Below are 72,089 nucleotides of genomic sequence, written 5' to 3'. Positions count from 1 at the left end.
CTACAGAGCATAATTATTTAAAAAAAATATATTTTGACAGGCTTCAAAGGCATGTGATTATTCCTATGTGATTTGTCCAGTTCTCTTTGTATTCATGCGTCTCTCCAGCTTTGTATCACCAGCATACTCCATGACTTCACTCCAACTTTCTGTGCAGGACTTACAGCAATATTTTACTGAGATCACCCTCCAGAGAAGTTTTGGAAGAATCATCCCTGTTCCTTTTCTACACTACCGGTACCTTCCAGCTGTGTCAACTTTGTCTGGAAACTTCTACCACTATATCAAACCTGGAACATAGAAAGAGGAGGGGACATTTGCTTCATTTCTTACATCTGCAGCATCAGCCCTCAAAGGAAACAAAGCCACCAGGAACCCTTGGTAGGACCGGGGCAGACCCAGACACCTCTTTGCTGGTTTAATGCAGTTGTGCCCCACAGCAGCTCGTTGTTCAGGACTAACATCCTACAGCAAGCTGTAAAATTTACCACTATCTCATCTGAGCAGAGAGAAATTATTACTTTTACTCAATTAAAATAAGATGTCCTGCTTTGCCCCTCACTCCCATGCACATCCAGTTCAAGCTCAACAGCAAAATTTCTTCAAGCCTGAGTTATGGGGTGGTTTCATTTCTTTTGTTATTTTAATTTGCTTTTTCCTTGGCAGCTCTTTGCATTCTTTTGGTTTCTGAGTAGCATATTATCAAGCTAATATGTGAGAATAACCCTTTTAAGTTTAGGTATCTTTGTAAGAGCTCTGTGCCTTTGGGGAAATACATTATCCTGGGTTTTTTTACAGGCAGGGAACTGAAGCACAGAAGCAAAGGGTCAAATCTGCTACTGCAGATTTATTCCAGTGCAATCCACGGAAGCAGACAGCTGTATAAAACTGCACTTACACAGTGATTAACCAAGCTATTCAATTTGTACTGAATGGTTTATTACAGTCTTCTTTTTAATTTTTGCTATATTTACTAAATCTGCTGTGGAGCAGCTTAGGGTCAGGGTGCTAAATCAGCATAATGATATTCAAATACCGGGCACTGTGCTGTTGTAGGGAAACCAACACGTTTCTACAAGCCTAACCTGCTAAACTGCAATCTGTGGTTCAGCAGCAGAGGGGTTATGTGGACACGGAGCGGTGGGTGACACAGCTGCCCTGCGGTTCACTTCCTAAACCCTCTGCCTGCCTTAGTGCAGTGTCGGTGCGGATTATCCGAGGACACACTTTCAAGTGCCATTACTTTTAAAGCGAATTGGGCTGTCTGAAGTGTGATTTATATCTAAGAAAATGTGATAATTGACTCAGAGCTCGGTGCTTTGACCCAGCTGACTTTGATGTTCGTGTGCTTCTCCCAGCGCCAGGTCGCACTCGCTGGTGGTGGAATTTTCCATTTTTCATCCTCGCTTTGAGTTGAATGAAATCTGCTTTTCCCTTCAAACTGGACAGCTGCCACTGTCTCCCTGCCTTTTGCAGAATAAAGCTAAGCAGGTTTTCAGCTTCAGGGGTTTGCTGGAGGGGAGAATCAGTGTAATGGCAGCCAGAAAGATGCGAAATGTAGGTTCAAATAGAAAAAATAGTAAATCCTTTTGGCTTGCCTATGGATTGCCCTGAAAGGATACTCTCCAAATGACACCCCTTGTTTAGCGGGGAGGGTTGTGAAAGGTGATTCCTGCAGTCGGAAAGAAAATCTCTGGGAGATTTCTCGTCTCACTGAACAAGCTGATTTACAGCCAGTGGAAGCTGGAACGTGAAACTCTCTGTGTGGGTATTCTCGTTTTAGTGTCTGTTGAGGGTTAAAGCCACCAGGCCATAAATAACATCAATATGCTCCAAATTAAATCAGGCAGTGGTGAAGGGTCGGGCATCTCTTTACAGGATAGATGCCGGAGCATGGTAAAGTTCGCTGATTTGTGCCGATTCATTTAGTTCCACTTGATACCTAATAATATTTATGGTCCATACTGCGTCGGGAGAAGGTGATGCAGTTCCTGTACCTCACAACACATTTAAATTGATGCGGTGTGAAGCTCCATAACCCTGCCTTGATGCCTCACCTTGCAGCAGGGCGTGCAGATCATCCATCCACGGTGCTTTGGAGGGGACGGGCAGGTGCTGGGGTTATGTGGGGACGATATCTATAATTAGTCACAGCCACTTCTCCACTACCTAGCCCTAATCCATCAAAAAATGCTCGGGGAAAAATAATTCCTTAGTAACAGTGTTGATTTTACCATTTATGGCATGAGAAGCCCTGTTTTACAGCTCTTGAATAGATTCTGGGGCTGATTTTGGGGCAGAGGGAAAGGGGAGCTGCTTTGTTAAAAGAAGATGCTGCTAAAAGCCAATGCTCAGGAATCATCGCTCTGTGCCCTTGTGGCGATCTGTTCTTTTAGTTATCGTCCTGCGCTACAGAAGCAAAGAGATTTTGTGTGTTGGTTTATCTGCTCTCTCCTCTTTTCATCCCTCTTTTTCCTGGGTATAAGGGCCAGAGTGAAGACCTCAGCACCATGAAGCCAATCGAGTCCCAGGAGCGATGAAGATAAAAGAATAAAACTAAGGTTTGTAAACCCAAAGCATATCCCAGGGCAGCCAGGGCCTGACTGTCTGAGCCTGTTTTCAATCAGTGGCAACATAAATGGTTTGGGACAATGACAAACCTTTGGCCACGGCTCCCAGGGAACTGGATCCCTCCCGGTGCCACAGGTGTTGGCTGTTTTACCCATATCATTATCTAGCTGGAAAACACACAGGGATCCTAATTTAAATGTCAGCTCTGCTTAGTATTTTATCATCAAAAGGACATTGTGCAGCTAGTTTGTGACCTGCCCAATTTATCTCAGGGGAAGCCTCCTCCGATGACCCAAAGTTGGTGGCAGCTCAGCACAGACTGAACGTAAAAGTGGAATTTTATTAGACTGCTGTTTAAGGATGAATCCAGCTGAAAACCACCTCCAGAGCTGCCCAGACCCCCTTCCGACTGTTTAAAACAAGTGTCACTAAATCAGACAAATGCCGGTGCTGGGACACAGCAGGCACTAATTTAACCCATATGCTCTGGGAGTGCTCCTACATCTGTTTGTTCTGGGCAGAGCTAAATAGTGGAATTAGATTTTTTTCTCCCTCTCTATCAAGTAAAATTGTATCACAAGCTAGCCATGCAGTTTGAAGCTCACTGGAAGGTAAATAAAGAGGTCAGGTTTTGGCTCAGGGCGGCACCAGTAGTTGCTCACTAATTGGTGTTGGAGTATGGAAAACTGAAAAACTGCAGAGCAGTCCAGGGCTGGAAATCAGGGCTAAACTTGGCTGGGTTGGAAACAACTGGAGGAGGAAGGAATTATCCTGACACAGATGATATATTTATTTTAGGTAGCAAAATATTTTGGTTTCTGCAGGAATTTGCCTCTCAACATCCCTCTCCCCATAGCCCGGGCTATCCTAGTGTGTACAGTGAGAAGCTATTACCCCTCCAGTGAAATTTTCCTCCTCCTTACCTTCGCAGAGCCCAATCACAACGTTATTGCTGCTTTTGTGGAACATTTATGCTTCCCAGAGTCTGTTCTATCTCTGGCCCTTTCATCAAATGTCTTTACTCTTTGTCATCTTGTTCCTACACTATTTCATTGTACTTAGAGTATTTTAATTCTCTTCCTTAAGATCTTGTCTCATTCTTTAATAGCTCAACAACTAGGAAAGGGATAAGACAAAGTAAGATGAAAAGCTCATTCCTTTTCTTTTAAAGCTAGTACATAAAAAAGAAATCAATGTAATAGCAATACCTGATAGGAATATATAGCTCACATAAGTATAAATTCCTTATGTATAGCCAAGGTCAGGTTTCCAAATGCTAAGTGTTTAGTGTTTATATTACCTACTTTATTATAATCATTAAGTATCCTAATGTATTTAAACCTTAGTCATAGAAAATGAACATAGAATACCCATCTCAACTGAAATTTCACAATTTTCTGGTGAAATTGGTATGCAAACAATATCAAAATACTTTTCAAGAAGAAATTTCAGAGTTTCTTTTTGAGTATACAAAAATGACCTTAACACCATATTTTCATGCAGTAATTTCAAGCTGTGTCATTTCAGTAATTCAAAAGGTACATACAAACAGTAAAATGGTAGTAGTTTGCTAATGTAATTGCATATTACATTTAAATAGTAGCATTTTTATGATATCTGTGGTTATTTTCATGTTGCTTGCTATTGCAATGGGACATCCAAATAAACTACTCCTTATTAAGGCAGGGAGGCTTGTAATAAACATTTAATTGGGCTTTCTGAAAAATATTGAATATGGATTTTCATCAATAATTCTACTTCTTACTTAATGACTTCAAGCTGAGCATATCTTTTTAGAAAGACATTTAGTCTTGATTTAGCAATTCCCAAATGAAAAAGAATTTACCATGAGCCTCAGTAATTTGCTCCAATGGTTAATTATCATGCCTTAAATATGTACATCTTATTTTCAGCTTGCATGAGGTTTATTCATATATTAATTGTATATTTGATTGTAATTCGTCCTAACTTAGCTAGTTAAATGCATTGCATTTGTTTTTTTTTTTTTTTCTTAATTCCCTGATTGGATGGCATCTTTAAATAACCAACCTAGCATGAATTATGAAGTTTTACAATCAATTATACAAATGCAAAATTCAGGAATTGAACTTCAGCTGAACCACCCACAGATCGTTTGCTCTGCAGTAGCCCTCCAGTTTTTTAATATGTGCAGGAAGGAAATGTCAAAGAAACCTCACCACAACATGGCTTTATCCAAGCATAACGATTTCTTACTGTTTCTTTTCCTACTGGTTTACTCAAAAAAGCACAGAAATGCCCCCAACGTGCAAGGAGCAGGGCCTGTAAGCACTGAGTTGTGCTCATCTGCTTAAGACTGGTGGAGTCTACTGCTGGATCACATCCCTTAAACATTTTATTATATTGCTGGCTAGAAGTATCATATTGAGAGATGACCATATTTTGTGATGCTCTTACATCTTTTGGGAGGGGATCAGTGGGTTTCAAGGCATTACGTTGTACCAAGTGATGTGGAATAGGACCAAGTATTTCTATGGCAGATGTCTTGCCACTGCAATAGCCTTATTGCCTGTTCCTTTACTATGGTGTCTGCTAAGGTTTACAGCTCTTCAATAATATCTGCATATTCATTCTGGTGGTTTGAAATTACCTCTGTGAGTCCACGCAGAAATATGCTTAATCAAAATAGCCCCACTACAGTACTGATCAATGTCCTGGCTTACTCTATTTGAATATATTATGATTTTTTTTAAAATATTTTTTAAATTTCTGCTTAGAACTGGTTTCCATGGATTGCTCAATGTTATACACAGTACTTTCTGGCTGAAGAAGATCCATATGAGATATATCTATGGTTTTATTGAAAACTTACTTAAATATTGCAACGTCAAAAGGGCAGTCAGCTGAGAAAGCCCCTCCAGCTTCAGTGAGATCAGTTTTCTTTGTGTTGTTGGAGCAGAATGACAGAAAAATCTGGATTTTCTTATAGCGGATACCATATTACACAGATGCTCAGAGAGTAGGGACAACCAAATTTCAGATAAATTGATTAAGAGATGGATTGCTGAGCACAAATCTTGAATTAATTTCTCTCTTAAGTAGGCAGTTGTCCAGAAGGTTCCTCAATCAGTTATCTTTGAAATACTGTGATAATGGTGTAGTTTCCAGACATTGTTAACTCTGAAACCTAATAGTGGCATTTAAAATATTTTGATTGCCATTACTTTATAGGCCTCGATTGGGAAGTCAGAGAGTGAAATAGTTGGGCATATGCATAGGTTCCTACAGCTGATGTCAATACGACTTCAGTTCATTTGAAGTGTGTTCTGAATAAGCATGAAGTATCCAGAGGGCTTTCCTGACTTGGGAAATAAACCCTGATATGGGATTTGAGAAATAGGCCCTTATACAGATAGATAATATAGACATAATATAGACATCTGAGATAAAAATAGCATTTTTTTTCTGGCTTCTTTTCATTACTAAAAAGGGAACCTAAGGTGAGATACTCATACGTAAATGAAATTAGATGAATTTTTATCCGTGTTCTATGTGCACAATTTGATTGTTCGAAAAGAATCAGAGAAAGGAAAAAAAAAACAATGAATGTAGATGAAACTTGAAAAAAAAGACTAACATTCTCATTGAAATGTTAACCTTCATTGAGATGTGTGTAATTCCATCAGTATTCCCCAGATTCGTCTTGCTTTTCAACCAAATGTTTTATGAAGCAAATGATTCACTAGTCAATTTAATTCTCATTGGCACAACGGGATTTGGAGAGGGTTGGAAAGGATGCATGCTGTGGGGGCCAAGGTGGCACTAGAAGTGGGACAATGTTCTGTATTGAATTTGGCAGGATCATAAAGCAGGGAATAAGAGGATGAAGATTAACCAGAGAGAATCTGGTCTCAAGGAAGAGCAGAAAGGCAAGGAAAGGATCCCAGGCATGCTGGGTGGGAGGCATCTGCTACAGCTTATGTGCCCAAAAGGTGGATCTCTATGATAGAGCCGACCACCATCAGCTTTCCTGCAGTCAATGGGAATGAATACGTGACCCCAGGAAACAATGCTTCTGGGATAATGTTTATTGTTTTATGTGTCAGTCTGTCTTCACTGGCTACTAAAGACAGCCTGGTGTGATTACTTCGAGGGCAGATGAATCCCCTATCCCTAGTATAGCCCACATTTTCTCCAAAAAGATGATGTGGAAGGATCACCTGATCTGTCTAATCTATTTTTAATGACCTACTAAGAAAGGATTTCTGTGTTTGCACACAGCAATCTGCAAAGAGTTCTCCTGTTATCTAACTTTGCTGTTGGACATCAACTGGGTTGCACTTTGCACTGGATTACATGAGAGGCCACACAAGATGACCAGTCACACCTTTCTTTATTACATGTTGCCACACCTGTGCTCCTTTTCTTGCCTAAATAAGCTCAATTCATTTAATCTTCCCATTAACTTTCTTTGAACTTTGAATCACATTTCTTTGTTCCATGATCTGGGACAATTCATGGTCCTCAATTCATTATAAACTCAATTTCCATACTTCTGTCAGCTCTCCAGCCACAGTTGGACTCACTACAGCAGACACTGATGAGATCCTGCCAGGGCTCCAGCCTAGGGAAGAACAGAAAACCTGAGTGTAACATTATCACGGGAACATTTTCCATAATCCAAAGTTGTGTATTTTTCTGTCATTAGCTACAGGCATCTTTCTCCCACCTGCTCCCACACGACTATATCCTGAGATGAGCAAGAGTGTTACCGTGAGAACAGACTTCACGGAGCTGCAATCTGAAGAGCGTCAGGGGAAATGCCTTGGATCCTCTTCTAGTAAGCAAAGTGGCCAAGAGATAAATGTAACAAAGCACCACATAGAAATGCTTGATTATTAGTGCAGGCTACGAGACACATATATGTAATACAGGCAGTAAATTGGGTTAATGGGTGTAAAAAAAGTTTAACGTTCAGAGGGGAGAAAAGGGTTGTAAATTGCGGGGTGAGGGGCTAATTTTACATGGCAGAATATAAATTCCCCACACTCTCTCTGGGGAGAGGTCACTGTTGAGATCCCCAGATTCTTCAAATACACAAGATCTAGCCGAGACTGGTACTTTTTGTCAGGCATTGGAACAGGCTGCCCAGGGAACTGGTGGAGCCACCATCCCTGGAGGGGTTTAAAAGACACGTAGATGAGGTTCTTAGGGATGTGGTTTAGAGGTGGACTTTACAGTGCTAGCTTAGTGGATGAACTTAATCTTAAAGGTCTTTTCTAACCAAAATGATTTTGTGATTCTGTGTTTCTATGTGTTTCCTAACCTGGATCCAGGGGAGCTGAGGGGTAGAAGAGACCATACATCCCATTCCGTGGTTAGAAATCTTAAGCAAATGCTTAGTTTGGTTCCTGAAGGAAAGTTGTACATACTCTGGATAAGCCCGCTACTAACCAGGGGTTACTTAGTGAGTAAGAGCAACATTACACAGATGTGTGATGGCCAGTTGTCTAAAATGGGTAAGGTTTCTGTGCCTCAAGACAACTGAAATCTGGAGATAGGACACTGAACAGGATTTATGTGTGTCATTAATTGCACCAAAAATGTCTAAAGCTCCTGGGTAGCATGTCCCGCTGATGCATTCAGGCTTACTGGATTGCAAAGCTGGAGTCAAGAAGAAGTTCCAGTCTAACCATTGCGATTACTGTGGGTTTTTTTTACCTCCTGCTATAACACAGGGCATGGTCTGCTTCCCAAGGCATTGTCTGGGCATTTCCTTGCTCTGGGAACAAGACAAATACTCTTCACCTTTTCTGTTCATCTCCTGTGCTGCTTTTGCAGCGTGGGAGACTAAATGTCTTGTGCTCGGAACACCCTTAGGTGATTGCTCTTGTGAGGAAGAGGTTTCAGAGACGGCCAGGGACTCTTCTGGTGTTCTGTTCTTTTATTATTCACTTATGCTGTCACCTTTGCTTGGATGTTCAAGCTGGAGCTAATCAGAATCCTATCTCAATCCCAAGAAGCCTCTTTTAGCAGTAGATTAACCTGTGATTTGCACTTCCCACCACCAGCTTCTTGGTATGTTCAACATCTTTCTCTACTGCAGTTATCTTCCAGAGCCTTGGTTTCTCTGATTGCTTGCTCTGACCCTGTTTCCAGAATCTGAGGAAAGGAGATGTGTGGAAGTGTCTAATCTAGTGTATCTCTCTTCACGGTTGAACCAGATCACTATAAATTAGTTGACAAAATGTTTCTCCCAAGTTTCTGCTTTCCCAAGCCCCTGTTATAGCAGCGTGATGGGGCCCATTTAAGTGACATTGGATGTGTTTGGTTTTTTTCCAGGTTACCTTATAGCCTTTTATTAGGTCAGAATGCAAGGCTTCCTTAAAAGGAGAAACTTGAAAACATGCACAGCGATAAAAGGCTAAGTTTAATTCTGTTAACTCATATGTGGTAACTGGTACAGAATCAAGTAGATCATGACCTTATTTCTGATGTTAACAAAAATTTGTTGAGAATATGACCTTCAGGTTCAACGCCTAAAAAGAAGCATCTTTTTATTTTCTATGCGTTTACATTTCACTTTTTAAATTGTGTTTAGGTTTCTATTGATTGCTGTTTGATACATCACGTTTGTGTAGTTCATGGTGAATTCCTCATTTGACTAAGTATTTGCTCACATCAGCGTGCGCCTTGTTCTGTTTTAATTGAATGCCTGGCAAAGTAAGTGTTCTTCAGTCACAAGTAGATATTCATCAATGATATGAGTAAAAAGACTAGATGCCCTAGGATGTTTTCTTTATTGATTACAGTGAATGTAATTTAGATGAATGGAAATACATGAAGATCTAAGAAAAAAGATGGTTACAAATTAACACAGAAAGACTAACAGCAGTCTGGAGTTAACAGCACGTTCTCTGCACAGGTTTTATTCTTCTATTAACAAATTGGGCATTGAACAGCAAGACCTCTCCTGAATCTTTTGAGCTTTTCTTACATAGCTTTCAATATTTTCTACCTGGATCAGGTCATCATAATTGAAACAACCTGTGGCTCACGTGTTTGTAAAATCCTCTATGACTTTTTCTTCCTTTTCCTGGGAGTGGGGAAATGAGAACATAAGATTATTTTCAGCAGCTCTTGCATATTGGAACTCATCTGGGCCGTGGTGACTTAGGAACTGCCTGGAGAGAGGATGATGCTCCCCTTTGCACTTCCACCAGCTGCAAGGTACAGTGGTTATCTTAGAGAATCAATTGGATTAGCAAAACGCCAGCTCACAGGATCACTTTCTTAACAGGAAGGAAAGAAAACAAATATTACTTGGAAATAAACAGTCCAAAAATTTTGGAGGAAATCATGACCGCTGCAGTTCACTATATTGATATGGCCAGATCCAAGCTAAATATACTTTCTGATTTTCTGTCAAAATAGTGTCACAGATCTTAACCTCCATATTTGGGCTTTTCAGCTGACTCTGCCCTGCTCTCTCTCAAGGATGTCAATGTATCTATCAAACAACGAGCACAACAAGAGAAATAAAATTCCACGGTAAAAGCCTGATAAATTTATTACTGATGTGCTGGCATGCACACTTCCACCACCACCACCAAGGCTGTTCACATTAGGGATGAGCCTCTTTAAGTTAAAATTGCATTTTAAAGCAAGACTTTGATATTTGTGAAATCCATAGGAATGGCTACTGCTTTCCTTCCATGAAGGTCAAACAAATGTTTTTAATTATTGCAGGTTATAACAGCTATGGCTGGGTTGGGTGAATACCCAAATATACCTCACACGTTTACTTCAGTTTATAAAGAAACTTAATTTGCCTGTTTCCAATCTTTTGTTTACTTTCTATGAATACCTTAGTGAATCAACTTTTTCTCAAAATTCTCATTTTTTAATTTGAAGAGCATGTTTTCAATTGCAAACTAGCCACACTATGACCTGCATTGATGTTGTCCCTGGAAAGGACCTTGTGCAGGAATGTTACAAGTACATTACAAGTACTGCTGAGCACCAAGGAGCATTTGAAGACTCAAGCTCAGAGGACCCAGCAGTGCAAAAGCCTTCATACCTCTAAATATTGGTGCTGTAGCTGGTTCCTCAGTGTCAGCAGATGCATTTTTACCGATCAATTAATGTGTAACTTAATAGTTACATAGAAATAGCACAGGGTCAGCAATAGAAGTGTACATTAAGAATGCACCCAATGAGGAAGTCGAAGATCGTAATACCGTGTATTAATTGTTAAATAAACCCATGCACCATTCTGAATAATGGATAGTTTTCAGAATATGACATGCTGAAATTGGAAACAAGGCAAACTGCTCACTACACAGTATTTATGCTTGTCTACAAGATGGAAAAATGTGAATGTTCAAATACAGAGGCAGGGAAAATTGGATGGGCTCCAGGGAGCTCATGATCCATGCATTTCATGAGATGAAACAGATGGATGAAGCAGACACATGGAGTGGGTAGGAGGAGGTAGGAGGATGTGTTAAAGGAAATGGCTTTGTAGAATTAGCGGCACTTCATTTTCTAGCACAGTTCTCCCTATGGCATCAAAGAAGTCATTTAAGACCAAGGTTGGGCTTTAAAATAAACCCAACAAAACTCTGAACAGGTGTCTGGAGGAATTTTTAAAAGTGAGGAACTTGGGAACCCTAACAGAAACAATAGGGATTTGGGGATCTTTGTTCTTCTGACATTGTACCTAGAAATCTTTCTCAATGTCTTCTATCCAGATGTTCAAAAGAACAGAGTAACTGATTGAAATGGGTTTTAGAATTGAGCCCTACACTCCTGATGGTATGGAGTTTATGGCAATAAATCATTGCTTTTTATAAAGCCTTTGAAAATCTGTGAGAGAAAAGACGTAAGTTATAAGGTATTAAAGAAACAAAAAGCCCCAACCCACCATCACATGTACATACTTGTCATGCATATGTGACACACTTTTACATGTCACACTTCACATGACAAATAACACCGGCACCTCCAGAATTATTGCTTTACTTAATTACAAGGGATGATTTTGCATGAACTATTTCTATTCATTCTAGCTAGAAATGCCCTAAAAGGGTGGTTGGATGCCCACGGCAAGGAATTATCTTTCAACTAGTCCTGCCTGTTAGAAAATAATTACCTTTTTCCACTCATTTTTTTCTCCAACTTCTTCCTCTAAACCAGCATAATGCAGAGGGCTACTAGTGTCCCATGCTTCTTTAGGTCCCAGGAATTCAGTGGTTGATTAGAAGCAGAAAACAGAAGAAAAACCAACTATGCAAGCTTCTGATATCCACAAATCATCACAAATGAGTTCACCTCTGGTTAGTTAATAAGGTAGAGTCTGACTCAGAGAGAGACGTGCAAGCTGGATTCAGGTTCAGAGGTGTTGCCCAGTGTAATTAGAGAGGCCCCGGCATATCTAACACATCTGTCCAGGCTAATAAATATGACGTAAGACTAATGGGAGACCCGTGCCTTTCTAAAGCACTTGTAGGAGATCAGACATCATGCTCTGGAGACTCTTAAATCAGCAAGTAAATTGTGTTCTTCATCTGTAGTGACTGCAACGGGAATTCAGGCACACAGTGCATGTAAAAGACAGGCTGGAAAGGTTCTTCACCCAGAGGGTGCTGGACACTGGAACAGGCTCCTCAGGGAGGTGTCACAGCCCCAAGCCTGACAGTGTTCAAGAAGAGACTGGACAACGTCCTCAGACACACGGTGTGACCTGTGGGGTTGTCACATGCAGGGACAGGAGTTGGACTCCATGATCCTTATGGGTCCCTTCCAACTCAAGGCATTCTATGATTCTAAGATTATGTTTGTGTGCCTTTAATGTGTGATCAGATAAGTCCTATCTGAACTGTGCACTTGTCCTTCTCCCCTCGCTCCGTCCACTTTTTCCCACGGCTCATTAGGGACCACATCCTGCACAGTCCCTGTGAGCCGGGAATCGGCTGCAGAGGCAATTCGTCTCGCAGCCCCCCTGGGAATGCAAGACCTCAGAAGTACAAACACATCACGCCTTAACAAATCACTGCAGCGCTTTTCCATGGTCACCCTGTGGTTCACATGTTCATGCCACATTCCCATGTCCAGCAGCTGTGAAGCAAATTGACATGAGTCTGCATTCTCAGCTCCAGTACAGGACTCCACCTTCAGGACCGTGGAAGGTAGCTTGATGGTCCTTTCATATCTGTTACTGTGCAAACTCCCTGCCTGCTCCACAATGGTTTCAATATGTTTGACTGATTTTTGAGGGCTTTTTAATCCTTTTCTGCCTACTTACATAGTGTAGTCACTAACCATTACTAACAAAAAAAAAATTGTTTCCCGAAACTCATTAGTTATTGACTATTCTTCGTCTTGCTTTGAAACTTCAGAGAGGAAGCTCTGCTGAAATGCCTACAGTAAAATCCCCAAGAGGCAATGGGTAGAGGTGGGAGAGAAGGGACAGTAGATCATGTTTTTCTATTTCTGTTAAAATATGTTGCTCTCATTCAGAACAATGCACTTATGTCTGCATATGATTGAAGTAGGTTTGCAAACTCTTCACTCTAGCTGCTGCTCTGCCTCTTCCTTTCATCTTGCTGTTTGTCATGGATTCACTGTCTACATCTTGTCTTTTTTGACATTTTAGCTATCTTGGGGAGGCAACACTGGCACTTGCACACATCACCATAACAGAAATAAAAGCTTGAAAGATCGAGATCTGAGACCTGCCTATTCCTGGGGCATTGCAATGCAACATCATGAAAGATGTAGCTTGGCTGGATCCGCAGGAGATCACAAGAAACCTGGAATCACAGCTCCTGAGAATAACCGAGCTGTTGAAGGCAGACAAACATCTATGCACTTTTTTTCTGGTGAAAAATCCTGTCAGTAATTGACATTTTTTTCTTTAAATGTGACTAAGATACAATTTTGTTTTCCAGTGGAGAAGTAATGTTTTATTTAAGTTTTTTTTGATGAATAGCCCTGGCCTGTCTAGATTGACACACACTTCACACAATGCAAGTGGAAACTCCCTGATGATTCCTTCCAGATTCCTAATTCAATTCATCAGCTCAGGATGAACTAAAACCTGTATATTTGGGTCAGATTCTCCACCATTCTGGATCAGCCAGCCAGGCTCTAATACAATCAGTTAAGCCATATCAGTTTACCTTAGCATGAAATTTGACCCAAAATTTCAGACCGAGACATACTAAATACAATTCGTTTTGTCAGTGCTAGTGAATACACGCTTCAGAGATCACCAGTAACCTTTGCAATTTAAACCTGCTTCAGGTTGCAGACTAGCTTCTGAATTGAAGTCTGCTCTCTGTCTCTTAGTGCCAGAATAAAAAATATCCAACAGGTATAATCCACTGGGAGCAATTTCTTTCTGCTTGTGTAACCCATCTGCAGGAGCTAATGCATTTCCCACATATTTTATAACCAACCAATAAATTATATCAGAACTAATCCAATGTATCAAACCATTTTGGATAGATTTACATGAATATCTGGCTACTAATTTCTAAGTACATTAGGGAGGGAAGGCAAAAAAAGAGACACTGTTTAACATGTACATTTAACATGAGATGCTGTCATGACAGGTCATGCGTACAGTAAATACCATCCCCAGCTGTAAGAGATTTCAGCAGCTGTAAAACCAAGCACAGCACCCGCTAATTCATCGCCAGGCTCTGTCCTTGGAGGCAGCTGGCTCAGGATACTCGGGTTTATCAGTCTGCTATGCGGGCTGAGTTCATGTCAGACACAAAGGATGCTCACAGTTTTAAGGCCCTGCAGCTCAGTCCCCTCAGCTACAGGAATGATGTGCTGCTGGTATCACCGTAGGGTTCTGAAAAATACCTAAAAATACAATATGTTCCCTCTCCAGTTGACAGAAATGATTCAGCCCCTCAGGCACTCTTAAAAACCCCCACCAGCGCAGTTGTGGGGTTGCAGCAGGCGCCGATGCCCAGGCAGGCAGCAATCATTTTTAATTTGGGGGTTGACAACCTGATGTTAGGGCTGCAAGAACAAAGAAAGAAGCCTGAACATATCAAACCAGAGACATTCCTCCTGAGGTGTGGAAAAATAATAGCTTGACATTTTTAAGTGTCGATCGCCGTAGCAGACAGAGGGCTGAAGGGGACAGCAGGAGAATACAAGGCTGCTTTCTCTGCTTTGTTTATGCACAGTAACCTCTTCTAATTCCAGCTGCACATATATTTTCTTCTGATCATAAGGTATTGAAAATTACATGAAAGAACACACCCACCAAACCCTCCCATTCCTCCTTGATTTGCTTAATGAGGTCATTAAAAAGATGCATGAAAGGCTTGCAAACAAACGCTGAATTTTTATGCTGCAGTGGCAATATCAAAGTGGCCTGAGCTTAGGGAAAGGCTATCAGGGAAGCCAGTGTACTTATTACATCTTTGAAACAGATTTTTACCACTTTTGCTGCTATACGGAAGAGACTTCAAGGTAACATATATGTGTTGAGGAGAAGAAATGGCCTAGTGAAAATCCTTCCTTTCACAGCACAATGGTACCCCATTTTCTGCTGAGATTATCTCCTCTGTTCTGCATCAGGGAGCACCTTCCCAAGAGGGAGAGATGATGCCTCCAGCCCTTCTCAGGCAACAATCTCCAGGACAGCAGTAGGACCTGGTACATCTCAAAGCTTCGTGGCCTGCACCCTGCACACATGTGAGCTTTTATGTCTAAATCCATAGTTCAGGGTATAAGGAAAAAAAATCTAGAAAACCTGTGGCATGGGAAGGTGGAGTCTCAGTTCTAGATCTTGAGGTTGAAACATTTTAAGATTTCAAAGAACCTCTGTTTTTATATGCCCCAGCTCAGACACTTGTAGAGAGCTGATCTCTTTCTGCAGAATTTTATGGACATTTGCTCACCGGGAATAGCTTTGTTTTGTTTGTCTAGTTCCTGACCTATTAGTGTCCTAAAGCATGGAAACAGGAAGATTACAGCACTGTGAATATGCAGGAATTGGCAGTTTCTGCAGATGAAATTGTCTGCAATGCCACATTTTGGGTGTACATGAGAACAGAGTTAGGAATTAAGAAAAAATTGATCTCATGGGTAAATGTAATATAAACCAAAGGCACATGCTGAATTTTGTGTGTGTCAGGGAAGTTTTTTTTGTGTGTGTCACTCCCTTTCTCAGCTGTCAGAACCAAAATAAATGGATGAACATGCCTGCAAGAATTTACCACTCATGACTCTTACACTTGGATCCCCTTTCCCTCCAGACCTCCAGCCATGACATTTCCAGCTTGCAGCCCTTTTCCACACATATCACACCAGCACATCACAGCAGCTAGAGACACAGAAATAACCCTCACTGCCTGCATAGAAGCAGAGCACATGAGCATTTGAACTATCTTTGCTCTTATTTGAAGAATTAGAATTTTCTCTAATTTTCTACTGGGAAATAAATACAAGTCATCCTGCCCAAAGCCATGTTAAATGCACAATAGCTCTGACATTGCTGTTATGCACTCGGCTGCCACATGAGTCACTGCTGTCTCTTGACTCAGAGTTTTCCTAATTAAAAGCCAAAAAACAAGCACAAGGGGAGAGAAGAAAGAGAGGGAGAGGTGGACTTTCTGGGCTTCTCTCAGAACTGAAATTAAAACTGTACATTTCTTAAAAGACAGTGATCCCTCCACCTCCAGTCCCTTTCTAATGATCAACACGTTCTGTAGCTCGAAGGATGTTCTCCTTCTCTCCTCTGCTTCAGAAATAGAACAAATAATCAGCTCAAGCCATGACAAAAATCGTGCCTGATAGCTGATTGATTTTCACAAATATTTTGCCTCATTTGCTGAATTGACTGAGTAGTTCTTACAAATCACTGCATCAGTGTCCTCATGAATTTGTGCAGTGCCCAGAGCAGAAAGATCCTGATCATGATTGAGGTCCCCAAAAGCTGCATGTGGAGACCAGTTAGATCTAACAATCAGATTGTTATTTCCATATTGTCCCTCCTTCAATGAAACTGTTATTCAGGCATGTCAGGAGACCCTATTGCAGCCTTTCAGTACTTAAAAGGGGTCAATAAGAAAGATGGGGACAGACTTTTCAGCAGGGCCTGTCATGAAAGGACAAGTGGTGATGGTTTTAAACAAAAAGATTCAGGCCAAACATAAGAAGACATTTTTTACAGTGAGGGTGGTGAGAGCCTGGCCCAGGTTGCCCAGAGAGGTGGTGGATGAACCATCCATCGAGACATCCCAGGCCAGGCTGGACGGGGCTCTGAGCAATCTGAGCTGGTGAAGATGTCCCCGGGTGAGCTTTGAAGATCCCATCCAAACCAAACTATTGTATGATTCTATGTTTATATGATTCTTTGATTCTATGATTCTATGTTCAGTAGCTTTGAAACTATGCTGGATAACTTCTTAACTGAAGAAAAAGGTGATATTCCCTGTGATGAGCACTAATTTAATGTAGATGATAAATACTTTGCTCAGGTATATGCACTCCATCTCTAAGTGATCATATTTCATTGAAAATGCACCAGTGTTTAACATGTCTTTGACTTTTTCTTTTGCCTTGGAAGGGGAATGGGGGAAATAGTTTAGTCTTTTAGACTTTGCTGCTTCTTATTGATAAATGTCCTCCGTATTTCCATACTTTAAAAAAATGCTCTTGTCCTTGATGAATAGCACTTTTAGGCCCAGAATCAATTCAAACCTTTTCCATCCCAGTGCTTGAAATTCTTGTGAGGATATTCCAATTTCCATAGTCTTGCTCGTTGTTATGTGACTGCATCACCATTAGCAGTGAAATCAATCTTGATTTACATTTTGCTCTTGTCCAGATGCGCAGACCAGCAGCTCTTCAATGCTTAGTTAGTGGACTTTGCACCAAATACATTTTTGGAAGATTTACTAGCCTAGTGACATAAAATCTGGAAAGTTATTATACACTTTGACACACAATATGCTATGCTATATGTTGAGGCTATTCCATCCTTTTAAAATACATTGACTGTGGTTCTTGGTATTATTTTCCTTCCCATTTTTATTCTCTGTTTCCTGATTGTAATTCTACAGCTGCTTAATAAAATGAACTCTTTATTCTCCAGTTTTTCTTGGCATGCACAACAAAAAGACTCTGAAGTCCTAGAAGAAAGACAAGGAAACATACTAATACATTTTTTGAAGGAAAATGTCTTCCCTGTGCTAACAGGTAAACAATATTCCAGGCAGTAATTAAAGAAAAGCAAATGCTTTGAAACCATGCTCAACCTAGGTATTACCCTGCCATGTTCAGATTGCTATTCCCAAACAAATCCACTCAGATATTAGCAGGAAAACACATTACAGTGATTTCTAATTATATCTAGCTTTTACTAATGCCTCGAGTACTTCTTTGGTCTGGCCTTACCCTTGCAGCATAACATGGAGTATCTCTCAGTAAACCCAACCTCTTGCAATGTCAGCGTACATGAAACAATACCTGAACATCCTTCACAGTGCTGGCCCTCAGCCAGGAGCTGGAAACAAAGACCATTTCAGGAATCAGCAGCAGAAGAAAAAAAACGACAAAACAAATTAATTTTGCGCAAGTCATTTGAAATATTAATTAAGAAACATAGTTAAGTAGTACAAATAGAAATACATCTGCAGTGTAATGTTTATAAAGGCAGAAGAAAGAATACCGACTTTTAAAAAGTTTTAAGAAGCTAAAAGCTGATGTGAAAGCAAATAGCCCAGCCTGTATGGGATATATCTTCTCTAAGCGTTACACTGTGATGATGTCAAGGTCTCCTTACATCTACAGATGGGAACTGAAGCATTTACATGACTCCAACTGAAGGAAGAATCTCTCTTACCATACCTCATTCCTGCCTTATAAATATGGCAAGTAGCTGTGAAGAATTTGTCACCCAGTCTTTATACTGTGAGGTTTTGTAGCCAAACTCATCATGTCCTCTGATAATTTTTTAACTGCAGAGCGGTAAAGTTCATTAATTCTAGTGCCTTTTGCCTACAATCCTTTCTTTTTATACTTCTTTCTTTGGTGTGGATTTTTTTAACATCAGCTCAGAAAGAAGAACAAGGAAAGTATTTTACAGGCTACTCAAGGGCTGCTACAAAAGCCTTTTAACTTTTCTGTATACCTTCTAGCACACGTGGACTATGTATGATTTAGATATGAACAGTTTGCACTTTGCACGCTATGTGCTGGTTTTCCGTGACTTTGGCTCCGATGTTCTGCTTGTAGAGCTACGGTACTGGAGAGAAATACAGATATCTAGGGCCATGGTTTATCCCATCCCTCCATAGGCATCTTAGACAAGACAGACAGCTTAACTGCTGAATTTAGTTTTTGTTCTTCTTTAATTGACTGAGGTCAGCTGTGATTTGGGATATGTGTAACTGGGAAAGGATAAAGGCAGGAGAGAACTGACAGGATTTGTAACGAGGTCTTTTCATAACACGTGCAACTCCTTTTAAAAAAATGAGATCAATTAGTAGACCTCACAAGATGCCTGGTCCTGTTGCAGGATTCATCCCAGCCTCCCCCACAGACCGATTTTCTTCTGTCCTGATTCCAAAATTTCCCCTGACCCCAAACTACATGATGCCCATGTGCCTTCCTCTTAAACCTTACTGAGAGAGCTGGAGTTCAAAATATTTAAGAAATGGCTGAAAAGGCATTTTCATAACAGACTGAAGGAATGCAGTACGCCGTTTTTCAGGGAGCTTTTTGGGTTCTCCAGGGAAAAAGAAATAAATGCCATCCATTCTTTGAGCTGCCACATAGCTTTTTCTCATTAGCAATTCTCCTTCCTCCCCTTGCCCCAAGACCTGTGGCGACTCCACCAAGACACCCTCCTACTAGTTTCCTTGCCTTCCTTGATTAATCCCTTTGTTTAAAGCTGAAAAAGCAGGTTCTTGCTGTCCATTGCTTTAAGACATGAGATTGATTTGTTCTTTATTAAAAATAAAGGTTAATAAAGAAAGTATAGCACTTTGCGCTACACATCTGAAATATTCCTAGCTTTGAATTCTTCATCAAGAATAAGCCTGGGGAGGGAGGGGGTGAGGGCAGTAATATGAGAGGGAAAATTACTGTTTTAACAATGTTCTTTTTATCAAATAATATTCAACGTTCTGTTTCTTTAATGAGAAGAAAAGTCCTTACATTTCAGACCTTTATAATTAGATCCCAAAAGAAGTCAGCTTCAAGACACATGGTTCGAGACCATCAGGTGCTGCTAAGGTGTAACGTTAATGGACAATGAAAGCATGAGAAATGAGAATGACTAAAATTCAAAATTTCCTTTCTTGGAAAATAAGACTGTTTCCCCCTATTTTATAAAGGGGAGCTATGGAAAACTGGAAGAGCAGCAGCAGAGGCATCCACCATCCAGTAATCTCAATGAGAGGTAGGCATCAGGGCATGTTTTTATCTGCATCTCAAAGCCTTATCCTACATCATGCTTAGAACCCATGGCTCAGCTGGCAATGGAAGCCAAGCAATCTTAGAAGCAGCAACCTGACGGTATGCTGATACTTGCACAGCCCTTTCAGTGTTGCTTTTTAAATGTACTTGTTTGAGGTTTCTTTATGCATGTACATACAGTGCTCACTGTTTTCTTGAATCTGCCTGTGGTTTTGTGTCCAGCTGGAATGCAAATACTAATGAGGATTTTTTTCTTGCATTTTGGTTATTAAAAAGCACATGGACAAACGAGGAGGGGAAAAGTCTATGCCACATTCACATCCCAATAAAAGTAATTTTATTCTATGATTTGGAGCCTGGAGAAGAGCAGACTCTGGGGAGACCTTATAGCAAACTTCTAGTACCTAAAGGGGACCTAAAAGAAAGCTGGAGAGGGACTTTTTAAAAGGGTATGTGATGTTAGGACAAGGGGTAGTGGCTTTAAACTGAAAAAGGGTAGATTTAGATTAGATACAAGGAAGAAGTTCTTCACCATGAGGGTGATGAGGCTCTGGAGCTGGCTGCCCAGAGACGCTGTGGATGCCTCATCACTGGAAGTGTTCAAGGCCAGGTTGGTCGGCGATTCGAGCAACCTGGTCCAGTGGAAGGTGTTCCTGCCCTTGGCAGGGAGGTTGGACTAGATGAGCTTTAAGGTCCCTTGCAACCCAAACCATTCTATGATCCTACAATGTGTGATGTGCAATAGAAGTTTCCTTGGAAAAGTATAGTGGTATTTAGGGATGTCAGGACAGAGTCAACTGTGTGCTCATCTCACCTTCCACTTGGCTGAGGGCTTGAGCAGTTTATTAGCTAAAGTAGCTCTTTAAAATCAGTTCTGTAGAACACACCAACACATGCTTAGGAAATTTGTCAGGTGAGGGTTTCAGGGAGGCACTTTCGAGATGTCACAGGCTGCAGCTCAGAGCCACCTGATTCTTTAGGTTACAGAGAAATCATCTTCACACACAGCATCTGTGTGTTGAAAGTGAACACTCATTTAATGTCTTTTTGAAAGATTGGTACCTTCTAAAGTTCTCATTTGTTTGAAACTCTCTACTGCTATTTAATTAGCAGTCATTAAATACATTTTAGAAGACTTGCAGAAGACTGAATACTGCTTTGTTTTCTTCCTTCTGTAATAAATGACTGAAACATCATAATTTTTGGAGCTGCTTTAGAGACAGCTTCTCAGTGAGAAAAAAGTCACTGCATATAGGCTCCCAAGGAAAGAGATTATGGTGCTAAAGGAACAGAGAAACCAATCACATTTTCCACAGTTCCCCACTATTATTCTTACTTAATTGTTTCATTCATAAGGATGAGATGCCTCTCTTCAAAAATTGAAACATCAGGTGAATTAAGGCAGCTGTTTTGCTCCCTTTGTCATCAGTAGACAAGGACTCCAGCACTATTATGTGTCTAGTTAAATGAGATTATTCCTATGTAAATTACTTACCTGCACTGAAATGTCTTGCCCTCATCTATCAGTTTCAGTAAAAACTTCAGTTGAAAACTTTTTCTTAGATTCAAGGTGGAACTTTCCTGTCAGCATTAAAGAAGTAGTGTTATCCTGGGACATAAAGTAGCGGGGTGGTCTGAGAACTCACGCAAGATATGAGCAATCCATATAAAAAATCCCTATTCCAATGAACTACAAATTCCCTGAAGGCAAAGATGCCCACCCCCAAATCACAAGGCAGTATCTGCTTTAGGATAACTGGGGTGAAAATTAAATTTAACTATAGATATCCAGTATCTTTCATAAGTTCCCCAAATCACATGCAACTGGCTACCTCATATGAATTTTCCTCAAGATTTATGAAAAACTTGAAAATATCTTGGTTTTGTCTCAATACACATAGAAGAAGAGGTTTTCACATCTCAAATAATGCCATGAGATGAAAAAATTCATTCCTGTCCACATCTGTGGGGGATCTTAAAAGCTCTATGCAATATTGGTACGTAAAGTATTAACTCTATAGTATGAGACAGTGTCATATAGTTGATACAAGCAAATGCTTCATGTAACATTTATAGTACATACACATTACACATTCACAGTGTAGATGGGAGCTAATAATCTTGCATGTCAGCTAATAAGCGAAGGATCTCTTCACAGTTGATGCGACGAAAAAGAGACATTTTTAGGGCACAATTAATTTGCCATATTTGCAACGTGCTTTGGAGTGAGATGAAGTGCCTTTTTGTCTCCAATGGCTTCATAGGAACCTGTGGGGACTCATTCAAGTGTACAAATCTACACTGCAAAAGTCTACAGTCAGTCTGAAAAATCACCTCCTCACTCTCTGTAACACAGAGGAATGCCAGGTTCTAAAGAAAGCCAGTAACGTATTGTATTGTATTGTATTGCATTGTATTTTATTTTATTTATTTTATTTTATTTTATTTTATTTTATTTTATTTTATTTTATTTTATTTTAAGGGAAGTTTCTCTTAATGAGTTCCCATTTCAAATCTAATTCCCCAGCTTCTTGTTTGGGAAGATTTCTTTAGATAGACTCTTGTAACATTAATGTTCTGGTCTGCTTTCTTACAAACTCTCTAGCTATCATCAGTATAGATATCCTTCATGTATAATGCACTTGCAGCGCATCCCTCGTGTCCTTGCTTCTCTGCTGCTTTCTCATTTGTGTCAAGCCCCGAATATCTGAGTGGGATGTTTGGCAGCAAGCCTCTGTTGTCTGCTGTCAACCTGGATTTTGCCTGGCTGGACCTTCGTGGTTCTCCACTCCCCGCAGGGGCTCTGCACTGTGGTCGGTGATCAAGCTGTTTCTGCCTGTGTGCTCTGAGTGCACTTATTTGCACTAAAGAAAGCTTTATTTGCACTAAGGAAGCTCTATCTCATCTTTTCTTTTTAGGCAAGAGTAATAAATGAGCCTACGTACAGCCTAGATTTGAATAATTGGCACCAGGGCAGCATCCTTTGGGCCTTCGGGCTGTGTGGACACACAGGCTTTGTGCTATATGATTTATAAGTGAATATACACTGTGAGATAAAACAGCCACACTGTTCAGACCATATAAAAGTGGATGTATGGGAAGCTGGAGACTTGGAGTGGGATTGAGTTGCTTAAACATGTAAGACTAGTGCCTAACATGGTGCCCCAGGGTACCTGAGATATCCACAAGGGCTGGCAGGACCTAGGAATGAGGTTGGTGAAACACTGGCCCAGGCTGCCCAGAGAGGTGGTGGATGCTCCATCCCTGGAGACATCCCAGGCCAGGCTGGACGGGGCTCTGAGCCACCTGATGTGGGTGAAGATGTCCCTGCTCATGGCAGGGGTGGCACTGGATGAGCTTTGAAGGTTCCTTCCAAGTCAAACTACTCTATGATTCTATGAATGTCTGAAGAGGCACCTGGAGCCAGGTGAGCTACTCTAAGGTGTCTGAAATGGCATCAAGCACACACTGAACCCTGTCTTTGCTGTATCCCCAGACTTTCTTCACTATGTCACTTCAGTAGCATCACATCTTGTGTCACTGCTCACCCTTGCTTTCCCCATCCATTTCAGTGTAACAAATAAAGCTTTCTTCCTTGCCTTCTGTCTTGGAAATGGCACCTATGGACTAATAGAGCATTTCACTGCCTTTTCTGTTGGTTAATGACAAAGCCAGTCACAACCTAGGAAATTTGCTTTTCACTTTATTTGGAAGTGTACTGCCACTTGGCAGAAATCAGGGCAGGACACTGGAAGATTGCAGGGACAGGGACGCCCCACATCCTGGAGCAAAGAGGCCTGATCTAGGCTGGGTCTTCAAGCACTTGGTCACCACAGTCCTCACAGCAACGTGTTTCATTGACTTATTTTAGCCTACTTAACCATTAACCTGGTTTGACATATTCCACGCTATTTAGCTTCACGATAGTATTGTGCATTCCTTGGAAACCTTTTCCAAATACAGTCTGCTGTTTGGTGATAGTGCAGTTACACTATATACTTTGGCCATATTCTTTTAATTAGAGATGAAAAAAAATGCATCTTTTGTTGGTCAAACATTTCTGGAATAATAAAAAGGTGACATACAGTCTTGCATAACAAAAGGGTGGCAAGGGTTCCTGTATTTTTAATATGTTCTTTATACCTTCTCTATTTTGCTGTTGGTTGTGGAACAAGTATCAACTAAAGAGAAAAAAAATATCCATGGCAGTGTTTGAATAGTAAGTGTTTGAACTAAAATGTGAAAGCTAACCCTCCTCGGAAGCCACACTGCAAACACGAAGGGATGTGTTCTGGTTTACCCTACACAGTGCAGTGCAAGGAGAAACTTGGTATGCCTGCAATATACATAATTAACAGCAATGACAAGTAAGTACATAATTATTATTAAAAATAATAAAAGGCCCAGGTTGCTTGTAATTCAAAGTCAAGCTATTTCAATCCTGTTGTCTTTGAGAGGCATCCTGATAGGCCTCAAGGCTTTGCTTTTTGTGTTCAATGTTTTTGGTGGGAAGGGAGCTGGGAACAACTGTGGGGTTTTGGGAAGGAAGACTGCCACAACAAGAGGCTGTGGGAAGAGTCTTGGTTTGAGGAGAAGGTAGACTGAGAAGATGGGTAGAGTCCCAGAGTTTGGGGGTATTTAAAGATGATTGTGTGGAGCTCAGGTTTCCCCTTTCAGTCTCCCCAGGGAAATAGTGGTAATAATGCTGATTTTGCTCTTGGAAAATCCAGGTTCTGGTAACATTGTTTAAAAAGCTGATTACAGCTGTTCCTCACCTCACACCCTCAGATGACCTCTAGCTACCCCATCAAGTGACAACCATATTCGTAAGTATGTAGCTATGGTGTAACTTTGGACTGACTATATTTAAAGACTGAAATATTGATTGAAGATAGTGGATCAAAGACTGAGGGAAGAATACTTTTTACTGAATTTAGGAAGCTTATATATTGCTCCCTAGGGAAGAGGATGCCAATCCTAATTTATTCATCATTTACTTCCTGCTGATCTAAATTTTCTATGACAAATAGATTCATTTAATTGTGTCACCTCTGGCTTGTCTGTTCCACAAAAAGAACTTCTCATTTTAACAATGGGTAACAAAGGAGTAAGAGTTTTCAGTGATAATGTCAGGGGATCTTGCAAAGACACTCAAACTATGGGAGGTCCTGCTTTATATTAGGGTGAAATTATACTAGATGGGAACATATGCTTGTAGTTTTAGAGAGAATTTCTTTCCAAAGAGCATTGTGCCTTTAGCATGGAATTTAGCTAAGCTGCTCCAAGTCTTTACATAGTTTTCTTAACTCAAGAATTTGCTTTCAATAAAATGTGAAATAATAACTCTGGAGATTTATTGCTTGGTAATACGCACTGGCACATAGTTGATGGCATCTGTATCTAATGGAAATACAATGAAAATGGGCCTTCATAGATTAATTCAGCTAACGTAAACAACTAGAAAACAATCTGGATTCCTGGCTAAGGCTAAGAGAAGAAATGAAAATTAATGTATAGAGAGATTATCTCTGGCAAATTTCTCTTTTCTCTCTGAGAAGATTACATTTTGGCTGTTCTTTTTTTTTTCAGAGCTAGCCTGATGTTCCTTACACTGTAAGTGTTTTAGATGGGTGTTAGAATCACTGTCTGCAGCAAGAACGTCCACACAGTGCCAACGTGCTGCATCTGCTATACACATACCGCAGCAGCATAAAAGGCAGTTCATGTGTTTCCAGCTTCTCTCTTTAATACACTCACTCTGAAGCGTCCTGGTGAAAGCCTCCTCTGAGCTGATATATCCCTCTCCCTGCATGACAGAACGACATCAGGGGCTCTGTGCCTCCACGCAGCCAACACCGCGAACAGACCTGATGCTCCATGTACCAATACCATCCTTTCTGCAGGAGCGGGACTCTAAATATGGGTTCCAAACTGGGGTCTCAGCTCCAAATGGATGCAAAGGTATTTTTTCTGGATTGTCTTTTTTAACTAGCTATTGTGCAATCACAAGAAAAACTGAGTTAAAGTTTCTAAGATCACATTTTGTTTTTTAAATGCTGATTTAAAAATTTCATGCTGCAATATTCATATTTTGATTTCTCCTCACAATGCAGTCATTTTCCAGCAAAAATTGCATTTCTGGGGGCATACTGGAGATGTACTTCAAACCATCAGAAAAGCCATTGTAGAGCATAAGGTACAGTGCATGACTGAGCAGTGATCGCCTGGGAAAAAAGAGGATTATGGAGACACTGCCACAAAAGCCTTATCAAGTTCAGGGGATGTGGCCAGTAAGAGTAGGTGGAGGGTGGAGATTTTGGAGCTGACACTGCCTGCATGAACACCAGATCTACAACCACCCTAGGTCATAAGAAAATTACTCTTCCTGAGAGATGGAGCTTGCTAGAACAGAGGTTCAATACAACAGCACTGGCTAGAAACAAAAGTCAGCTTTTCAGCAGGGCACACAGTGCAACAGAGCATGATGTATGAGCGTGCCTGGTGCCACCTCTGCAACCCATTGAGCGTTGCAAACCTGCCCAGTTTCTGTAGGCATCTTTGGGGAGAAACTCTGCTTTGCAGCAAGCCCTGCAACAATTTGCAAAGCAATGTATCAAACATGTTAAATCATAGAATCCTAGAATAATTTTGTTTGGAAGAGACCCTCAAGATCGTTGAGTCCAACTGTTAACCTAAAACTGTCATTAAACCATATCCCTAAGAACCTCATCTCTGTGTCTTTTAAGCCCCTCCAGGGATGGTGACTCCACCACTGCCCTGGGCAGCCTCTTCCAATGCCTGACAACCCTTTCCATGAATAAATTTTTTCTAATATCTAACCTAAGCCTCCCCTCGTGTCTTGAGGCCATTTCCTCTCGCCCTGTCACTTGCTGCTTGGGAGAAGAGACCAATATATGCAATTTTCTCTCCTGGTGTTCTGTTTGCAACATGGCATTTCCAGGTGCACTGGGAAAACATAATTAAGGCTCTAGTCAAACATTTAGTGCAGAAATGTCTGTCAGGTTTTAAGAGATTATTTCCTGTGGTGGCTGTTCCGTTACCCTCAGCTGGAGGTTGTGTCTTGCACTGATGGAATGAATCTTGTGAGTGCTCCTCAGGGTTCACGGTGCAAAGTCAGCACAGCTGCCTAAAAAGCTGCCCTTGAAAAAGGATATGCATGCAACATGCCAAGCTTTCAATCCCCTTTTCTTCATAATTTGGAGAATTTGTTAATTCTAAAGACATGCCTGCCTAAGGACCTGACTACTGTGTATCAAAATCTTGCTCCATTGAGAGCAAGGTGAATTTGGGGGATGCGCTACCAAGACTTGCTGAGTAAAGGTGCTTTGCTGGATTCAGGTCGGGAGAGACTTGGATCCCCAAAACTCAATGCTTAGCCTGGGATTCACTGAGGATCAACAGAGGATTTGGGAAAAAGCATAGCAGATATTAATGAATGCTTACAGAGCTCAGTCTGCTATTTTTGCCATCCTTCTGTCTTACTTTCTGAGTTTCTGATATTAAATCAGGCTTCAAATCATGCATTACCCTGGAGTGAAAGCGTTCCTGGTTTTGCTGGGCTTGGTCCATGCATCTGCATGTTGTTCTAGACTCACAGGAGCAATATATTTATTTTATTGTTAATAAAACAAAAAGATTTCATCATTGTTCTGCTCAGTAAGATGGCAATATAAGCCTTGTTAGTCAGCCGTCAGATCAGTATTTTATGGTTTGCCAGTGCATATATTGTTTGTAGTTGATCGAAATAAACAAGTGAACAGAAAAAAACCCCATCACTATTAAAAGTGAGCTTTATTTAATCTGCTTCTTGTAAAGTTTTAAAATCACATTGGGAAACGAAGAAAATTTTTATGATGTGGAAAAGAGAGAAGACAATAAATCTTTTCCTCATACAGTTCCACTCTGCTTTCTTTGTCCAGTAGGAGGAAAGACTTTAAAGTAGTTAATGTTTTACAGCTTGTCAGAAAATACTTGGAACAATGAGCATCAGATTCAAATAGACTTTTGTGATCACAGTGTCAGATCCTGAGGCATCATCCCCAGCCAAAACCTATCAAGGTTCATCTTAAAATTGGCATGTTTCTTGACTCCTTAGTCCATATGCACACTTCTGCTGGGACATTATCCCAGACATTCATGTTCGCCATGCTTAGAACCCTTTTTATTTCCAGCGTAAAAACACCTGTTGCTAGTGTGTGGCCTTTCTGATAATTCATTCAACCATTCAGATGATGTCTGTGAGATCCCTCACATGATTTGGGAGTTATGGGTCATTTTTCCAGAGGGAAGATCTTTCAAAAAATGCTTTATGAGGAATCGGGACCTCGATACAACACAGGTGGACTCTGTCTGAGGAATCAAGTAGGCCAAAAGACACTCAGACTCTCTTAGTGAACTCCACCTGTGCTGAGCTGAGACACGCTGATGTCATCTGGAAGAGCAAGAGGCCCCAGATTCCTTTATTGTCAGTAAATCTTGCACAATTATTTCCAAACTAGGAGCAGGAGTTCAAGGGAGAGAGGAGCTGATGAATGGCAGGCTCAACAATAATCTGATTTTGCAGCACTGTAGGTCATTTGGGTTAATGAACTGACTCTGGGCTCACACAGAACCCTACAGACCTGCATCTGCAATCTGATGATTTGGCTTATTCGCATGTCCCCTGCTATTTGTTTAGGGGTTTTTTATATGGATGTCATCTGTTGGCTCTGACAACCTGTGTTTTCTAATGGGGATTATAGGCTATTTTTCCCCATCTCATTTACTGATACTTTTTGTTTTCATTACAATTATTATCTCTTCTTTGTTTTTCCTCCCTGTATCTTTATTCTTTTCATTCAATAAAAACACAGAAGGATGTCTTTGGGGATTATCTTTATATTTGATTGAGAAGCTGTGTGTGTTTTTCATACTTTAGCTTGAATATCAACTTTCTTTTCTAGAATATGAAAAACACCACATTGTTTTCATCCCAGAATTGTTTTATATGTATATTTTAAAATATGACTAAAACTAATTTACACAAATTTTTTTTGGTGACACACAGGAGAGACTGCAAACTATTCTAGTAAAAATAGTTGAACTTTCTGCATCAACATTGTTCTTTATTGAAAATCATAGCTTCATTAAAATAGAAATGTTACAAGAAAAGAACTTTTCCATTAAAGAATACATAGCACAGTATTCTTTTGAAAAAGTTATTATTTTGTCAGTTCCTGATCCGTTTTAAGACACTGAAAATAAGTATTTGAAGCAAAACTGTTCTCTCCCCTGCCCCTCCCCCCTTTTTTTTCTTAATTTAGAAAAAATAAAGGGCTTCTTTAGGATTGAGGAATCAACAGGGAAACACCTGTCAATTGCATCAAGGGAATTAGGGTGAACTCCCTTTAAAAGGTGATGTGGCTGGTAGCCCAGCTCAGTGCCTCTATACCAATGCATGTAGCATGGGAAACAAAGAGGAGGAGCTGGTGGCCACTACAAAGATGGAAAAATATGACCAGAAACTTGGTGGGATGAATTGCACAACTGGAGTGCTGTGACTGATGGACTTATTCAGAAGGGACAGGCAAGGAAGGAGCAGGGGGGAGTTGCACAGAACTATTTTTGAAGAACAGCAATGTGCAGGTCTAGAGTTTATGGGTGAAAATTAGCAACCAAGCCAACAAAGGAAGCTTTGTGGTTGGTGTGTACTACAGGCCATCTAATTGAGGAAAGGAGGTTGATGAAGAGTTGTTTATTCTTCAACTGCAGGAAGCATCATGCTTGCAGGCCCTGGTCCTCACAGGGAACTTCAACCGCCCAGACATCTGCTGGAGAAGTGCCTCAGTCAAGTGGCAAGCAGCCCAGGAAACTACTGGAGTGCACTGACAACAACTTTCTAGTCCAGGTGATGGAGAGCCTGACCACAGGCACTGCTGGATGTGCTGCTCACTAACACGGAAGAACTTATTGGAGATGTCAAGATGGGGGTAGGCTGTAACCTGGGCTGTAGTGATCATGCCTTGGCAGAATTCCCAATCCTGAGAGGCACAGGATGAGTAAAAAATAGTCAGGACCCTACACCTCAGAAAGGTAAACTTTCAGCTATTTCAAGTCCTAGTGTGCGGGATTTCTTGGGAAACTGCCCTTGGAGGAAAAGGAGTGGACAAGAGCTGGGAGATATTTAAAGACATTTTTATTAGGGTGCAAGAGCTCCCAATCCTGACATGCGAGAAGCTGGGCAGGGGAAGCAGGAGGCCAGCTTGGCTAAGTCAAGACCTCTTAACAGAACTAAAGCACAAAACCAAAATGCATAGGCAGTGGAGGCAGGGATAGACATCCTGGGGAGATTACAGAAGTATGGCCTGAGAGCACAGGGTAGGGATCAGGAAAGCCAAGGTACAGCTGGAGCTAGACTTGGTAGGGATGTGAAAAATAACAAGAAGCGTTTCTTCAGGTACATGGGACAAACAAAGGCGGGTGAAATAAACTGTAGCACTCCCTCACTGATGAAACAGGAGACCTGGCTATAATCAGCATGGAGAAGGCTGCAGTACTCAATGACTTTTTTGCCTTGGTCTTCACTGATGGGCCAGAGAGCCACAAAGATGATCAGAGGGATGGAACACCTCTCCTATGAAGACAGGCTGAGTTGGGGTTGTTCAGCCTGGAGTAGAGAAGGCTCCAGGGAAACCTCATTGGGGCCTTTGAGCACTTAAAGGGAACCTACAGGAAAATGGGGAGGGACTCTTTATCAAGGAATGTAGTGATAGGACAAGGGGTAATGGTTTTAAACTGAAAGGGGCTCAATTTAGAGTAGATCTTAGGAAAAAAATTATTCCTCATGAGGGAGGTGAGACACTGAAACAGGTGCCCAGAGAAGCTGTGGGGATCTCATCCCTGGAAGTGTTCAAGGCCAAGCTGGACAGGGCTTTGAGCAACCTGGGCTAGTAGAAGGTGTCCCTGCCCATGGCAGGGGGTTGGAAATAGATTACTTTTAAGATCCCTTCCAGTCCAAACCATTCTGTGATTGTATGAGTCTAAAACTATTTCACAAAGACCCATTTCAAAACTAGCTCATAAACTGAAGTTAAAGTATTTTTAAACACTATTTAAGAAAAAAAACACAAGTGATTTTAAAACACAGCATTTCACTGACAGTTATTGAAATTGAAAAGTACCTAAACCAACCACTAAGGCCTCAGAAATTCATACACCTCAAAATTCAGACTTATCTAAATCTGGAGTATACCAGTATCTCAGGATGTTTTCGGGAGGAGGATGGAATCTTTCCATAGCAGTACAGATTACTGAAAACTGTTTTGAGCAAAGTGCTCTAGAGAGTCACATAGATAACGAATTTGGACTAGGTCTAACGTTAGTGGACGTCTTTCAGATGATGCTGCTGTTCTCCACATCAGACATAAAGCTGATTTCTTACACTTTTTTCCTTCTGCTTCATGTCGCAGATTGAGTTATATTTGTCATGGGAGCAGAGTGGCATTTCATCTGACCAAACAGAGATCAACATCTGAACTCTAGCCTGCCAATAGGCTCTGTGTGAGGAACAAGTATTTTGGAGGCATGATTAATTTCATACCAAAATAGGTCAATTGTATCATTTCCTAAAAGTGTCCATTATTTTCCAGGCAGGTGCCCAGCTCCATTAGAGGCAGTTTCACTGCTGACGCTGGGAGTCTGGTGAGATGAATCACACCCATTGAGTTTTACAGCATGTCTACATTGCACACTGCAGAGCTACCAATAGTACAAGCCGGTTGGCTCATGTATCACAAAGCAGAAAAGCTATCTTGACTACCCAGGCCACAGAGAGTATCTTAGTTTCACTTTTCTAGGTGAGCTACACTAATACATCTTGCCTTTTGATATGGCAGTGGATTGTACCCACTTACTATGTTGTATACAGCACATCAGCCTCATCTCTTTTGCATTTGAGGAAGCCACTTAAGGGAGTTTATTTAGTTGCTAACACTGTACTTGGGCTAAAAAATTAACTACATCTGAAGAAGGTCTATCTGGTCTTCTGACATGATGCATCCTCTAGCTCTTGAAGTCCCTAAATCTTAGATGCCAGAGGGTAGGAGGGCATGTTGAGGAAAGCATCACTCTATACTTCCCATGTTTTGGCATCCTTTCCCTAACCCTGCACTGCAGGATGTTATTCTTTTCAGTTGATCCTTAATGCAGTTTTGCTGAACTCTGTGGGTATTGTTTCATATAAGGGATGCAGAGAGTGCAATTCGAGTGGCATCTGGCAAAACCCACACAACCTGAAGTGACAGATTAGGAAAAGCAACTCTGTTCAGCCACATAAATGTCACTTTGTGTGGAGGTGACACTTTCACATTTTCAACGGATGACAGTGCTGTTGCCTATGACCTTTGACAAGCTTTTCTCATAGGTCAGCAAAGGCAGAAAGCAGAATGTGCATACAGACTTTTGGGGAAATAAAGCAGATCTAAACTGTCTGAACACCAAAGTCCTTTGTATTGCAAATAATGCTTTGTGCTGAAGTGATCGCATTTTGCTTGGGGAAATTGCCAACATATTTCTTATTTAAGTAAAGCTGACAACATATTTTCATCTAATTTCCTGATTCTAAACCTTATATTTTTGAAATATCCAAGACCACACTCATTACTATCCTTCCACTTAAATGTTTTTTGGCAGGTTGGTCTTTTTGTATCAAATAAGCTAAAATTAGCTGCAGATATCTAGAGCTCTGTGTTCCTACTCTTAAAGTAAAATCTGTGAAACTAATTGAGTGAGACTGCTTAATGAGACAAACCTCATTAAGATGGTAATTCTTCCCTGCATACTGTATCCCCTTACTCCTGCTGAATATTTAGCTAGTAGTATCAAAGATTTAGCAAAACATTTTGAGAGCCTTAGTTGTCAGAGTACAAAATAAGAATAAAACCTTGCAACAATTTCCAATATGCTCAGCTAATGACAAAAGTGGTCATCAATCAAATTTATACATTAAGTCTGAAAGACTTTAAGAAGAAGTAGAGACATAGGCCAAATCTTTAGGAGATCCAAACTGAGGGAAAGATTTCCAAATCTCTAAGGGCTTACTAAGACAAGCCAAAGGCTTAGACTTACTTTAGCTTATAAGCGAATTTCAGCTTTGGGAATGATCTAGTTGCAGATCGCTATCTGGATGGTGTCTTTATGCTTTTGGCTGAGCTTTGTAAAAGTCTGGAGCTGATATAAATATATACCACTGATCTTTTGGGTTCCATATTTGGAGTTCACCTCCAGTGTCCCTGTGATAATATAACTGGTTTTGAATAATTTTTAATGCACTTCTTGTTTCAAATCTGTAGAAAGCCAAGCCCAGTTGTCTGAAATACAGAATTTTCTTTAAAATTTGCACAATTAAAACAAACAAACACCTGCCAGAATGGGTCTAGTGGTACAGAAATCCAAACTGAAACAGAAAGCAAGGTTCATTAATTATCCTTTAACATATTTAGCTACAACGTTTAGTTGCATAAACACAAGAACCCAGTGCTATTTGAGATGCCCTGTGATGCTAAGACAGCCACCAATGCTGGCAGATAAAACACAGGACCTATGGGAGAATCCTGGTCTTTTGGAGAATAACCTGAAGGTGAGATGTTGTGGGGAATTTTGGTGTCCTGTGTTTAAGAAGACTTCACAAAGGCACATATAGAAATCAAGTAGAAAGTGACAGGACAAGAGGAAATGTCCTCAGGTTGTGCCAGGGGAGGTTCAGATTGGATATTAGGAAAAAATTCTTCACCTAAAGGGTTGTCAGGCATTGGAACAGGCTGCCCAGGGAAGTGGTGGAGTCACCATCCCTGGAGGGGTTTAAAAGGTGTTAAGATGAGGTTCTTAAGGATGTGGTATAGTGCTAGAGTTAGGTTAGAGGTTATGGTTGGACTTGATGATCCTGAGGGTCTCTTCCAACTGAAATGATTCTATGATTCTAAGCTAACATACAAAAGGGCGCTTTTGTCCAAGTTTAGAAGAATGACGCACAAAAATCCTAAGTAATCCAACCATTATCTGGGTAGATGCAGTATACAAAGGCTTCTTCAAAAGATCCTTAGGCCCACACAGTTTTACTGTGCATAACTGGATGCAACCATGGCTGAAGTGTCTTTACTCACAAAAAGCTGTCCAGAAAATAGAGTGGGATTCACCTAGACTCTTGTTCAAGTGAGTCACTTGCATTTTCTCCAGTGGAAAAATGTAGCGCATAGGAAAATTTACTTTGACCATGCATGCAACTTTTAGACGGCTCAAATGAGGTGGAGACCAGTCCCTCCCAAAACTCCTACGAGTTCCCAGGACAGCTGAGCTCACCATGTGTTTAAGTGAAAGGCAACGTTCAAAGCCTGAATCCATTTCAAGTAAGTGTCTGAATATTTCTTCTTATGAGCTTGTAAAGGAGACATGGGGACCATCCTCTTCTCTTTTGGGTGTTTCCTATTAGTTAGCGTAAGCATCTCAGCAATTTGTGTGCCAGCAGCTGTGACATCCCATTGTCTTCCCTGAGCTCTCCCATCTCCGGCTCCTCTCCAGACCCATGCCCATCTCTAAGACATGAAGTGGCTGAACATCTTTTTGTCTCACCTTGGATCTGCCACTCCACTCCCTTGAAAATGTCTCTGTGTGTGTCCTCCAAGCATTAGGAATTGTTTGCTGTGATGTGTGGAGGAAAACGTGACAAGAGAAACAGCTCAATGAGCTTTGCAGCCTGCAGTCAGCGCTCCCCCACTGCCCCGTGCCAGCCACACGGTTCGGGGACTGGCAGCAGTCGAGATGTGGTCTACCTCTCAGCTCCCTGCAGGGTGCTCAGAAACAAGACAGCTGCCTGTATATTTTCGGTCATTTTCACAGCCTTTTACTCCAGCGGCTGTGCTGAGCTGCATGCACCATGGGGGTGCGGGGAAGAAGACCACAGGGAGGATGAATAGCACAAGCCAAACCCCTGCTTTAACCCATTCAGTGATGTGGCTCTCCTATTCCATTCAGACTATCTAAAGGAAGCACAATCTTCCTTTATTTCCAAAGAACAAATATTTTTACATTTACCAGCAATTCAGTATACGTTATCACCTTCATGCCATCCTCCAGTGTTCCCTCCCCTTTCCTCCCTTTAATGAGCAACATTTAGAAACTATTAAAATTTTAAAAAACAAGCAGATGAACAGAGAAATAAAATACCACCTTTTAAAAAGTTCGGCTCCTTCTGTCTTTTCCATAATTGCCATCACCTTTGAAATACAGTAACAGACACAGCAACTCCCACATTTGAATTTGTCTGAGAAGTACCCTGGGGAAATACGAGGGTGAGGCAGGAAGAGGTCTGAGTCTATCACACCTGTGTTGATGCCCACGTGCAGATGCTGCAGAGGCACCCAGAGACCTTCACACTGTGCAGCTTCTCATCTTGCTCAGACCAAGTGGGGCAGAGGTAGAACTCAGCTTGTGAAAGCAATACAGATGGATTAGCATGGTGGTATCAATGTGTTAGCACAGCACCTCAGCTAATAACTCCTGAGCCAAGCCTATGTTTTGTTTCCGTCTTGGAGCACGTCCAGCAGGGCTTATTCTGAGAGTGTGGTTTGACTGTGTGTATTAATTTGTTCCTGGTTCATCCCTGAGCAGTCAGTGTCTCCTTCGAGACATGACACAAAAGATCACGCAGAGAGAAATGAGAAGGCAGAAAAATCAGGTCCCCCAGTTACTTGTTATTTAAATGGTTCAAACCCACCACACAACACTTTTAAAAGAATTATTCTTTAGGAAGGACACACAACCTTACAGGCTCTTCCAGAAAAAGGACCTGTGAGAACAGACTATCCAGTGATTGCAAAGCACTAAATCAATTCTCTAGCTGAGATCACTGTGCAAACACACAATTTATGGCCTCCTGTAGCACAATGTCAACCACGTAATTCCTTTTGCATGAGAAGCTGCTGAATGCTTTTGTATTTGCAAGAATGCATAGAGAAATCCAGAACGAGGTATGCTTTATTGCCCTGTATGTGTGCTGTTCAGCACACCAAGGGAATTGGTTTAGTGGGCAATAAGCTGTTAAAAGACTGAGACACTGGTAGCTAATATCCAAAGAACCCAACTGCTTGGGGCTGTAATGTGAGAAGTGGGTCTCATCAGCATTAATGACTTATCCTCTATTCTGCTCTCACGTGGAGAGAAAAACATAAGCCTCTATTGGAAAAAACCCTACATTTTACTAAATAAAATGCAAGGGAATTATGACCAAACTCATTACAATTAGCTTTTGCAACTGCTTTTCCTTTATTATTGCAGGTCACGTGCATCAGTGAATGCATCGAATCTGTTCACATCCCTCTGGAAATGACACGGTGCATTACCCACTCCAGTTGTGGAAGGAAAAAAAAAGCTTTTGGCTACTTGTCCAGCCTATTTAAGTTTGCAATAAATGGGTGGGACTCTTGCAACTGTCACCAGTGTACGTCTTGCTTGCTTAGTTCTTTCTAATAGTTATTAAACGTTCAATTTAGAAGCTGGAGGCCAATTGTCTTCTTTGTTTGATCTGTCTTGGTGACAGCGATGTCAGTGCAGCAAAGCTTTTGCATTTCCATAAATATGGCACTTGTCAGATCTCATCAGCCTTCTGCAAGGTCGGATGAAAGCAACAGCTCTCTGCTGCGGTTTGGAGCAGTTGTCAAGAAGTAATCAAGTTTATGGCTTTGAGACTCCGTTCAAACGTGCACGGTTTGAAGGGGTCCTTTTATAAATGAAATGTTGGTCCTGCTCCTCATTAGGAAGCTCACAAATTTCAAGGGATTTAGGTTCTACTTTTGACTTTATCAGTACAGTAAAATTCATATCTGCATCTGATTTATCCTCCAGTTGAAAAGTTTTCACGAGTTTTCTGAATTTATCTCAAGGATAGTTGTTCTCCTTGATTTAGATTGACTATTGTTGTTTATTCACTTATGAAAGTTCACCAAATATAAATTAGACAATGAGAATGACAATGGTCAGCATATTCAGTTTCAACAACGTAGAGAAAGATCACAAAGGGTGCTTCCCTGCTTACTTATGATGGACTAAAAATATGTATTTGGGGAGCATATATGTAATTAACGTGTTACATATTAATATATTGTATATAAATATATTAATTAGAATGTTTGTAGTCAATTTATTATTAATATTTACATACTTTACTCTTTCTTGAGGTTCCCTGTGACTTTTTTCAGACCTAATAAAAACTCTATGAGCCTGATAAGTGTCATTTATACTACAGAAATCAATTCAAGAAAAAAAGATGCTGCTGCAGCGGTGATGAAGAGAACAGAAGAGGCAGGGATGTTTGAAGAGATGGTTTAAAAAAAATACAGGAATGTTATTTACTGGGTCACTGCTGGATTTTGGAAGCAACATGATAGATGGTACAAATCACAAACTGGGAAAAGAAGGCGGCAGCAATAAAAATAGAGGAGGATTACGAAAAGCAAAAGGAAACGCAGAGGGAGCAGATGAGTGAAAGCAAAAGGATAGGTAGAGGAAAGATTAATTAGGGTGTTATAGATGAGAACAAAGAGCAAAGATGTGATGGATATGCAATTCATTTCCTTTCAGAAAAGGCTGACAAGTGTAGCAGAGTGCTTTTGGAAACAAGGCATCATCAGTGAAGTTCACTGCTGCTGGATATATTAAGGAAAACAGTCCTAGAAGGTTCAAAAAGCACTATAACATGAGTGAGAAGTTCAATAAAACCTCCCCATTACACTGGCTACTGATAGTTTTGTTTTTTTTTTTTTTTTTAAATAATGCCACTCTTTTACACAATATTGAGTTTGGGTTGAAGTAAGATTTTTTTCTTCTTTCCTCACCAAAGTTTTCAGATTTCCCTTGAAAAACTAAAAACTAATCTTCCCCAAATTCTCCTCTCTCTCTTTTCCTGTCTCAGGTTTTGAACAACAGCTTTTTTGTTTACGATTATTTCAGTCATTTTTATTAAACAGTTTCTGAAGGAAGAAAAAGGAGCATCATCAGCTTCCGACAATGAGGTACAGACCAATCTTCACCACTTAGCATTCTGCAAGGCTTTGCCCTCCATGCTACACAAAGGACAGGAATATGATTCAACCTTTCACAGATTTGTCTGGGAAAGGTTTTTTTTTTGCTCATATGTCATTTTCTCTCTGTTGTTCCCTAAAACTGAGATTATTTAACTTGTTATTTTTTTAAAGTGTTGTTTTGTTTTGTTTTGTTTTTTCCCAAAAAATGTTTTACAAAAGTAGAAATGTAAGTCAGAAAGGAACAAAGGAACATTTCAACCAGATGTGCTTGTGAAACTTATTTGGCTGCCTTGGACCACTCTGGAAAGAAGATCCAAGGTTATGGACCAAATCTTATAGGTTTCTACATAAACCTGGGCCTCTGAATTCACAAAGAGTTGTTCTTGCTCAGTGAGGTCTTAGCCTGCAGCAGGGGGCTTGCAGAGAGGCAAAAAAATTTAGACTTATGAATCCAGCAGTGCAAATCTAGAGCTTTTTCTTCTGTTCTTCACAAATATAAATCGACGCAGAAATGTCAAACTCAGAATTCATCTTTATTTTGGCAGGTGATGCTAAAGCAGCATTTGCTTTCCTTTCTGCTTCTCTATAGGTCTGACACCAAGCCAGCTGGATCGTCTAGGAGAAATATCACACTGGCTTTGCATGAAATTCTTATATTCTGACTTCAGTTCTTTGCATTACGTTAATGTAGGTCTTATCCATTTCAGTGCTACGCCCTTACCTGTGAGATACATGAACACGTTAGACTAATTTATCCATACAGAAAGCTAATAAGAGCTGCGGGCCTGAAGACCTTGGTAGTATCCAAAAGAAAGTCTTTAGTGTATTCTCATTTTAAAAGTTGAATAATTAAATGCACACACATAGTGTTTTATATAAAAAGACAAAACCGATTTAAGATCTTTGAAGTTTCTCAGAAAGAAATGTATTAGCTTTGTTCTTCTGTTTAACAACTTATGAGCATAAAGCAAAACTTGAAGATACTGAAGAAGTCTGAAGGCCCTTGAAAGTTTGCTACAATTTTAGTAATATTTTAATTTTTATTATTATTAATAGTAGTGCTTTCATACTACTTAAAGTTTCAAAGCTAAGAGCTAGGGAAGATTTTTCTTAATTTCATCAAGTAATGAGTTATAGATCAAGCAATCCTAAATTGATAACAATAACAAATGGCTCTAAAACTGCTCTTGAACATAAAAGGAAACAACTCAATTAAATAAAGGTTATGTCATGAAGAACATCTAAGAGCTACATCACTCTGATCACAGATTTGTAATTTTTCTCATCACTGTTAATAACAAGCAAAGCTACAATGCATGTGAAGTTTTAATTAAAAATTTGTATAATATTGATGTGATTTCTACAGCTCAACACTCATCAAGCATTTCAAGATTTAGGCCAAAGCCACATGAAACCGTATAAAAATGAAAACAAAAAAGAGACGGGTGAAAAAGAAAGAAAATTGAGCAGGATCCATTAGAATAAAACACAAGGATGAGGCTTCCAGCAGAAGATGAAGTTTCCAGTGTGTACACACGTTGTAACTGGTGGCCACGATGGCTTGGCATAGTCTTCTCCTAGACGGGTGGTTGTTTAGAGGCAAGCAGATACAGCAACTATTGAAAACAAAAGAAACGTTCCTTGCAGACTTGACACAGCTGACAGTACTTCTAGTTTGGATAAATGCTTGAAATTATTTATTAAAGCACAGGTTAAATCCGCCTGTTGGATATACTGACCCTGGCTGCTGTCATAAACAGCAGTACAGTGCTGTTTCCCAAAGGAACTCGTTCTCCAGGCAAAATGAAAACTGGGACTTTTTTTCTGGTCTATGTTCCTTGTATCCCCTATTGCTCAAATTTGGGATTAACGAGATACACTATGAAGGTACCATGGGACCATTTAGCAACTGAGCCATAAGCATGAGCACAAGTAGCTCACTAAGGACTTCGGTCAGGATCTCCTCAGCGGGCAAGAGATGAGAGGTGGACCAGCACCTGGCCCTGGGGCTCATCCAAATTCAGGGAAGCAGGTCCCACAGGCATAGCCTCTAGGACATAGCCTCCTCCACCCTAAAGCAGGTGTCCAGATTGTTCACAACCTGCATGTGTCCATTACCGCCCAGGGAGTGTACGTGAGCAGTTCAGGTGTAGAGAGTCTGTATGACACACTTAAAATTGGGCAACATGAATAAAACTAAGTGAAACGGGGCTGGATGAGACAGGAAGATGAGAGTTTAAGAGTGTCCAAAACCAATCTGCATAAGGAGATAACATGTATGAACGGTGTCTGAATGCATTGACCTGCAGACCCAAGTTGAGATAGTTAATTGGATACGAGGGATGCTCTGGGAAATCAATAGGGGGAGAACTCAGTGGGAGAGATTTGCTTGGTCAAATGGGGCTTCTGAGTAACAACACAGGAGAAGAAAGTGTAGGCAAGAGGGAGAATCTGAGGGTTGTACAAGGAGGGAGAGCAAATTGAGGGGAATGAGGATTTGGGTTGGTGAGGCAACAGGACAGGTGGGTGAGGTGAAAAGGTGGCGAGGTCCAAGGCTGAGAAAGGAAAGAAATGTCACTGCTGAGCAGCACTGAATTACCTGGCTGTACCACCTCCTCTCTTTGCTTTTGTTGCATTTAAGCCCTGGTTTTGGAACAAGCACACTTATCACACACTTATTCTGGATGTGACTCTGTTTTGTTGCTGTTTGGGATTTTTTTGTGTGAAAGAAGTGACTTAATGCAACTGCATGTTTAGCTCTACAGATGTTATAATACATATTTAAGATTTAAGAGGACTATGTTGTGGCAGGGGTATAGTTCACAATTGCAATTGACAAAACTAATCGAGAATAAGCAGGGAATTTGTGAAAAAAATAGTTAGAATAAAATATATTCTTATCTTTGAAGAATTTTTTTTTTTAATGTTAATTTCAGGGAGACAACTATAAAATCGAAGCATTTTCATTCAGAGAGCTGAGGCTAAATCTTGATGCTGACATACTTGTCCTGATTTTTCTCCTTAGCTCATCAGACCATTTTTATAAGATCTTTGGTGAAGTATGTCGCAAACATCACCATAAACATGTGTGACAACAGAATTATATTTTCTTCCAGTTCCTTGCTGTGGAAATTCATAATTTCTTTCATGGAGATAGGTAAAACTTGAAGCCTATCTGCAAATTAAAACCTCACCAACAGCATCACCAGATGATTTACAAAGTCAAGTGTCTAATTGCACAGTCTCATAAATATTCATTCTCATGTTCACAGTTATGGAGGAGAGAAAGTGAACATGTTGATTAATCAATTGATAGTATCTGATTAATCTAGCTATACAAATGGGAGAGAAAATATAGCAATTTCCGATAAATATAGGCTCTAGCAGATTGTATTGTTTAGGAATACTAACATGAAATGAAAAATAAATGCTAAAAATTAAAGGATGCATGAGAGCAACGAGAGCCATGCAGGCGAAGTGAACACATTTTTCTTATTGGTTGGCCCTGTCATGTATTCAGGTGACAACTGTAAAATTCACGCCTTCCCTTGTGAAATTCTTCTTAAAATTTGCCTTTTTTAACTTTGCCAAACTTGAGACATGGTGGCCAAATAGTCTGAATCAAATGACTTTTTTTTGACATCATAGCAAAAATGGCTGAGCCTTTTCCACAAATGCAATTAGTATGATATAATTGTTTCATCTGCATTAACAAAAAATGAGAGAAGTAAAAAAACCTCAATTGCTAGAGCTAATGGGCATTAAATCTACAATAGGAACATTATGTCTATCAGTTTCATATGACAGGTTTATTCTGGAAAGGAATAAAAGCACATGTCGGCTTGTGTGCCTTATAAAACTTTGGAATATTGGAAGTTCACATCAGAAACTTGTCATGTCTTGGTAGATTCAGCATTGACACAGCGCCCTGGAACACCTGGACCTCTCTTTGGCTGCAGAAATGATCTGCTTCTGGGGCCCAATTTCACTGCTACACCGTGTAGTTCCTAGAAAGGAGGGGACAGTGATGTGGCCAAAATCCCCTCAGGTAGGTATGAGTTTTTCTGACTTCTCTCTCCAGTGACTGTCAATAGCCTTTGGAAAATTGGTTCCTAACTTAGGCACTTCAGCTACGTACCTCCTGTTCAACTGTGAGGGCCAGGCCAAAGTGAGAAGCTATCTTGAGGCTGCCAAAGGTAGGGAATCAAGGCTGGGATGTAGAACAGGGTTTGTCTGAAGCCACAAGTAAGAGTAGGAAAACAACCCACTCCATGTTCCCTTCTTCCGTGCCTTCTCAGTGAAACCACAGGGCCTATTTGTGGCTACCTCCTGCCAAATCCTTCTTGCACTGCTTGAATGAATGACCTCATTGACTTCATGGCTTTGTGAATATTCAGGCCTTCACACCTTTTAATTATGATCTTGTGGCACATACACCCTCCCCACCCCTGAAAGCAATAGAAACTTCTAGATCAATGGTCATGCACATGCCCCTTGTTTAACAGGCAGGACCTGTGACCAATGAAATGCCTCGACTGAGAAACACTTTCAGACCACTACCATAAGTGACCACAGCTCGGCTTCAACTAGGGTATAAATGAAGCCAGCTGGAGACCCTCATTCAGTTGGTCTTCCTTGAAGGAGTGGGTTTGAAGAGTCTCCTCCTTAGACTGGCAATCTAAGTAACATTCCTAGGGGACTGAGACACCTTGCTGACCCGGTAAGCAATCTGGGTACCCTTGAGAGTCCTCACTTTGACACAGAGTGGTAAGATGTGTGTTTTGAATGATCAGTTTAGAGGTTTGGGATCCAATCCCGTTGAGTTTGAGTCGCTTGTGTAGTAACTGAACTGGTACCTGAACCTGTGTTGTATAATGTTGCCACAGTGCTGAATGATTTTGCATAAAACCCTTTTGTAGTTGATTTTCTGCTACACAGCTCAGGTTTGAATAAAGGCAGTTTAGAGCCTGTTCCCTGCCTAAATTGACTTTTGGGGTGTCTCCATGACAGCACTTGTAATTCCTCCATTAATACACTGCAAGTTCCTTGTGCTTTTTGCTAATAACTGCTAGTTCTGATAATACTTTATCATATACTAATGTAGTCTCCACAGAGACTGGTACTGCAAGATTATCTTTACCTGTACAGAAGTATATTTTCTGGGGTTTTCACTTCTGCTCTTTGAAGCCATTTTTTTTGCCTTTTGCCTTCCTTAACTCTCATTATGGATAGTTTATTGAAAGTGCTTCCTTTTTGTATTGCACCCAAGGGAAAGTCAAGAGTGAGAATTTTCAGGAAGGAAATATACCTATCACTTTTACAAAGAAAGTCATTCATTAACTTATTCTTACGGTAATTAAATCACACTGATATCCCTAGTGCAAGAGAGTTATGTGTTTAACACATTATTAAATATGTGCAATCCTATATATCACAGACATTCCTGTATATTACAGGCATTTTTCCGTTTGTATTTATAGTGTAAATTAGATACACTATCTCTAAAATACCTAAGAAAAGTTAGGTGAGTTTGCGTGTCTGTGTCACTAACCAAAAAGAAATCCAACCTTTCTCTGCTGTGTTACCATATTAGATTTGGATAGCGTGTTGCTTTTAGGGTTAAAATGCTATACTGGCCACTATTTCTTTTTTTTTTTTTTTTTCCTTCTTTCCAGGTTTATTCAGTGACTGTAGCTGTAGCAAGATAATAAATGAAACTATTTCCCATTGCAAAGTATATCGGCTATATAAAAAGTTTGCTTCTTATGGAAGCTCTCTCTGGTTTTAGGTCACACAAATTAATAAGAATAGTAGTTTTTGTTTTGAGAGTCAGATTTAAGGCAGTTGAAGAAAAGTTTTGTTTTGTTTCAGCGCTCCTAAGCTAATGCAGCCACGAATGGAGTGGCCCGGATTTGCTGTGTCCTGAGCTAAGGATCCATTTAGGATGTTAAAGCTCTTCTACCTGTATTGTACGTTGCTCTTCCAAAACTCATTTTTTGCAAGTTATTTTTCAGCTTCACAGTCCCATTAGTGTGCATGAAATAACCTTTCCCTGCACACACAGAGTCCTCATAGCAGGTCTCACAGCTATTTACAGCCACTCTTACCCTGCAAGCAAGAAGTCATGTAGCGCACTCTGAATGCCAGTCCCAGCATGCCCAGTGTACTGATGGTCATAGGTTGCAGTGGCTGGCTTGCATAATTGTGGCTCTCTAGTGCCACTTTATATCTTCATTTTCAAGTCTATAGCGCAGTAAATTGGTTCCCAACAGGCTGTGAATAAAACACTATTTTTTTGGACGCTACATTTGTTTTTATGATAAAAACGCATTATGTGCGAGAATGCATAAAGCTGGCAACGCAGTTATGGTTCCCAGACTCCGTCTGGGGGGAGAGATGAGTATGACCATTTTCCAACATTAATGACTCCCAAACTGTGGTCTGTGAAAGTGCTTCTGTCCCAGCCATGAAGCTTTACTGAAAATTGGAGCTATGTCCTAGACTCTTCCAGGCTTTCTAGAGACCTTTTGATTAGCTAATTAGCAAAATAATGCAGCCAACATCTAAGAAGCATTCTGAAATTCTACATGTTTGTGCCCTGCTTATTCCTCTTGCCATATTTCTGTGCTTCAAGTCCAATCATAATCATGATGAAAATTATAGGGGTAATGAACTTCGGGTGAGTTGCTCAGCTGGTGCTCAGATTGGCTGCAGCAGGTAGTATGAGCTGAGCTTTGAATGAGTTTGCTGAACTTTTGCTGTCTTTAGAGTTGTGAACAGAATTTAACCCATAATAAAACACAGAATATAAATGCCTGGAAACAAGAGAGTCAAATAAGCTAACACAAACTGTTGTTGTTTTCCTTTCTGAGTATGTCCACAGATTCCAGTTGACCTTAGGAGAATAATCTCCTAGGAATGGAAAACTGGAAACTCATTACTAGTATGAAAGGCTTTAGAGGACAGAGTTTTATTACATTTACAGAAGTTAATGCCTCTTCAATTCTCCCTCCTTTGACCTGTTTCAGTATTATCAGATTAAATACTTTCTGTATAGAAGAATTCTGATTCAAGTGTCATCAGAAGCAAATAACATTTGGAGGAGGACTTCCCAGTACACATTTTTATTCAAGCGCTTTATTAAACTCGACCAAACCACTGATTAAGCTGACCTAATGGAGGAAATGACTGACAAGGTGAAGATTTGAGAGCAGACTAGCTAAGTCTGAATTTTGTCATTTATGTTAATCCTCCATAGGTATATTCAAACTGAAGCCACTTTAATATGTGACACGATTTTTTTTTTAATCATCTTGAAGACCAGAGCCAAATCTTCTCCTTGCTGAAGTTTAACTTTTTGTTAAATACTGTGAGAGGTATTTGGATACTCTTTAGGCTATCTTAATTTTCAGCATACTTTTCAGCCTATTCTGAGGAAAATGCAAGAATCCTCTGAGCATTTAGTTAACTAAGGAATCCCAGGTTTCCACCTTTTCTTGATTTTAGTGAAAGTTGTTCTAGATGACTCAACAAAACCCAGATATATTCTATGCTTTACTGTTTTTGTCTTTTATAATAGAGAAAGAACTAACCAGATGACCTAAACAGCCAATGTCAGTAAAATGACATATTCCAAATACTGAGATGGCTAATACTTATACATGTCTCAGCAACCCTCAATCATTCTAAAAGCAACTATGTTTCTCCTTCTCTCACTCATTTCATTTTTTTATTTCCATGAATGTGTGTGAACAGCAAGTTCAGGGAAGGCTGAAGGTAGCTTGACATCTACTGAATCTTCTGAACAACCTTCTCCAAGTGTCTGCCTGGAGGTGAGATGGTGTTTGTGAATCCAGACCTTGCAGCAGCACCTGTAACTAAGGATGTTTTACTACATTACCGCATACATACAGTGCCCAATGTCAAAGCTTCACTGAAACACGTTTAATGCTAATAAGGAAGAAAAAATGCAGTATCATTTGGAGAATGTGCTGTCTAATTAAAAAGATGAGCAAAGACTGGGATAAGGGCAAAGAGTACTGCTCAAGAGCACGCAGCAGGCAAGGGGCAAAGCAAATTAGATTTGAGTCTCAGTGCAAGATCATTTCTATATGATCATGTTCCTTCACTGTCTTCTAGATTGTAGGGCCAGAAAAGATGGGAGCATTAAAGTTGCCCAAGCATAGCAGGGAGATACCAGAACAAATTTCTGACCTCCAGGTCTCTGAAAAGTAATCTATTTCTTTTTAAGATGGAACTGGGTAAGTTTATGTAGAAAAAAATTTAATGAGGAGCTAGAGAGTGTACTGAGTGATGCAGGATATCTCTTTAGACTGGTTCCAATGTCCTTGTAAAATGTCTTATGTTTCCCATATATATGTTTTACAGTAATTTCTCTCCTTCCCTTCAATAATACTAATTTGAGATGTTTCCTTTCCTCTGTAGATTAATATTTGCAAAATGCATTGAGATTGAAAACAACAGCACTGCTACTATTATTTATGCTTGGCTCCTCAGTTATTGATACTTGAAAAGTATGGGAGAGAAAACGTATTAATTTTAAATCCTTCTCCTTAGATTGAGATCTGCACTTTTCATTTGTTTCTTATTATGCCCAAGTAAACACAAAAGACAGGTTTAAAAATTGGTTCTGAAGATGCTTCCACTTCATATTCAGATGTACACAGGCAATAAGGCAGTTTCCAATGTAGGCAAAAGCCTCCAGACCTGAAAATTCTCAAGATTGTTTTTCTCTATTTTTCCTGCAGTACAAACAAACTAAAACCAAGCCAACAAAATAAAACAAATCTGCAGTAAGTCAAAACTACTTCTTAAACTATCCTTGAGGCTACTTGTTTTTGGCAAAATGCCTTCTCTAAAGAAGGAGTTTGCTTAACACACAGACATGGCTGTAGCTTTATTGCACAGAGCAGAGGGATATCAATACTGTAACAGTGATATTTTGGAATTGTTGATAAGCGAGTTCATACAAAAAGGGAAATTATAAACTTACCAAAGCAATTTTACTCTAATGTGCTTTAGTAATGTAAATGTGCTTGGGGGCCTAGGGTGCTGGTCGAGGGTCTTCTTAAAGTGTTTTTAAATAAGAGGGAAGTACATTTATCAAAAGCATCAGCAATATGACAAAATTAGAGCTTGGTACAAGTTGATGTCAAGCAGGAGGGTTCAGGAGGGTCTTTCCTGTCAGTTGAAGTGAAGGGGGGACATTTGCATCACACCTGAGGTTCTGATGCTGCTCCATCGAGTGCAGCTGGGGTGTCTGGTGCTTCCAAACACAGTGAAGGAAAAGCCTCCAGAGCTGTTGTGGATATAACATCAGTTTCCCGTCTGAAATAGTTATTCCCTTTGCTCTAGAAAACTGCTATATGGCTTCCTTCTACCTTTTCAATTAACCTCAATGAGTCCTGCACGCCCCAGGTGACAATGCGTGCTGCAATGTGGGGCCAGATCCTATTACTTTTTCTCCAGCAGTAGTCCCTAAGTGCTCTGTTCTTTCTTACAATATAAAGTTCACCTCAGCAACAATAAAGACCCCTCACTGACAGAATGCAATCCATCTGCCCGCATTAGACAGTCATCCAGTATAAATCGTCGCCCTTCCACATCATGGAACAAAAATGATTTTTATCAGCTGGGGAATGGGCCCACAGCCTAGAAAATGATAAAATAAGAACTAGATATAGAGTAATTGGTACAAACCATGTAGAAAAATATATAGTGATAAGCTGTTAATTTGATCCACCAGGTATGTCCTCTGAGGGTGAGGAGGAGTGCCCACATCCCATACTGGGTAAGATGAGCCCACCCTGAGCTGATATTGTGGTTTATTCAGGTATGTGATCTATTTTGGGACTAAGACCTCAGGTAATCTGCTCATACAGGAAACAAAAAAGCAAGACTTTCAATGTCTCATCCACCAACACTGTAAAAACTTAGCCCCTTAATTAGAAGAAGGGTAGCTCTGAGTTCCCTCTGCATGGAAAGTGAGCACTTCTACAGGGCTGCACCTCTGCCTTAAAATCTGACTCACCCTCCACAACCCTGTTTTTTACCTGTTGACCATAGAAATAACTTAGGACAGCTGCTCCCAATTGATGAATCTCACTTAACTGCCTGAAATGAAGTCAGATAAATCTGGGGCTCTAGCTGTTAGAGCAGGGCTGGATTTCAATACCTCTTATTTGGCCCCTACATTTAGGATTTTAGGTCAGAGCTGAGATTTCTCTTTTCTTTAAGGCAATGGCTATTTTAGGAACCTTTTACCATGACTTACATGCATGTGAAGGAGTTGGTGCCTACTGTATTAAAGTAAAATCTTAGGAGGGGTTAGTAAAAGATTCCTGACACAATGAAAAATTATAGTCATAACAGAAGAGGTAAAAAACCAAAATCTATTTCTAACTTGGAATCTGATGTGTCCATAAAGAGGATTTTATTATACTATGTGTTACTCAAGGTCTCACTGACCCAGGAAGTCTCGTCATGCTGGTAGTTCTGTTTTGTTGAGGCAAGATGGGATTTGCAATCAGAAGTGCAATATTTCAGTCATTGTCAAAACCATGCAAAGCGCTATAAGCATACTGGATCATCTCAGTAAAAACTCTAAAAAGCTTATAGTTTAGAAATGCTCAAGGAGACAGCTTGTCCTTAAATTGAACCAGGCTCTTCCTCAGTGAAAAGGAATTTATTTTCATGCAAAAGTGTTTATGGCACAGCACTGGAGATTTAATTTTACATGCAGTAGAGCAAAGAACACAAATAAAAAATGTCTGTTAGAAAGCAGTCCATTATAGTGATATGCTATCTGTACACATTCATCTTCCTCTTTATTCATCATCATTTGTAAAGAGGTATTATTGCTTGCCATCCAGTAGTGCTCATCTCATATTTATCTACAATATTAAGCAGATGTCTGTGAGTGTAATTAAAGAGATTTTTAAAAAGCATTGTTCTTTATTGATAAAAGATGCAGAATGAGAGACAAAATTATTTTTTCAGTTTGTGAGCTAGTATTGTGTGACATTTACATGTAAGAATAAAGGGGCAGATAAGAGATCTTAAAGTATATAAATTTATTTCTTTCAGTACTAGAGACAGAACTTGTTCTCTCTGCTTTTCAAAGAGAAAGAAAGTTGGGAATTCAGTCTGATATTTTCTGTTTCTGCTAATGTCAAAAGGTGTTTTAAATCTTAAAATTGTCAAAAAGTGGCTTTCAGTTGTGCAAGCTTGTAAATTGTAAATATCTGCTTTAAATCACTATAGCAAATATCTCATAATGATTAAGTTCACCTCTCACAGTAGTCTCTCAGTGTGTGATTTCAAGTACCAACAGAGAAGGTCTTCATGTTGGGACACTCAGGGTGTCTTCAGAGATGGACTGGTAAAAGGTTAGACATGTGAAAGACACAATAAATACCATTTAGGCCGCATACAGATGTCACATCAAAGAGGTATCTTTGTGAAGTACCTGTGACTATTATGTCTTCAGTGTGTGCCCACATCACTGTCTGCACCTTCAGGAATACTGGTCTTCCTCCTCTAGTCCCCCAAAATTTCCTATTACCTAAGGGGCTTGGGGAACTTTATTTGTCCTATGCTCTGTGGGAAACAGGACCTCCCAAGCTCAGGATAATTGTCTTTCTTTCATCTCCCTTCCAGGATGGTAACCTCCACTTGCACCTTGAACTTGCCCAGCTCAGGCAACTTATTAGAGAAAGGATGTACCACCACCAGCCATTGGAAAAAGAAGGAAAAATAGTTTATCTTAAAAGCATGCTCTCTTCTCCCCTGGTGATCCCAAGGGTGGGATGCCGGGGCAGAAGGCTGTGTTTCACAGAGGACACATAGCTATTCTGGGAACTACAAGGCAAGAACTATTTCTGTCATCCAGTCTGGGCATTTGACTTCAAGCCTTGGTGTCTGCTCTGAGCAGAAGCACAGGAGGGGGCAGAGAGGACCAGGCAGAGCGATGATGCAGTGTTGCTGCTGGATTAGCAATAGTATTAATTCAATATTGTACCAAAGACCAGCGGGCTTGCAGCTGTCATACCCTGTGGAGCACTGGCAGCCACGTCCCATGGATCTTGGTTCCATCAGCCACCAGATATTCTTTTGGAAATACCTGTAAGAGGTTGATATATTGCTCTGCAGAACACTATAATTCAATCCCATTATTATGACCGTTCATGTTACAGTAAGGCGTGAAGGTCTCAGCCAAGATCAGAGCTGAAAACCTTTACAGCAAGAAGTGGTGCCAATGCTCTCAGAAGTTGCTGCTTCAGTATCAGCTTCACTGCTGCGTGTAAATGCCGTTTCACATTCATGTGCAAGCTTGGAAACTTGAATTCTGCATTTAGATCTTGCTCACAGCAGTGGTTCGGGATTATACCAGTGCCACCTCCAGCTTCTAATATATTTTTAATAGATTCATAGATTTTAAGAGCGAGAAAGGAACCATTATATCATCTAGTATCACCTCCTGCATCTTGCATGCTCAGGCTGTAAAATTCACCCAGTTATTTTCTGTTGAGTACTGAAGAATATCTTCTAGAAATGCCTCTGTCCTTTAGCTGGGGAACACTTTGCCCCCTTCCCCTGGAAATCTGCTTCAGTGGTTAAGCACCCTCACTTTTCCAAAACTGTATGCTATTTTATTACTCAGAGAATTTGGTGTCAAGAACTTTCTAACCACTAGTTTCTCCAAAGCTTTTCTCTACTGGTCTAGAGATGCCTTGCCTTACTGGCATTTTTAGATTAAACTGCAATTACTTCATTTACTTTTTTTTTTTTACATGAACTGAGGAGGTAACAGAAGAAAATGATAATACTGTATCTTGTTTTATTAACTCCAGTGATCATTTCCTACTCTCACCACAGTTGTCATTGCTTTTGGTTCAAGTCAGTGACCTGAGACCTAAGGTTCTGAATTTTTATACTTGTATAAACTGGAAGCATTCCAGCTCCTGCCCAATATTATTTCTATTAATACTGTATGCTATCATACCTCCTAATCTCTCAACATTTTCTTTTCAAGAAAAGCCAGCCATGAACTACATCATCTGAGTTAATTGTGGACTGTCCTCTTCCCATTTTTTTCAAAATAATTTGAAGAGTTTCTGAGACTTGGGCAAAAGCTCCCAGCCAAAGGTCACCAACATGAGTGCTGATCGGCCATTTCCATTACCATAAAATTGTCTGTCAGGAAGAGACAACTCTTCTCAGGGAGTAAAACAAGATAAGAGCAAAGGAACTACCCTGTGTCTTGCCTCTGAAGTGGTCAGCTGTGAATGTAGAAGGAAATAATATAAAAAACAATGCCCTTCACATGCCCTCTCAGTTCCCTCACTTAGTGGTAAACTAGTTTTCAGGGATGGAGATTTGCCCATTATTATTTAATCCCAGTGGCTGGCCTCCTATAAACATTTGCCCATTTTTGAACCCAATCCTACCCTGCAGCAGAGGAGGTTCCCCAATTTAAGTACACTGTATGGAAAGCACGACAGTTCCCTTTTTGAGATTTAAACCAGTCACCCCAAAATATGGTGTACCTCTTCATTCCTGTTCTTTGAACATATTTTTCTCTCTACTTTGCAGTTTTCATAGCTGTAGAGTTCCCCCTCAGCCCAGAAGGTGTTTTGTTTCTGAACAGACCAGGCATACCTATTCAGAGCTTTTCACACCCAAGAGATTTCAGTCTAATGTCCTGGTTACACTGGAGCAGGAATCCTATGGATGTGTAGAACACCAGAGACAGGACATCCAGAGGTGGTCATGGGTCCAGAAGGTGAGCATGCAAGAGGCTGTCTAGCTTCAAGGCTGGGGTTAAATATGATTTTCAGTCTGATTGAACAGCAGCCCTACTTTTGTAGGTCATGTTGGTTCCACCTGGTTTCACACCTCAGTTTTTCCTACCCAATTAATTCTCTGGATGCACACTGCACCCACCAACAATCTGCAGCATGCCTCTGAAAACGTATCTCTAGTAATTACACATTCACCTACGTAAGTGAAAAGCTTTTATTGGCATCTGATGTGATTTCTTTGTCAAAGACAAACAATTTGTTTTACATTTGGTAGGGAAGTGCTGGATTTTAAGTGTAGCGATCATAGACGCAGCTGCCACCACCTTATGTTCCATTTCAAATGATTAATAATATTTGTCACTTCCGATGTGTCATTGTTCTCTACTGCTGTACAGCATGCTCTAAATGATGGCACTCTCTTTTGGATTGGCCTGATTAATGATGGATGACTCTCTTTCATTTTATGGTAAGCCTCTTCTAACTGAATGGCTTAGGTTAAAAGAGAACAACCTCCACCAAATGTTATGAATTATGCCGTCATTTAAAACCTGTTTTCGGCCTCTTGTTGGTAACAATTTAGTGACAATACCTGAAGAATTGAACTTAATTACTTCTGATCATGCCCTGCTCCTCTGGATATAGATATACACTGTTTGGTTTTTTTTCCTTTATGATTTCATTTTGTGCCCAGTGATGAAAGCCTCCCTCTGTCATTATGCTTTATGTCAAAGTGCTTTATGTTCTACAACAGATCATTTCAACGCTGCAGATGCCCATCTTGCTCCTCATGAAAACTGCTCAAAATGCTACAAAACCCTTTAATGATTTATCTTGTTTCCTATTCACCCATTTGAAGAGTTAGTTTGACGCAATGGCTGCAGCACCAGCTTATAACAATGAGATGGGTATTCAGGCTATACATAGCTCTATTGTTACGTGACCTGAGGCTTTGTTTTCACATCAGTTGCTTGTCCTGTTACTTGCCAGCCTTGTTTAATTAGCTGTATGGTTCTGTATGGCAAGGACTTTAGAACGTTAGTTATTTGCTTAGTGCTCAGAACAAGGGTGCCTCTCTCTTAGGTAGTGTAATGCACAGCATAAATAATGCTAACAGTTTAACAGAATAAAGCAAGGATATCCTCACAGTTTCCTCTCCTTCCTAATTAATATTACCCTGGTATTCTCTGTAGTTAGCATTGGCAACCATATGCTAATGGTAATTGCTTACAAAAAGTAATAGCAGAAGTTTAAGGGTTGACTACTGAAATCAGTTACAGACCTGAAGAACAGGTTTCGTGCATTAAAACCTGACCAAAGACAGCTTCTGCCTACAGATGTTTCTCTAGGTGCCATATTTGCCACAACCGGTAAAGGAATCTGCAGTAGGCTCGGTTGTCTCATACTTCAGAACTGTCAACATGAAATGTATATAAAGAGCGAGACCATGAATCTTTATACAGTCAGAACTGGTTTAATGCAGAAGCATTTTCTCTTCTGAGGCTCTGATTAAGACTTTATTTTCTCAGTCATTCAAACCATAAGCAGATCCAACATTTCTGGTCTTGAAAACAGACATGGAATTTCTTCTCACAATACTAAAATTTTGTCTTTTGGGCTATCTCACTCACCTCCTTCTTCCCATCCTGTCCGCAAGAAATGAAGCGGCTTTTTTTAACCCTTTTTAATAGAAGCAGTTAATGCAGTCACCTAAATTAAAGGCTTCTTTCCTTGAGTTCCTATAGAAGTTAATGTAAACACACGGTGAAATTAGTAAAAATTACTGAGCAGTTGCCTAGGATGTACAAAACCTACAAGCTCTACACTGGGCTGCTCTGAGCAGCATAAAATGTATTTAGGTCACCTCCTCCTACACTGCTGAACTTCCAAGAGTTTTCTACTTGAGAAAAAGAATAAAAAATGTTTATTTTCAGGGAAAGGAAATCTTTCCTTGGGTCATGGGTTTTCCCCAGAGTTTTGGATGGCAATCATTGCAATCCTTTCTTTATGGCTGACCTTCTGTATCTTACTGTCTAAAGACGCTGCCCAAGACCACTGTGGATTTCTGTTTTTATTGGTGTAAATACTCAAGAAAAGTACATTTTTTCTTTAGGTAAGCATACAGGCCCAAACACCAGGACATAGCTAAATCTTTCCAATATTAATGATATAATATGCAGCACCCTGAGAAGCAGGGAAGTCCTCTTGCTATGACAAACACAATTTAAATAATAAACAGAATATAAAAAGGGAAGTGGACCAGGCAGAATCAAGGTTTTAAAAAAAGTTATAGTAAACTAGAACTAGCTTCTCAACAATCAGTTCTATTTTATCCATTTTACCCTTCCTTCTTGAATCTTCTTGTCTGACACATATCCGTTGACTTCCAAGAGCCAAAGAAAGCGAAAAATTTCAAAAAAAGCATTTTTCTCCATGAAATCAACAGGTATGACTGACAGTGCCCACGAACCAGCTCTGTTTAGTCAGAAAATATAATTTTAATACGGTAATCTCAGAGTATATACATGGCATATTGACTCATGATGTGTTACTCAAATATTGTAACGTGTTATTGTATTTGTGGAAAACTTCCTTCCTGAAGCTCAACTAGGCTCACGATGTTTCATGTTGACCTCGGAAACAGCCCACAGGCTTTCTGGTGAGCTCATTTTTAGCCAGGTCTGACTCACTCGAGCTTTTTTACCAAAAGACAGATTAAATTAATGGTGGTAGAAATTTTCTTTAATCAAATTTGCTTGACCTTTAAACTCTATAGGAAACCTTGGCTTTAAGAAACCAGATGGCCTTCACAGAATTAAGGTATTTTTGCTTTCCTCCTACATAAAATGAGCAAATTACAGACTTCATTTCTCAGTCTAGACTGCTTTTATTTTGGAGAACAAGGGATGAAGAACCATAAAATGTCTATGAATGTGAGTGAAAGTACACAGTGATTCACTGTAACAATTTGCAGAACAACATAAAAATAGTGGTTGAATCACAGCTGACCTTTCAGAAAATGTAGATCCTCATCTACATTTAAAAGGGTGCAGTATACAAAAACCAGAGTGACACTGTCTTCATTGTGTTACCCAAGTCCTGCATCAGAATTAAGGTAATAGAAGGTTTTTTATTCTGTAGGGTGCCAAACTAAATTGATCTATTGTCTTTTTTTTTTTTTCTCCTCCAAAATCTTATACTCCCTCAGATAGGTGACTTTATTCAGATTTTTGGGGTAGCTCCTTTAGCCCGGGTCTAATTCCAGCAGAACACCATTATCACGTCTGAGGAAATGGAGTGGACATGGGATTTTTTTTGTCCCCCCTTTTATTTTTCTGATGAGTCATATTTGGTGTTGCAGTCTGGATCTGAGGATATGGTGCCATAACTACTCCTTTCTCTCATGCGGGTGAAATCAAACACTGCTGCTCACCCATTAAGCCCGCTGCGAAGTAGTTGATGTACCAGCCTGCCTGATGTGGTTTGAATTCACTTTAAGTGCTTACTTCCCAAGGAGGAAATTTGCTGTCTGGTTTTGATGCATTTATTTATATGTATATGTATGTGAAGATCAATGATCTCAAAAGAGAGACTGGGAAAGACCTGGAAATCCTCAGCTCTCACTGGAGAGGAAAATCTGAACTTCCACACATGATCCAATTCCAGCAGATGAAGAATGTGAACCCAGGTCTTCCACACCTCTGGAGAGTGTTTTAGATACAGACTTACCAGCCCAAAATTAAGAATGATCTTCCACATCTCCATGGCATTTAGGATAGGGAACAAGATGCTCTGAGGAGAAGTTTTTCCCCATATAAAAATAAGTAGAGGAGTTACTTTATCTGTGCATCAGAGCAAAGAGCAACATTCCTACCTGGAATGATTTCCTCCTTATATGAAGAGCTGCTCAGAGGCACTCGCTCAGGTCCAGAAGCCACACAGCTGGTTATCTCACCACTGCAAGAGGTCCAGCTGACACAACTGGATCATCTCAACTGGAGTGGAGGACATTAGCTCTGATAAACACACCGTGTGATGTGCAGGTTTTAAGATAAGAAAAGTGAGTTTTTCTTGGTCAAGAATCAGATGACACCTGTAGGTGAATTTAAAGAAGTGCAGGGTTTCCAGAGACACCCTTGTCCTTCCTGAAACTGATCTTCCTATAGCACACAGGACACATGAAGCCTTTGTCCACTTTCTGGCTGACTTCATTAACAACTCTGCATTGGAAGCAGTTTGTGAAGTTAGCTGTTAGTAGGTCTTAGAGAACTATTTGAGTAACCAATTAAAAAGAATCAATAAAGACATGCTGTATGGAAAATTAAACATGTTTGTAATGAAGAACAATAACACAGAACTAACAGTGGTGACTATGCTACTTTTCTGTGTTATCCCATCATTTGAGACAATTACTGGTTTATCAAAATTGCAGTGAAAGGACAAATTAAGCATTAGTTGTACCAGTTAGGGTACATTAACACCACATTTGGTCACTCTGAAGGGAAGTGTTATGTGGGAGACCAAAGATACTAGACCAGCAAGGCATGGAAGAGTTTGCCATAATTTTGCTCCTATTAAAAGGCTGCTTATTACAATTGTAACATGTTATCGGTGAACTCTGATGTAAAAAATGTATTTAGGTTAGGGTACAATGTTCTTTTTTGTTCACCATTGTGAATTCTGTATTCATTATTTTCTGCACTGGAGACATTTCAGAAATGTTTCAATGCTTCCAAGCATGTAATATCATTTTCTCATGGACATGACCTTTCATTACCAAATCTGCCTTTGAGTGTTGCGACATGTATGCACACACCATTTATTTATTCATTCATTCATATTTTAAACCTTCCAGTACATTTAAAACAACAACAAAAAAATTAAAACCAACCAACCAAAAAATAAATAAATAAAAACACACAACAAAAACCCCACAACAAACAAACAAACCACAACACTCTTGGTTTCAAGAGAATGGATAAATTCAGGATTAGGGGAGTTCTGAAGTGATTAAGACTTAAGGAATGATGGTTCTGCTACAATGTCCACTTGATAGTGGTCCTGCAATACACTATTATAAATGTAAACTCTAGTACCCTAGGATGGAGTATCCTTGAGATCCAGCTGTAAAAATTAAGATCCACTTGCAAAATCTTGATGTCAAAGCTTGATCTGGAGCACTTTTGCAGTAAGAAACCTGTAACTAAGTGTTACTTTAATAAGGATTTCCCATCTTTCTTCAGAGTGAGTTGCATCTCACTTTACCTCTGTAAAAAGTATGTCTTGAAGCTAAGCTGATCTAGACTCACAGAAGATAAACCAACCTGATAGAGGTATTTTGGACTAGTGGGACAAATTGCCCTTTGGAAGCTACCTCTCCTGTGAAGGGTTCAAGACAACATCTTTAGTGGCAGAGCAGACAGTAAGCCATGGAGGTGTAATGAGAAACTGCCAGGTGAGATGAACCTTATCCTTCCTAAATCACCTAGTGCTAATTTCCAATATAGAGCTAGATAAGATTTTCTTCTATGTGGTCTATTAAGATCACCCTCATTTTTGATGAGAGAGCATTACTGACTGCCTCTGCTGGGCACAACAAGTTGCAGCCAGGCAGCTGACTATCAGAGAAATTATGCTGTTCATGTTCTAGCTGGATGGTGGCTACTAATTGGGTAGTAGCGCAAATTACATCTTGACTGCCTGCAGCTGTGAATTTGCAATGCTGCATACTTTATATGCCCATTCAATCATATTCACTCAGATTTCTGTCCAATTTTTGACGTTCACAAAAAATCCAAGCACCAAGCTTCCAAGAATTCATGTGGGTGGGCTGAGTGCTCACACTGCTGTCCCATGATACATCTGGGTTTAAAAAAAAGTTAATAAAATCAACTTTCAGGGGGATAATTCATCTCACCAGTTTCAGAAACCTATTTCAAAATAGCTTGTGTATGTCCTAGCTGCTCAGATTCTTGCCATTGTTCTGCATTAACAATGGACCTTTCCTTTGTTTTACAAAACAGAAATATAAACTCTCTTTAACAACTGGTCAGATCCTGCTGTCCTTTATGGTATGTGTTTATTTAATATAGTTATGTCACATGATACAATTTATAACTTGTTGACATAAATGTGAATTTCCCCACTGGGTATAATCATAGGCCTCATGCCTGAGGATTTAGATGCACCAAGAGGACAAAGGCTAATAAAACACCACTTTGAAGATGTAACATCTCATGTCTTTTATCCAATTTCCATCCTTGTTCTTCCTCTGCCTTCAGTGTCAGATGAGTTGGACCACCAGCTCTTTTTATTATACTGACAAATGCAGAGGCAGCAACACAAGTTGGCTTTGACTGAGGTACAAAATCCCTGCCAAAGATGGAAACTTCACTTAGATAATGGCTAAAGCAGAGAAGAACATTATGCATTGTTGTCCATGAAGTCTAGGATATAGAGAGTTATCCCATCTACTCTACTAGGGTAGCAAAATGGATTTAATTCCAGTTTTCCAGGCAAAATCTCTCAAGACTTGGTTGTGTTTTGTGTTGGTGTTTTTGTTTGTGTGTTGTTTTTTGTTTTTTTTTTTCCTTACTGATTAAAATGGGAAGAGGGAAAAGGTCTTGGTCAAATTTGATTGTGAAAATTCTTTTGCCCTTTCAAGCCTGTGCTCCTAAGGGCTTGTTTGGCTATTCTCAAAAGGCTAATGGTGAGGAACCCATTTATTCAAACATTCTCTGTTTTTATTCTGACATGAATTGCCCAATACCAGTCACTGGTCTCAAATTACCACTGCTAATCAAAGTACAGATGGTGTATATCATGCATTAAGAACTGGATGTTAAAGTCCACAACCTCCCACTCTGCACAAAAGCTGAATTTTCAAATAGTGAAAAGACCTCAGATTCAAGCTTTATTGTTACTGCACAAAAGTCACCACACAGACTCCACATGATTATTTCTGTCTAACTCACAGCTTTTTGGCACAAGTGGAATAGCTTGATCTGGTAGGTCACTTCCAGGTTTTATGGATGGTGCTTTCCAAACGCCTTGGAAACCCTCACTCTGTGCACATGTGCCATTCAGGACTGCATTTCTTACAGCATCCATGAAGTCCATGCCCACAAAAGCAGATTTCAGAGAGCTGAGTATCACTTTGTATTGTTTCAGGAAGGGGTTGAGTTTGGGAAAGAGCTGAAGGTCTCAGGAGGATGCTCTGGGAAAGCAGCCACTTTGCAGGAGGGTCTGACATTATTCAGCAGGAGCAAGTCTGGGCAGTGGGACATTCACTGGTGCTTGTGATTCAGGCTCATTTCTTTTTATGAGCCAATGATCTACAGAAAAGCTTATGTCTGTGGTTATATGGCTTATTAGCATGGGAGGCTGCTCACTCCTGTCACTTGCAGTCAGATGGTCCCCCAGGCACTGCACCGGCATGATCCCAAGTGCACTGACCTCAGAGATGGGTTTTAGCCTCAGGACAGCCCTATGAAGAAGGACAACATGAACCTCCTTATATTAAAATGGCTTTCAGAGGGTCACAAAGGCAGTAAACAGGGTGGAGGGGAGTAGATAGGAGAGATAGAGGAGGATAAATAGGAGGAGATAGACTCCCGTCATCTTCTGTGTGACACAGAGACCCACAGCAAATCCTTTGCTTGTTCCTTTGCTGGGGGACATTTAATTGTCACCCAGCCCCTGGCAACCTGTGTGCCCTCTGGTCTCCCCTCTCCACAGGACAGTTTTGGTCACATTCTCCCCTCTTCCAGGGCTGGGTTTGGGTCCCCATAGCCTCTGCAGGTCCCACAAGCAGTTCCTTCACATGTGTGCATGCAGCAAATCCTAGATTTTAATTAAGAAGGGCTGGCCTCAGGACTCAGCAGTGTTTTGGCAACAAGCTGGGATGGAAAAGATGGTCATCCAATTATTGCACGGATATGCTCTGATATAGCTGACTGGTCAGACCCAAGAACACAAACCTCGTTATGGCACCAGTTCCTGAGTGAAAGCCCTTAAAATCCACTTGTAATGCCTGCTTCTCCCTTCCCCTTTCCATATTTTCTCTTGACTTTCTGCTTATTTCTCCCTCACTAGGAGTAAGTGCAACTTGTGCAAATAGCTGAGCTGCCCCTGCCCTCTCACTTTTATCTCTGTGATTATTATTAATAACTGGGATATTTTTGGCTGTCGCTCATCAAGCAGCTTGTACTAAATAACCAGCCTGCCTTTCAGCATTGCCAATCAAGCCTTTTCGTTCTGCTTATCGGAGCAGAATACCTCGTCCTGTTCGTGCTTTCTATGCAGTTGTGCTGCTGCCGCTACCCTTACTTAAAGCATACATTCAGACTTCAATGTATGCATGTGTGCATATACATAGAGGGACAATAAATACGGGAGCAGCTCCCATTTTCCGAGTCCCCCTCCTTTTGGAGACAGCAGCACAGACTGCTGTGACGGCAGCACTGAGAGCAATAAACACGCTCCATATGGCGCCTGCTTTTTGACAGAGTGCTCCTTGGCTTGGGGAGTCCTGGGACTGCTGTGGCAATTTTCAGTGTGCTTTGCAGTGGATTTGTTTTTATATTGAGTTTGAAAATCTATGCAGCACAGAGGGGGTGGAGGGTGGTTGTTAAAATGACATAAATAGTGGTACCAAACCAGATGGGAAAAGCAGGAGAGAGAAGGGAAAACAAACAGGATGATAAATGTTAACCTTATAAAGTTGTGCAATTTTATCCTCGGTGGTTTCTTTAGTGTCTTTTTTTTTTTTAAATGAACTGTGAGGGTTGTTTTTTCCAGTGTGTAAATTTTAACTCTAAAACACTGACATACACATCAACAACTCTTAGGGCACGGGCTGCATGTGAGTTAAGCTGCATGGCTCACCTGTCTGTATAAGATTATAATGTTGATGCTTTAATAGGTAAGCCAGCTACTGATGTATGAAAATCAGTCAGGCAAATACCAATAATTTATCCAAGATACTACCAACAAAGCAAGTACAATACTCCTTGATCACTCCTGAATCATATAGGATAGTCGGGTGCAGCAGAAAACCAGCTAACACAGTAGGACACTACTATTATCTAAGCCTTAAGCAAATGTGATATATCTCCATGTGGCTGACCACCAGTTTGCCCAGAGACCCATAGAAATCCCTGCAATGTGAAGCACACTCTTGTGATCAAATGTTGGGAGTGGCAATGGGAATTTTCAATTGAAAATTAAAAGGAAAAATTTCAATTATATTAAAAGGAAAATTCAAATGTTGGGTCATTCCTCTGTGGATTTACTCTGGGAATTAATTTGGTCTCAACTGGATGGCTTCAGGTTCTCAAGACTGAGCAGTGGAAAAAATTGTGGTGTCACTTAATTCATCCCTTTTCTTTCCACTTTAAGAGCATCCATTTCGGCCTCTTGCGCTTTTCCCTGCTCGGCTCTAAGTGGCTCAGTGATGAGGACTCAGACCGTTATTTCATGGCCCGGCACATCTCCAAGCAGAGAGAGCGCGCTGTCACGAGTCACCATGCATCATTGAACTGCAGCAATTTGCCATGTGCCACGTGAAATAATGCAACTTAAGTTAACCCTCCTTCCCTGTGAGCAAAGCTAAATCAATTTGCTGTACATTTGCCTTGGGCTGAGGGTGTGCACGGGGATGGTGGTTTGGATGAAGTGTGGCAGCTTGTTAAGCCATGGTAGTTCTGTCACCTTATAATTACCATTAGGGTGAGAGCGTTATTTTAAAGTTTAATATAATTTCACATGATTTAACATTTATTTTTAAAATTTAATGTCATTTATGTAAGCCACCTCCTGACATCCTTAAAAGTGAGGCTTGACCTCCTCTTTTCCAGCCTGCCCTCAGTCCAGCTGTCCCATACATCCCCCATACTGGATTCGTATCACCAAAACCAGTCTCTTTCGAGCAGAAATAGTGTTTGCAAAGATTTCCACGTTATTAAGTCTCACTGCAGACCTGGCTCCCTCTTTGGCCATCATCCTCACTTCTTTGTTCTAAAAGATGGCAGAGTAAATACTTTCCTTCTCTTGAGGCCATTCTTCTCCCTTCCTTTCCAACATTTCATTCTTATCCTTAATATTTTTTATCCTTTATCTTCTTGTCTTAGTGCTACAGGACACATGCAGAAGCACAGGAGAAGGCTTTTCCCCAGCTCACTGCTCAGTGAAGAGTTCATAAGTTGGCAACATCTCCAGCAAGTGGAGTGGAAGCTGCAAATACTGAGGAGGAAAAGGTGAAAGGTCCATGAAGCTAATGGAAGTGGCAGCCTGTAAGAAAAAAGTCTCACAACCTGCTTTTCTTGAGTATCGCTCAAGGTAGGGCAGCAGCATTAACTTTCATTAGATGCTTTGCTTAGAATTTTCCTTATAATATCATTGAGGTAAAAAACAAGAACATGACAACTAGTTTCTTATTACCTCTCTGCAGTGATTTCATCCCAATGACGGTCAGAACAAATGTACTTTGTCTCAGTTCACTTTTCACTTTGTGGGGTTTTTTTTGTGTGTTTTTGTTTTTTTCATTTGGGCCTGACATGATAAAACTTCCTCATACATTAGTGAGCTTACTGTATTTTCAACCCAAAATCCTTCCCCCATCATTCTCCACACCTCAACTATCGCTTTCCACACATCAAACTGCCAAATTCAGATGCTTCTGCAGCACTCTCAGTCACTTGTTAAAATGTCCTGTTACTTCTTATGCAAGCTGGCAGCTACAAGAGCGTGCTGTGTCTGATGCCAAGGCTGTTCACGTGAACTAAGACTTGCACTTGCAGATCGTCTAGTTTGTAGATCTAAACAGACACTTGCAGACGATCACTGAGGCAGTTTAGAAATGACAGGAATACACTGAATATTATTCTGATTAGTTGTGGATCACAGACCTTATGCCCACCTTCCTTCTGCTCCCAAGAAAGAGTCAGGAAGTTGAATTTTATGGCCTGACTTGTGCCTCAGGGCATAATAATTTGTCTTTAAGGAGAAGATAAGGAGATCTGTAGGAGGTGATAGTCTCCTTAGGAGTGGTGGGGGCTGTCTGTAATTTCAGCACATTCAGATTTAATTTGAGAATAATTTCCAAAAAAAAGATGACATTGTTCATGTAAGTAGAACTACTAGGAAGCGTAAGTGAATTACTACCAGTTTTGCCATGTAAGCCTCAACAACAGTGCGGCAGGTCTATACAGATCATGGCAGGTACACGTAGGTCATTCTTTGCTTGGGAAGTCATTGATGGTGTCCAGAAAAATGTTGTAATGTCACAGTGCCAGGTGCACTGTTGTGCTCTATCACAACCAGAGAGGAGAGAGATTTACATTTGAGTGCACCAATGTACTGTACTGGGAGCAGGGTGATGCCATGGTGCAACAGGCTTATAAAATAATGTTTTAAAGGTCAAAGTCTGAAACAGAATGAGTGTCAATACACAAATACTCGCCCATCTTGGGGGCTAGAGCTGCTGCAAATCGGGGGTCAAATCCAGATGGGGCGTATTTGTGGAGCTGATTAGTGCCAGCTGAAGGTCAATCAGGTTTTCTCTATTTCCACTGACGACTAGCTCCCTTCTATCATCCCAGAAAGTGATAAACAGTGCTTTTAGCAATGCAGTCCACCAGAAAGGAGGTATGATAGTCCCAAATCTCTCGAGCATTCCCTGAGATCTCCCTGAATCCCCAAGAGACAGTTAAATACAGGTTTTGCCAGCCTGTGGTATCTTGACTGAAAATTCTCTGTACACAAGGGAAGAGGAAGGGAGTGACGCATTTTACCCATGGTAGCATGTTGCAGTCCCCTGAGGGCTGAACAGAACATGGACCATCTGGATTTTTGTAATGTGAAGTTAAATTAAAATGTTTTAATGTTAACCGCATGCAGTTTTTGAGGCTATAATTTTTTCTCTCCAGCTTTTCATCTCTCTTTATTAAAACCAAAAATAGCAAGAGAGGAAGTGAATAAATATTTCACATGGAAATCCATATGGCTTAAATTGTCATGTTAAGGTGCATTTACGAGTTATTAATTTTTTAGTAAAGAAAAGCAGTTTATGACTATTGCCCTAATAAGGTAGGAAAATAAGCTTTTGAAATTGGGGTTACTTTCTAGACCTGTGTATTGAAGACTGCTGTGAAGAAGAACACTTGCTGTCACTGGACAAACCTCTACAGTTGAGATTGCTAATGTATTATATATTCCTCGAGTCAAACTTTTTAGCCGACTGCTACAGGACAATTGACAAGTAGTTAGAAAATCGAGTCTCCTATCAGTCATCTTGGATTTGCCCCATATTGACTTGCGTGTCCAGCAAGATGAATATACTGGTGTGCAAACGAAAAATGGTGGAAAACCATTGCTCGAAGCACCTGCCCCTCTTTGTACAGCCACATCTCAGTGGACGGTGGAGCTGGGCAATACTGTCTTGAAAGCAGCTTTGTGAGGAGCACATGGCACCTTCCACAAAGTTCCTTTGTTGCCAAGCGTGATATCTATCTGTGCTGGAAGCAGTTCTTGGGACATACACACTTGGACGTCTCCAGATAGAATGAAAGATAAATGGTCAAAATTTTCCATCTGGTTGTCTGGTTTTCTGTCTTGCACAAGGATTTTTTTCATTTTGTTGGTCTGTTGCTTGTGATCAGGAACTGACAATGTTGTGGATGCTGACAGGGCAACATGTCACATTGGTCTGAGGACCCTCTTTGATCAACATGTGTGCAATGCTGTTCAAATATAGTTTACTTGCATAATGTCCCTGCAGGACACATCCCACTATTGTGCTAAGCAGAGTCTTAGCTCCTTAAGACAAGAAACAAAGTGAGGTGATCTCAGTCTAAATAATTCAGTCCAGGTTTATGGACCCAGTCCCACATAGTTCACCCCACAGATCAAGTAGACACTTCGTCTGCACTACCAGGGAGCGCTGAACTTTGCAAGTGCTGTGTAGTTTTACTGCATCAAAGGCAGAAAAATTTTAAGAGCCAAATCTCCATCTCACATAAATTGTCAGGATGTTGTAAATCAGGGTGTCAAACTGATTTTCACTTGGGCTGTATCAGCCTCACAGTTGCTTTCAAAGGGCTGAATTTTATCACATTCAGCTCTCTGAAAACAACCACGAGGCTGATGTGGCCCCTGATGAAAATGAGCTTGACACCCTTGCTGTAAATCACTTTAGAATTTAATACTTTGAAGTTGCTTTCTTTTATTGCTGAAAAAAGGACAGTCACATTCATGCAAAAACCTGATTCTGCTCTTCAGTTCATTGCTGTTAACTGGGACAAACCTCATTCTTACCCAGTGTGGGACAGGATTTAATTTCATCGTAAAGTAGGCTGGAGAAATAGATCAGTAACCTGTTTTGAATCTAGCTCAGATTCACACTCTACCTAATTTTTCCCTGGTCCAAAACATCTCTAGCCAAGCTCTATTGGGCATTTCATTTTTATTGGGGAGTATCTCCACAACACTTCTCTCTGGATTTCTGGTCAGAGCTTCTAATTTGTAATTTTCAGTGACTTGATGGGTGCCAACAGAGCATCCTAAAATATATAAATCAATACATACATTAGCTGTTTTCCCTGGAGTACAGACCACCAGCTTCATCTCTGAGAGAAGCAATACAATTCCCTTAGAATCAAACATAAGTTACATTGCTCACAACAAAACTTTTGAAATGTGTTTAAAAATGGCTTCTGTGGGAAGTCTTTAAACTCAGTTTAAGCAGGTGAGTATTGCTACTGAAATAAAGAGGATTGTTCATGTGCCTACAGATAAGTGCAATGCTAGGGAGACTGAAGTCTGGGAGTTTATGTAAAATGAAAAAAAATATCAAATTTCACCTGCTTTTGTTTTGTTTTCCTTAAATTTTATGCTAAGATAATAAGAACAGCATAGAAAAACTGTAGTGTTTGAGTCAAGGTACACAGTGTTTCAAAAAGATGGACCCAATTTGAAATCACTATATCTCTGCGACCATGAACTGCCCAAGAATGAAACTCTTAGCATTTGAAAAGGTGGGGCATAGAGTTTCAAAGGATTACTGAACTTGATAACTCATTAAACCGTTTGTAAATTCTTGCGTAATCGTAACATACTGCCATCATGAAATATACTGCTTTGAAACTGGGTCCATCTTTTTGAAACATCCTGTATATGGGATTATTTATGTTGCCTTCCGCAGGCTTTTTAATTACTCCAAATAATGCTAGGGTGCAGGTAAAGAACCAGCTAAAGAACCCTGGAAAACACTGCAATTTGAATCCCAAATGTTCTACATTGCTCAATCAAGTGTCTTCCCATGCCACATCTAGAATAAATTGTTTTATTTATGTTGATTGATCTTGGATCATCACAGAACATCCAGATTTATTCAGACTATGCTGAATGGTTAAAGATACTTAATGACCCAGATTGAGCGAGGTCAAGTAAACAATGCAGAAACAGTTTGCTTTTTTCATTAAACATTGAAAACATAAAAGCATCTGTGCTGGTTCAAAATATGCTCAAAATCTGGTTTTACTAGTTAGCAGTAAGTCAGTGAGATATATAATAGTATATAAGGCAACACTGCCTTTGCTTATACATTGCTACGTAAGCAATTTGCCATTGCTTATAGTTGTGTATTTGATTTAAGCTCAAGTGTCATAAGGATGAAGGGAAGGAAGGGGAAAGAAAAGCAGTGAAGGTTTTGCTCTCTTCATATACAAGCAGAGAAATGAGTGATTTTAGTTGAATCCTCCAGGCTCTGGAATAGGCTGAAAATAGGAGAAAATCAACAGAAGTCGGTGTCCACCTTGGTGTCCATAGTCCAATGTAGAAGACACATGCCATGTAAAGCCCAGCAGCCCAAAGGTGTTTTAATGATCCTTTACAGGGTTTTAAGTGCCTAGCAATACTGCTATGATCATCTCAAGGTAAATTATTGTTAGCTGCTAGACAAGGACTTCTTAGGCCACCATTACTTCATTGTGATCTCTCAAGAAGGCTTTGTTAATAATAATACCACTTGCTTTTCCACTTGATGCACCATGATGTGACAGTCTCTCCGACACTGCATTTCAGGATCAGCTTTTAAAAACATGTCTGCCTAATGAAAGTCACATGCAAATTATTATTTGAACTTTTCTCCATTAGTCATGTTGTCTACTATTTTTTATGGAAGATGATTGTAAGAGAAGCAGCCCAGCAGATTTCCTACCTTAGAAAGGAAGCAGCAGCTCACCAGCTGAACCATGTCTTGTATTTTAGTAAAGGTGCTCTCTGAGCTAAGAGTACAGTAGGCAGTTTGGGCACAGGCTTCCTAACTAGGCATCACTCCACATGGAAGGTATGAGGTTGCCTCAGCAACCACCTGTTAGCACCTTATATACAGACTTCTGCAGGGAAGATGGTTAAAAAGTAATCTAAGTGCCTTCTAAGGTCCTCAGATGGTTTAGGTATACAATAGGGCATAATGCTTTTATCAGGAAATTTCTGGGTTGGAAGGTATCTGTAGAGTAGTTTAAACCCTTCTCATCACTGCAATAACCCCAGCAAGCTGAACCAACGGCTTCTCAAAGCCAGAATTTCATAGATCCTTTTGCACTGGGGAGTAGATGAGGGGCAATGGGCACAGACTGAAGCACAGGAGGTTCCATCTGAATATGAGGAGAAACTTCTTTACTTTGAGGTGCCAGAGCCCTGGAACAGGCTGCCCAGAGAGGTTGTGGAGTCTCCTTCTCTGCAGACATTCAAACCCGCCTGGACACATTCCTGTGTGATCTGCACTGGTGAACCTGCTTTAGCAGGTGGGTTGGACTGGATGATCTCCAGAGGTCCCTTCCAACCCCAACCAGTCTGTGAAGAGGTAAGAGGCCAATGCTTAACTGTAGCTGTGTTGGGTCTCAAGAAGGATTTGTGATTCCTCAGACAACTCTTTTATTGAATACAGTGAGTATGACCATGGCACCTCTATTGTGAATTCATTAAGTCTTTGGAGACCACTGTGCTTGAGAAGGATCTGCCTCAGAATGGGTTTAGCATGTACAGGTAAATAACTGCAAGAGGTAGGAAAGTCCCAAAAAGTCCTGCACTATTTAGACTGAGATTGGCAGAAGTAGATCCTAATATCCCACAATGTTGCCTTATTATAGAAGATAAACTAAAAAACCAAAAAGCCTAACAAGAAACTTATCAACCCTTAATAATGGAATATAGATTACAGTGACATTAGGACTTCTAAATCTTGACCTCAAGGAAATGAACATTGAGATAAATAAGTACAGAGAACTTTTATTACCAACACAACACTTTAAAATAACAAAGTAGAGAATCCTGAACAGCTATATTAAATCTCTCTTTACCCATGGAAATGAAGTAATAAATCTATTTCAAATAGAAAGCTCATATTAGCTATGCCATTGAGACTATTGTGAATTAATAGGTATGAGAGTGAAAATGGCCTTAAGTCAAAATTCTGCTTCCCGCATCATGATCTGTTATATTGGAATGAAATTCAGTTCTCAGAAAATGGAATCAAAACCGAAGACCTTTAAAACGACCAAGGATCTGGACTGTCCAACTTGATGGCAAGAATATTTCCCTATATGTCCAGAATCACAGAATCTTCACACTGTATCCTTCTGCACAAGCTGTTTTCCATGTTTTGACACCATCCTGACATGATCACGTGAAAGAACAAGACCAGTAAGAAAACCCTAGAGAACTTCTACATAATGTCTCTCTTCTGAGATGGAAATTTCTGGTTGATGGACAATGATACCGGAGCACGGTTCTGTGTTAGTAAATGGAGTAAGATTACAGTAACATAATAATAGAAAAACACCTGCAAACTTCTGACTACTTAGAAAACATCACAACTCCCTGAGAAGATGAAAAGGCAATATTCACCAGTGAAGAAGAAAATTCCACCTCAGAAACTTTAAGGAAGATACTTCAACTATACCAGTCCAAGAGAGCAGTTTTTTGGGTATAGAGCTTGCAGCAGTTTAGTTCCAAATTACCCAGATTGCTGAGATACTGTAAAATTTTGACTTATTATTGTAAAAATACTAGTATCTTTGTCCAGTAGAGCAGTCAGCATGTGGAGGCCTCTCATGCTCAAGTCCGTAAGGTAGCAGGCATTCATTTGCAAATGCGTTCACAGAGATCTTATTAATGTTTGTCATGTTGGGGCTTTGCATGTACAGGAGACCCCTTTTCTACCTGCTGCCCCAGGCACATTCCTCCGAAATTTGTGGGGAGAGCACCTGGAGGAAGCACTCCCTCACCCCCTCTTAAAGGTCATTGCACACACAAGGAAAAGAATATGAAGTTGTGACTTCTTCTCCGCCTCAGATGTCGCAGCAGCTGCTTTGAGGCTGTTCTATCCTCCGAAGGAACATTCTGTCTCAGCAAGCAAAGAAAAGAAAAGAGAGATCCTACACCATTATAATTACTTGAGCAAAAATAAGCACACATATGGTGTGACATTTTCCTAATGCTCAGATCTTATTTGGAAGTAAATGTATTAATTAAGGGGGGGGAGGGTGGAGTAGAAGGACAAAACCAAACAACAATCCCTGAGTCATGAGAACATGACAAGCTGTCCCTTGAAAATGTTATTTTTATTTTCCAGTGACACTGGTGTTAATTTATTAGGTGCTATAGTGTGTGCTTATTTGTTTTTAAAAAGCAATGATTTTCTTCCTCATCTGCTTTTCTGTTTTATGTTTCAGTTTTGTTTATTTTTATATACAGTGCTGAGCTAAGACGAACATTCACCCCTAGATAAAGGGCCAAATCAACATCTTTTTGTCCTTGAAGCTCTCAAAAGCTGATGTTAAACTTTCCACGGTCTCACAAAAGACGTGATTCAGCTTTGGAGGGCAGGGTAAATGGTTTGAAATGCTCTTTGATGGTGAAATTCTCTTTTATTTAAGCCATGCTGCCCTTGTCCTTAGGCTTTAAATAAAAACATCTTTGACAATCGTCTTTAAGAATTAGTGGTAGAAATGCAGAGGGCAGTCTAAAAATGACCATTTCAACAAATATTCCCAGCGTAGACACCACAGATGCAATTAAGCAGAACCAAATATTCAAAGACTGAAAAACTGTCTCTTTACACAGGAAAAATAAGAAGAGAAATGGACAAAAATCACATGCATCTTCCCAAAAGTGCATAAACTCAAGAGCAGATGTGGCAGGCACTCAAGGAGGTCCCTTGGGGTTTTCTTATTGCTGCTGCTTTTCACATGACCCTCTCTGTAGTTCTGTGGAATTAGAAAGCCATTGCCCAACCCAGGGAAAACATGGAGCTTTTGCCATATAACTCCTTTTTATATTTTGCTGGCTCTTATAATTGTTTTCATTACTATAGGCCCACAATATGAAAATGAAAATCTAGTGAAAGAATACAGTAACTACCTTTATTTGGTACTTTTCTTTGGTACTTTTCTGCCCTTCTTCCCTGTGGAAATATTTTCATTCCCCTGATATGTAAACCTGTTCAATTTTATATTTCCCATTTTTCACTTTGTCCCTCCATTTCCACCCCATTCTTCTTTCTTTGCTCAGAAGAAAAAGAAGGAAATTAAAAACAAACAAACAAACAAACAAAACCCTACAGATGCTGGAGGGAAAAAAGAATGCTGAGAAGCTTTTTATGTTCTTTAAACAGAAAACCCCATTAGTAAATAATTATTTTCTTATCCAGAAGTTTCCCTTCACGAAAGCAAAACTTTTAGTTGAAAAAGATTTTAAATACAAGCCTTAATCAGTTCTTGAAAACACACCACATTTCAATCTAAAACGATGTTTTCTGAATTACAACAGAATGGAAAAAAAATGTACTAACTATAAGGCATCGTGAAATAAATCATGATATATTTCAGTGAATTATATGTTGCAATAAAAACCCTGTAAGTGTTTTGAATCATGGCTGTTGTTGTGTTCTTTCAGAAGATCTCTCAGACTTCTTGCCTAATCTATGGAGCCGTTCACTCCCAGCAGAGTTTTCAATCTATTCACTGTTGCAGAAGCCATCTGGCTTTCAAGCGAATCTTTCTATAAGCTCAGTTTCTTCTTTCTTCTTCTGAGAAGCTTAAGCATATAAAGACCTTTAAAGTGTAGAGTTGGGCTGGTTAAAATACAACACATGTTCTCTATGGAAAAAAAATTTGTCAGAACAAATTTTCAGATTTTTAACAGGTTGTTTCTTCCATCTCTCCTTGGAACAAACAAACAAACAAAACTAGTTTTCATTTGGATTAAAACATTCTGTATCAACTTTCAGCATAAAACAGGGATGATTTAATATATATGAAGAAGTGTTTTTGAATTTCCAATAGACCTCTTAATATTTGAATAAAGGCTGACAACTGAGGATCAAAAATACGTTTCCAGAGGCTTTTGTGCTTTTCTTATTAATCCAACATAATTTTAAAACTGTATTTTAACATCAGATATAAAGATGCACAGAAGAGTTTAGTTTAAATATAATAGCTCTTGAAAATGGAGGATTTTGAATGATCTGACCTTTTGGAGGAAATTTATATCGAAGTCACAGATAAATCCAGATCTGTACATAATCAGTGGACTGACTTCTGTTTCAGCAAACTCCTGTTGGCAATATAAGAAGAACCAAAGGGGAAAGACATGACTGGGGCCTAAGGGTGTGTAAAGGAATAACTGAATTTTACAAGCAGTGGTCAGCAGGGAAAGGAGGAACTGCTTCATTTTTGCCTGTAATTGCAACTCTAACTCATGACACGATTTGTGTGGGGTTATGGGGCTGAGGTGATTTAGACCTGCTGTCCAATCTGACCTGTTGCCATGGGGTTAGAAGTAATATGTACAAAAAACCCCCCAGCACACTGATATACTGGGAGCTGTAAATGTTACCTTAATTGGAACCCAGAGCTCTGATACAACAGCATCAAACTGTAGAGGAATGGAGGTGCTTGGTCAAAATGCCTGACTCCTACTCATGCTGTTTGAGTTGGTGGTTCACAAAGACTTCTCTATTTAAAATACAAGCTGCACGCCTCAGGAGGCTGATCACACCTTCTTGCATGTTTTTAAGGAGCTTACCATCTCAAGGCAGTTTTGTTTCTGGATAAGAAAGGGTCTGTTCAACTGAAAATTGACTAAACAACAAAAAGAAAACAAACTGCAATGCCAAGTATGACAAATG

General features: G+C 40.2%; 1 long non-coding RNA gene across 2 annotated transcripts; it reads left to right on the top strand.

Moving 5' to 3' along the window:
• The first annotated feature begins 42,685 nt into the window (after positions 1-42,685).
• Positions 42,686-57,595, top strand: LOC110364265 (uncharacterized). 2 transcript variants are annotated; one of them, XR_002422921.2, is made up of 4 exons: positions 42,689-42,798; positions 45,834-45,910; positions 47,845-47,931; positions 49,758-57,595. It is a non-coding gene; the product is annotated as an uncharacterized LOC110364265 (long non-coding RNA). The 2 variants fall into 2 exon arrangements; XR_010472031.1 differs by lacking the exon at positions 45,834-45,910 and having other exon boundaries at positions 42,686-42,798.
• Positions 57,596-72,089: the final 14,494 nt, after the last annotated feature.

The sequence above is a fragment of the Columba livia genome, chromosome 4, assembly GCF_036013475.1.
Source record: "Columba livia isolate bColLiv1 breed racing homer chromosome 4, bColLiv1.pat.W.v2, whole genome shotgun sequence".
NCBI classification, from domain to species: Eukaryota; Metazoa; Chordata; class Aves; order Columbiformes; family Columbidae; genus Columba; species Columba livia.
This window is presented reverse-complemented; position numbering and strand designations above follow the sequence as displayed.